Below are 71,749 nucleotides of genomic sequence, written 5' to 3'. Positions count from 1 at the left end.
ATCTCCATCAAAGAGTGCAATTTTCTTGTTGTTAGGAATGCGTCTTTGAATATATTGATTATTGTTGTTGTGAGATGATTTTCTAGCAAGAAGAGCAACAATCATTTGCTAGATTTTGCCTATAATTTGCTATGTCTCTTCACCAAATTGGTGGAATGCATCCCTAGTGTGAACTATGTCTTCAACTTCGTTGTTGTAGTTGTAGTGGTTACTGTTACGGTGGTTAGCCATCATACAAGTGTAAGTCAAAGCTATGATACCAACTGATGTCGCAGATCGAATATTAAAAAAAACACACACGATACTTTCTTTGATGAACAGAAACTAAACTATTAGTTTCTAGGTAGTAAACCTTAAATCCATGTGGGGTTCCTTAAATCCACAAGATGATAAACTAGAATTCACCAGAGAAAAGTTTGAGAAAAACTCGGCAATTTTATTAATAACAATCTAATCACTTAATTGCCTTTGAAGTTTACAATGCGTTTAAATAGTAAAAAGAAAACCTAGGGCAACTAGAACCTCTAAGGCAGCTATGAAAGTATATAAAACCCTAATTTGACTAAACAACATTAAAATTATCTAAAAGAAGGAAATAAATAACCTAAATTTAAAATAACAAAAATTACATAAAAACTATAAAATTAAATAGGCAAAAATGCAAAATTGACCCTCTAACTTTTAGCTTTTGTCATTTCAGTTCTCCAACTTTGAGTTTTGTCATTTCAATCCTCTAAATTTCAATTTTTGTCAATGTAGTATTCTGTTAAGTTTCAGTTACTGCTGCTGTTAAGTTTGGCTTTTTTAAAAAAAATAAATAAATTTTGTAATTAAAAGAAAAAAAAACTTGGAAAAAAAAGAAAAAGAAAACATGGAACTGGAAGGTCCCCTTCTCTTTCTCTCTCTCTCTCTCTCAAATCCACCATCATATATGCATTATGTTTTAAAGCAGACAACCGCCAAACCTCAATATTTCAACAAACCAACCCATCTCGCACAACCAATCTCACACCGATGACCACCCACTGACCAACGCCAACCACCATCATCGGTGCTACAAAACTCATTACGACTCTTCCCTACACAAACCCATCTTCTCTTCACTCTTGCATCATCCTTGCGTCTAATTAACAAGCTACGACGATCTTGAGTTTTTGGTTGCTACCCGATCTCACCTCCACTGGGTTAGATTTTCAAATTATGTTCTTTGTTTCTTGGGTGTTTTTTTTTTTTTTTTTTTTTTATTTTTTATTTTCTTTTAATTACAAAAATTAATTTCAAAAAAAAAAAAAAAAAGGCCAAACTTAATGACAGTAGTAACTAAGACCTAACAAAATACTACATTGACAAAAATTGAAGCTTAGAGGATTGAAATGACAAAACTCAAAGTTGGAGGACTGAAATGACAAAAGCTAAAAAAGTTAGAGGGTCAATTTTGCATTTTTGCTAATTAAATATTTACCAAATTTAAATATTAAATCGTGTCCTACGTCACAAGTGCTAACACTCATTAAGTATTATAATATTTAACTTGGGGAATTTAATTCAGCTATGATTTCACTAGAAAATAGAAAAAGTAAAATTTGTATACTATATATATATATATATGACTAAGAATATAAACCCATCAATACTGTAAATTGACAAATATTCAATTATGTTGGAAATTTAGACCCCTTAAACCAACCAGATTGCGTAGCCTAGTTAATTAGCCAAGTTGTAACTTAGTCAAATTAAACAATTCTAGGTTAAAACAATCAAACAATCATATCAAGAATATAATGTAGCGAAAAATAAATGAACACAAGATATGATGACCCAGGAAACCACACGGTAAAAACCAGGGGAGGATTTGACTCACCGATCCTCAAGGCAAACCTGAATCTACTATGAAAGAATCGAAGTTCATACAAAAGGACTACAAACTCCCCGCTTGACTTCCTAATGCTACCCACCAGTAGAACTTACTGACACGACCCCGTGCAAACTCCGAATCCACGGACTCCTTCTTTCTTGGACTCTTCAATCAAGTACAAGCACCCCCGCTTGATATTCTTTAAGCTTCAATGAATCTGCAACTGAATGATTACCAAGTTCTTGACATAATCTTGAATCTTGGAAACCCTAAGTATATGTGAAGGAAAGCTCCTCAATAATCTCACAAGAGATTCACATAAACAGCAATATGAGCAACAAAGACCTTAGAGAGGTTTGGGTACAAAACCCTAGATACAAAAGAGGCACACTCTTCTCTCTCTCTAAAAGCACTCAAAAACGTGGCTTAGGGTTTCCTTTATATAGTGGGAGAATTAGATCTGAAACCCTAATCCTTAATGGGCTTAAGCTGCTGTTTGGGCTGACTTAAAATTCTGCAGATACGATTTTCGATCGATCGAGCCTGTTCTTCGATCGATCGAACCAGGCAGAATATGAAGTCTTCTTCCTGCAGCTTGTATGTTCTTGAATCACCTTGAGCATTGTCTAATAAAACCTATAGACTCTAAGATCTATATCTAAACAAGTTTGTATTCACGATTTGCCAATTGTTCTAAACATTTAGAACCTAACAAATTATTTTTTAAGACTTATGCAAAAAAATAAATAAAAAAATAAATCTATATATTCTTAATTGTATATTATTATTTTTTAGGTACAAGAGAGAAATTCTACTATAACCTAATATAAGTATATATGTGTGTGAAACTCCTTTATGGAGACTTAAACCCCAACCCTTACCCCCCATCTCACAAGAACTTTGTACTTGTAGAGTAACCATCATGCTAAAGGTATGCGGTAGCATATTATTAAATTTTATTTTGCTTTCTGTTGGATTTTACTTCAATTGCTTAAAAAACAACAAAATTTGTGCAAGAGTGCAAGAAATATATAACTAGTTCACCACTACAAGATAATTCGTACATGGAAATAAATGTATTAACCCTATCAATACTCTTTATAATGACATAACACAAATTTAAGCTATCATAGCCTTGGCACACTCGCGCGCGCGCGCGCATACACACACACACACACACACATATATATATATAAGTCAGCACTTCAGAATCTAAATAAATATTTAATTATTTTGAATAAATTAAATGAACAAGTTTAGATATTAATTATTTTTCTGATGAACAATTTACATGTGCTACTAAATTTACTGTTTCCTTTTGATGATTTTTGTTTCAATCGTTACCAAACTAACTAAACATGAGCAAGAATGTTGTATTTCATATTATATTTTTTTTTGTTAATAATTAAATAAGTATTACAAATAAATTGTTTATAATATATATTTAAGAAAAGTAAATGCCTAAATTCCTTTTACATAAATAATTAGTGCACCTTCTATATATAGTTAATATATGGAAATAAATTAAATTACTCCATTAACACATGACAATAAATTAATGTTTTGAGATAAATGCAAACTTTTAATGGAGTAGAATGCTAAATGAAGAAGTCATTTTTGGGTCAGGCTTAGGTCCAGTGTCCAATAGTATTGGACCTATTGAGATGATAACATGTGTTCACCTTTGAACACATGTCACCATCTGACTGGGTTCAGTGCACTGGATGCACTGGACCTAAAACAAATCTGTCATTTTTGACATTAATAGGAGGTCCCATCAATTAAATTTATGATGGAACTCACCATTCATTTAAAAGGAGAGAATACTATCCCTATAGATAATTAATATATAGCACATAGAAATAAATGCAATTACTCCATTAACACATGACAATAAATTATTCTTCCATATATGTGTAAAGTTTTATGGAGGGCTAAATGAAACGGTAATTATTCATTTATTTATATGAACGTTGATCTCACTAATTAAATTTATTATGATATAACCCACTATTCATGTAATTAATGGGAGTAATAAATAATGTTTTTAAATGAAAAAAAAAAAATTATTAATTTCTTTATGTTTCCTCTTCATTACATAACTATAGGCTACTAATAAGGTTGAGGTTCCTGCTTTTAGATTTGTGCAAAATAAATCTCATAAGCATGATTATTGTTAACGTGTATAGTGTTATGGGTTTTAAGCCCAACTAGATTACTTGTATAGCACACGTTCTTGTACTACACTTTTACTTGTATTGCATTCATATGCCTCTTATATAAAGGCACTCATGTATATTCTTTCATGGAGAAATACAATACAATTATTTAGTAGTTCTAATATGGTATCAGAGCCATTGTCCTAACTTTTTTGTGTTTTGCAGTCTTGTCTTTGTTGGTACTTTCCGCTGCCTTGACTTCTTCGGTCAGTAAACCTTTTTCTATGCTCTCTCCTGACTGCTCCACCGCCGTTAGAGGTACTCAAGGTTGAATCTCTGCCGCCAGAAGTTCGATCCCTACCACCAAGACCACTACCTCCATTGGATTTTTCACATCGAAGCTCCGATTAGGACATAAGACATATCATTGTGTCTATTCTCAATTGCTCTACACAACTCCACCGGAAAAATCATCATCTGATCAACCACGCACCAGTAAAAATTTCGGCAAATTTATTCACACGCGATCAGTATTGCTCCGATCCTGTTGCTACTGTTAGAATCGCCTTTCTGCGATCTACATAATAGGAAAAGAATCGGCGTCATTGGACGTCTCACATGCCCTCATGCGTCGCCTAAAATTCTCTGCAACATCAGCTATGCGCCACACGCACTACATGCATCACCTTACTGCCCGCTGACATCACTTGCTGACGTCATCTACCACGTCAACCCTAGTTGTTCGCCTGCTGACATCATCATCCAGTCAGCGCTTACGTCAGCCTTTGTTGACCTTTGACTATTGACAGTTGACTTCACTGTGTGTTGATAGTTTACTTTGACCAAGAGTTGACTTTTTACAGTCCAAGTGCTCATTACCCAGTTTTTCATGTAGATTTCATTTTTGCAGTTCATTTTTTTTGCATATTTTGCTTTTAAATGAAGAATAAGGAAAGGTCTTTTTCTTGTTGCAATAATTGTCGCCGACAATCCAGCAAACATTTTTGCAATTTTTGCAAACGTTTTGGCCACAATATTGAGACTTGTTATCATCACAACAAATCAGTTGTTTCAAGTTTTGCTGCTACTGTTGCTAACACTGAGAGTGTCCAACCAGTGGCTCCCGTCTCTGCACAGTTTAAGTCTTCAGGACGCACTTTCACCATGTCCACAGATGACCTTAAAAACATCATTGCCAATGTCATTCGTATGGTTGGTAATGCATCTTATTCCTCTTCTCTCTCAGCTTTATCTGGTATGTCTCCTTCCTTTTGGCTTATGGATTCCACTTGTTGCAATCTCATGACACCTCACTCGTTCTTATTTTCTGAACTCAAACTTGCACCACACCTTCTTAATATTCGCACAACAAATGGTTCCACAATGTCTGGTCATAATATAGGCTCTGTTTCAACCTCTAACCTCTCAGTTCCTGGGGTCTTTAATGTTCTCGACCTTTCTTACAATTTATTTTCTGTGGGACAATTAACTAAGTTGGGTTATCGCACTATATTTGATTATTCTGGGTGTATTATGCAGGATCCGAGGACGGGACAAGAGCTTGAGACCGGTCCCAGAGTTAGGCATATGTTTCCCATGGACAACCTTCGTCTTCCACTTATTGCTCCTGTTTCTGTTGTGCAGTTGTTACAGTTTCTTTAATTCCTTCCCTTGCACTTTGGCATGCTCGACTTGGTCACACATCTCTCAGGTACAACAATTGGCTTTTAGAGGTTTGTTAGGTTTAGTATTTATAGAAAATTTTGATTGTGTTTCATGTCAATTAGGAAAACAACTAGTTTTGCCTTTCAATACTAGTGAATCAATATCTACTGATATCTTTGACCTTATTCATTCTGATGTTTGGGAGCCTTCCTCTGTCTTTAGTATTGGTGGGTCTAGATATTTTGTTGTCTTTGTTGATGATTACTCTCGTTATAGCTGGATTTTTAGTATGAAACATCGTTCTAAATTATTGCAAGTATATTCTAATTTTGCAAAAATGGTTGAAACTCAGTTTTCCAGACACATCAAAATTTTTCAATCTGATAATGCTCTTAAATAGACTCAATATGCTTTCCAAGCTGTTTTGCATTTCTATGGCACTGTTTATCAACTAACTTGTCCAAGTACCTCTCAGAAAAATGGTAGAGCCAGACGAAAACTTTGTCATATTCTTGACACTGTTCGTGCTCTCCTTCTCTCTGCCAAAGTTTCTACTCCTTTTTTGGGTGAAGCTGCTCTTCATGTTGTTCATGCTATTAATCGCATTTCAAGTCCTGTTATCCAAAATCAAACTTCATATGAGCGCCTTTTTGGGTCACCTCCAAACTATCACCACCTTCACTCCTTCGGTTCGCCTTGTTTCGTTCTTCTTTAACCACGTGAGCATAACAAACTTGAGCCTCAGTCAAGGCTTTGTTGTTTTCTTGGCTATGGCAAAACTCAAAAGGGGTATCAATGTTATGATCCTGTCTCTCATCGTCTTCGTATCTCACGCAATGTTGTCTTTTGGGAACATCGCCCCTTTGTCGAGCTCTCTCACTTCCATGCCTCCCTATCTTCCTCCTCTGTCTTAGATCTTTTTCCAGATGAGACACATATTCCTTCTGTAGCTGCTCCTGATTAGGGATGTCAATTCGAGTTAGCGTGTCAAGTTCGTGTCATGTCGAGGTAGATATATTCAACTAAATGACTCAACCCTAACCCGACCCATTTAATAATCGTGTCATGATTTTTAAACCCTAACCCGACCTATTAACAAGTTAGGTTGACCTGACCCAACCCATTTGACATGCTTAATAAACGAGTCGTGTTGGGTTGATATGAATGTAATACAACTCATTTCAACTTGCATAATATTAAATATAACATCCATCTAGAAATAATTTTTTTTACATCCCAAAAAGCAGTGCATACACTTCAAGCCTTCAACCCACATTCAAAATAATATAATTCAACAACAATATAAAATTCATCTAGAAATAAGTTCTTTACACTCTAAAAGAAGTGCATACACTTCAACCCAAATTCAAAATAACAAAGTTTAAAAAAAAATAAATAAATAACATAGTTCAACAAAAATATAATATCCTTGAAATTCTCCAAATGCTAAGTATCAATATTAAAAGAATTTGAGTAAACAATAGACTAATCCTGACTATGACCACGATTATCATCCACAGATTCTTTGTTGATGTCCAAATTTATAACATCTTCCACAAGCTCATCCATTTTTATTTGTGTAAGTTCTAAACCAAAATAATAACAATAATAATAATAATAAATTATTAGTAGTTCTAGGGTTTGTAAAGTTTCAATTTCTAATTATATCCCTTATAAATTTTTGTAAGTACTCATTTTTCTTTTTAAATTTAAAATATATATTGGATATAAAAGGTATTTGAAAAATCTAAAATAAAATAAATATTTATTTGTTATACGAGTTAAATGGGTTGTGTTAAGTGGGTGATTTTGGGTTGACACAAATAAATTGACATGTCAAACGTGTCTATTACAGGTTACGTGGGTTGACCCGCTTATGACACGTTTCTTATCGTGTCACTTTCAGGTCGACCCATTTATGACCCAAACCCATTAAGGCCCGACCCCAACCCGAAAAAACCCGTGTCGGGTTCGTGTCGGGTTCACGAGTTGGGTCGAACATTGACACCCCTACTCCTGATCCTCCTGTAGTTGCTCCTGATTCTCCTATAGACTTCTCTGTCCAACCACCAAATATTATTGATCCCTTTCCTAGTTCACCCTTTAATGAACAGATGAAAATGAACAGGTCAAAGACGAGCTACCTAACCCCAACCCTGAGCTTGGGTCTCCTGCTCCTACTCTACTTGAAGATCTTGCACAAGATATTCCACCTCATCACTCAACTCGGGTAAGATCTATTCCTGCACATTTACTTGACTATCATTGTTACACTGCCCTTGCTACACTCCATGAGCCCCACACCTATCGTGAGGCTTCCACTGACCCTTTATGGCAAATTGCAATGAAAGAGGAACTTGATGCATTATCTAAAAATCATACTTGGGATTTGGTGACACTCCCCCTTGGAAAATCTGTGGTTGGTTGTAAGTGGATTTACAAGATTAAGACTCGCTCTATTGGGTCCATTGAGCGCTACAAAACTTGTCTTGTTGCAAAAGATTTTACATAGGAGTATGGAATTGATTATGAAGAGACCTTTACTCTAGTTGCTCGTATCTTATCTGTTTGTACCCTTTTAGCTGTTGCTGTTGCCAGTGAATGGGACCTTTTTCAGATGGATGTCAAAAATACATTCCTTAATGGGGATTTAAGTGAAGAAGTTCATATGCAACCTCCTCATGGTCTCTATGTTGACTTAAACAAGGTTTGTCACCTTCGACGTGCACTTTATGGCCTTAAACAAGCTCCACGAGCTTGGTTTGCCGAATTCAGCTCTACCATCTCTCGCTTGAGTTACATGGCCAATCATTATGATTTTGCCTTATTTCTTCGTCGCACTGACAAAGGCACTATTTTACTTCTCTTGTATGTGGATGATATGATCATAACTGGTGATGAACTCAGTGGCATTCAAGAACTTAAGGATTTTCTCAGTCAATAGTTTAAGATGAAAGATCTTAAACATCTTAGCTACTCCTTGGGTTTTGAAATCACTCATTTAATAGATGGACTTTATATTACTCAAGCCAAGTATGCTTCTGAACTCTTGTCTCGAGTTGGACTCATTGATAGCAAGACTGTTGACACTCCAATTGAGCTTAATGCGCATTTGATTCTCTCAGGAAGGAAACCATTGTCTAATCCCTCTCTTTACAGATGTTGGCAGCCTAGTTTATTTCACTGTCACTCGTCCAGACATTTTCTATGTTGTTCACTAGATAAGCCAGTATTTATCTGCTCCACGATTGACTCACTATGCTGTTGTTTTACACATTCTTCAATACCTAAAGGGCACTCTCTTCCATGGTCTTTTCTACTATGCTCAGTCTCCTCTTATTCTCCCTACATTTTATGATACTGACTGGGCAGGAGATCCCACTGATCATAGGTCTACCACTAGTTATTGCTTTCTTTTTAGTTCTTCTCTGATTTCTTGGCGAAGCAAGAAACAAACATATGTGGCCCACTTCAGTACTGAAGCAAAATATCGTGCCTTTGCTAATACCACATCTGAGCTCCTTTGGCTACGATGGCTTTTCAAAGACTTAGGTGTGTCTACATCTTCTACTACTCCTCTTTATTGTGACAACTAGAGTGCCATTCATATTGCTCATAATGATGTCTTCTATGAACAAACTAAACACATCGAGATCGATTGTCATTTTATCTGTTATCATTTTGTTTATGGTGCTCTCAAGCTAATCTCAGTCTCATCTAAAGATCAACTTGCAGATATCTTCACCAAGTCACATCCTAAGGGACGCCTTCGTACTTTGGTTGACAATCTCAACTTGGTCTCACATGCACCTTAAGTTTAAGGGGGGTTATTAACGTGTATAGTATTGTGAGCTTTAGGCCTAACTAGATTACTTGTATAGCACATATTCTTGTACTACACTCTTACTTGTACTGTAATCATATGTCTTTTATATAAAGGCACTTATGTATATTCTTTCATCGAGAAATACAATACAATTATTCAATATTTCTAACAATTACAATTCACTAGAGTTTTTAGGTTAACTTTACTATATATATTTCTTAAATTCTAACCTTTTATTTTAAAATGAGTGGATTAGATTTTATTATTTTACCACGTTATTAATTTTTTTTTTTAAATAATGTTGACTATCACTACTTTAGTATCAAGCATAATCCAACCCACTTTATTTCAAATTAAATGAATAAAAAATTTTAAAGAACTTGACAGTGAAGTTACTCCAATAACTCTAGTAGGTTAGTCCCATAAATAAGGTGGTGTAGACGTGCATGAATGCAGATACATACGATGATGTATGAAGGAAGTTTTGTCACCTATAAATTTCTTAATTTCAAAAGGCTTATTAGTGCATAGCAGAAGAGTTTTCTCTCCATTAGCATATCCAAAAAGCGTCTTTTCCCATTAGTTCCCCAATTCACAAGGGAAAGAACAAAGAAGATGAGTATGGGGACAGCTTTGAGGATGATTTTCCTTGTGGTGTTTATTGGGTGGCTCATGGTTTGGGTTTTGTTGCCAACAACGATATACACACAAGCATGGACTCCTAAGCTAAACTGCAAGCTCAATTCAACATATTTTGGAGAACAAGGTTGCCTATAATTCTCTAATTTGCTTCTTTTTTCCCCCTTAGAACTATATGCTTAAATTTATATCATTAATTGTGCAGGGACAAATCTTCTGCTTTTCTCATTTCCCATGATGTTCATAGCCGCTTTGGGCTGTGTTTATCTCCATGTTCAGCAGGAATCAAAAAAAATTAACTCCAAAAGGTTAATTACAATATTTCTATTGTAAATCTTCCATTTATTACTTGTTCTTCACCTTAACATTTTTATTTTTATTTTAAATCTTCACTTTCTTGATCAAAATATGAATATTTTTCATTCATATGACTCATATGGAGTAACATAAATACTGGCATATTATTGTAGTGTTGTTAAAAGCCATCGTTCGGCCTTCTCAAAACGCCCGCTGCTTGTGATGGCTCCTCTGGGAATTGTTACTGCAACGGAGCTTGCCTTTGCTGCCATGTTCATTGCACTCCTAATCTGGTCTCTATTTAATTACATACATTATTACACCTTCGATCACCCCTTTGTGCATAAAGCTGGCGAGAAATTGTAAGTAGGAAGACCTCTTCATTTGATTTTCAATAATTAATAAAAAATGAAGCTTAATTGATTTGGTATGTTGGAAGATGGTTTATAAGCCTTGTCCCAAGGATAAGAGCCTAATTTTATTGAAGGAAAAAAAAAAAACACCTTATTTGTATGATTCCTTATAGTAATCTATTTTTTTGGGTTCAAATGGTAGCTCGACAACAATTGTATCCTTGATTGTGTTCCATATCTGTGATTCAAACCCCACTTATAATCTTCAATTTTGTCTATCTTAAGTCAACATTTTAAGAAAATAGGTCTTTTGGGATTCGATTGCAGGTGGCAAACAAGGCTTCGAAGTGTATCGTTCATACTGGGGTATGTGGGAAACATATGCTGGGCATTTCTCTTCTTTCCTGTGAGTCGAGGGTCTTCAATTTTGCCTCTTGCTGGGCTCACATCAGAGTCTAGCATCAAGTATCATATATGGCTCGGCCATCTTTCTATGATTCTTTTTGCCGTACATACCATCGGTTTCATCGTCTACTGGGGCACGACTCACCAAATGGCTGAGGTAAATCGCTATTGAAGCAATTTTTATGAAAAGGATAGAAGTCAGTCCAATAGTGACTTCGTACCTAGAGAGGTAGGAAGTCACTATTGAAGCATTAATTTAATCTTTATTGTGCTATAAGATGATACACGTAAGATTTCTATATCTATTTTGCAGTTAGAATCCCTTGTCTCTTTGTTTTTGGAAGAGAATTATGTTAGTCCTTGTGATAGTAGACCTACGAGTTTACTTTATGCTCTCTTTTTAGAAGAGATTTCTTAATCTTTCTTTTTTCAATATATGTGTTACTGAAAAAAAGATTAAATGTTTACTTATTATGTTAATATAGTGCACTAATTGTATTTATTGTCACATCAGTTTATAAACATTTTTTAGTAAAATTTTAAGTATTTATAACATTTTTACTTTTTTAATGTTGTTTTTGAAAGTTGACATGTCAATTTGTAAAATCTATGTCATAAAACTTGTAATATACCTAGCTTACCTAGCTTGCATCACTCTTTATAGTTTGAGAGAATTCTACAAATTTTATTACATAAAACTTAAAAATTAATGTCATTAATCATAAAATATTTAAAAAAAAAAGTATTTTATTTATTATATTATTGCGGTGATACCCATCACAATTCATTGTTATGTTAGTTTAAAAAATTTTGTAGTAAAATTGGTATTAAGGAAAATGTCTCAAATATGATTATGTTATTAAAAATAATTGTTATATGTCTATATGCATTTGCGTGTATGTGTTCGTTACTAATTATGCCCACAAGGGCATGAACATGTATGTGCGGGGATAGAGTCGTATAGTTTCAAAATACTATATGTATTTACCTGAGATTTTGGTATTTGGCCCAAAAAAATTCTTCTTTGGCCCCCCCTTTATAATCACAGAGAGAGAGAGAGAGAGAGACTAATGGGTGTTTGTTTTTTGTTTGAGAGAAAAATTGAGAAGTCAAAATAGGTAATTAATGGGCTGGGGTTGTTATCTTATGTTTTTTTTAGTTTATTATTATTTCAAAAAAAAAAGCAAGCCTCGGTCTTAGAGATGAGAGATGACTTAATGCTACAAGCTCAAAAAAAAATTACAATAATTATACAACACTCCCAAATAAGTATACCACGTCATTAATAAAAAAAATTAATTGGTGATTGTGGTAAGTTTATATGTGAGTTGGTATGATAATTTAGAAATAGTATAAACTTATTGGTGTGTCCTTAGTATTACACTTTTCTTTTTCCCTACTCCTTTTGCCTCTTGAATTCATGTGCTTATAGGTATATTTATATATTAACTTTGAATTTTTTGTTTTCTTTAATTATTATATTACTAATATATTCAACTTTTATAGATATTTTGTGTAGTGTAAATTTATTAAATTTTTTTTTAATAATATGAGAATATTTATTTAATATTTGTAATAAACTATGAAAGAAATCATTTTTCTAATTAAGATTTATTTGTAATTATTTAAATTCTTTTTACATATTTTTTTCTCACTAAATGATTATTAAAATAGTTATTTCATCATCATGTTTTGATCTTCGATTGAATCTTGATCTAACTTTAAAACTTTGAACCTCTACTTTTTCCTATTTTTTTACTAGTATAGTTTTAAGACTGATATTGATATCAATTAAATAGAAAGAGTCTCTTCGACTGCATAGCAGTACAAGCCACACAAGATGCCATCTTACACAATGCATTGTCGATGAGATCATTGCACTCATGTTGTATATATCACACACACCCACTCTCTCTCTTGTCTTTGTCTCTCTTCTCTCTTGCGTCTTTTCATTTATTAATATTTTGTTAATACTGAATAGATACTAATTTGGATTTTCTAAATAAATAAAAAAATGATTTCATTCTCCCCCTCCACCCATAATTTGGTATCCTAACTTAGTCTCTACATATGTGAAGTAATTATTTAGTATTTCAAGAGTAATGCTACTTCTTCTCATATAATAGTGAGTACCATTTATATGTATGGAATGAGCACTGCTTCTCAGGAATAATTTTACATGCATGTGAAGGTTTTGTCGGCAATTCCTTTAAAACATAAGGTTTCGGCAATAACTAATGCAGATGCTTGAATGGAGAAAAGATTGGGTGCCAAATGTAGCTGGGGAGATTGCATTTGTATTTGCAATGGGAATGTGGGTGACAAGCTTTCCTCGCGTGAGGCGAAAGATGTTTGAGGTTTTCTTCTATACCCACCATCTCTATGGGTTCTATATCTTCTTCTATGTACTGCATGTTGGCGCTGCCTACTTCTGCATGATCCTTCCTGGAATATACCTCTTCTTTATTGATCGGTTCTTGAGATTCCTACAGTCCAGACGAAGGGCTAGATCAGTCTCTGCACGCATCTTACCTTGTGACACTGTTGAACTGAACTTCTCCAAGAGCCCAGGTATAAAACAACAATAATCAATGTGTACATTCACTACAACTATTCCACATTTAACATGCAATTTTGCCTCCCAGGGTTGATTTATAATCCCACAAGCATATTGTTTTTAAATGTGCCTAGCATTTCCAAGCTTCAGTGGCACCCTTTTACAATTACTTCTAATTGTAATATGGAGCCAGATAAGCTCAGCATTGTCATCAAACGCGAGGGAAGTTGGTCCCAAAAGCTTTACCAGGAACTTTCTTCTTCTGTGGATTACCTTAATGTTTCTGTTGAAGGACCTTATGGTCCTACTTCCTCTCATTTTTTGAGGTCAGTTTTAACCATGAAAGACTTCCCTACTATAGTACTGCAAAGGGTCTAGCTTCTAAATTATAACATATGCTAAACTACTACAAATTTTACAGTATATAACCCTTACAAATTGATGTGACAATAAATATAATTGGCAGATTTCAAAAACATAATAAATTAACGTTATTTTTTGGTTGTGATTAGTAACAAATCAATTTATAAATATTATGCTGTAAAATTCATTATTATATGTTTATAACTTTGAATTGCTTTGTCATTTAATATGATTGATCTTTGTTTGGCACTAGGCATGAGTCCTTGGTGATGGTGAGTGGAGGAAGTGGCATTACTCCTTTTATCTCCATAATTCGTGAGATCATTTTCCGAAGCCAAAGTGAAGAATTAGATGTTCCGCCAGTTCTTCTAATTTGTGCATTCAAGAACTTGGCAGATCTCACCATGTTAAATCTCTTACTTCCTATCTCAGACACAAACACACAGATTTCCAAAATGCAGTTGCAAATAGAAGCCTATGTGACCAGAGAGAATGAGCAGACTTTTACAGATACCCAGAAGCACCTCCAAACCATTTGGTTCAAGTCAGATCCATTTGACTCGCCTATTTCTGCAGCTCTAGGCCCAAACAACTGGTTATGGCTTGGTGCAATAATCTCATCATCATTTGTCATGTTCCTTCTCATTTTGGGCATTTTCACTCGTTACTATATTTTCCCTATTGAACAAGAAACCTATGAGCCTTACCATTTCACCTTGAGAGCTCTTTGGGACATATTTTTGGTTTGTACCTGCATTTTTATAGCTTCTAGTGCAATCTTTCTTTGGTGCAAGAAACAAAATGCCAAGGAATATGAGCGAATCCTAAACCTGAAAGCTCCAACACCACCAACTTCACCATGGTCTCAATTTTATGTTGCGGATAGGGAGCTTGAAAGCCTTCCTCATCAGTCCCTTGTTCAAGCCACCAAGGTGCATTTTGGTACAAAGCCTGATCTTAAGGGTAAGTTCCACTACCACACCCAAGTATGAGAGTAAATGTGCACACGGCCTTCTTTTTTTTCTTTTTTTTCTTTTTTTGAGCGATGCTATGAATATTACAAGCTTTATTACATATGCCTTATAAATTTATGTGTCGCCACTAACCGAAAGAGCATAATTCAATCATTTATTTATTTAGTTATTAAAGTGACACCAATCACGTGTGTGTGTATTATTATATCAGTTTGTAGGTCTTTTTGTAGTAAATTGATAATAACTTAAGCATTTTTCCATGATTAATATATTTGGTGACATTCTTGCATTGTAGAAATTCTGCCTAGGTGCGACGGATCAGATATTGGAGTCCTAGTTTGTGGCCCAAGAACTATGCGACATGAGGTTGCCAAAATTTGTTCTTCTGGGTTGGCAGATAATTTGCATTTCGAGTCCATCAGCTTTAATTGGTGATGTATTTGGAAGGTGATTGTGTTCGATATAGCATTGCAGACAATCTACTTTTAACGTAGGGGATGCGATGTTGGAAACTTTTAAGCCCATAGCTCAAGAAATGTTTTGACATTTGTAAATATTTGCTCACCCTGTTTGATAGATAATCGAATTATTTCAGGACTACAAGCTACACTGGAAGGGGATTCTAATTTGCTGGTGGCGCAGTCCCTTGCCGATGATGCACTGAGTTTTTGCTGGTTTTGGTAGCTTAATTTATTAGAGATTCGATGATCTTTTTTAAGTGTTTCCATTGTTTAAACTTTTCTCACAGGGAAAGGAAATAACTTAGCTCATAATCTGGCCAGACATTTTATAAATGTTTTTGATATTTAGTGTGGATGAAAGATGTTCCTCTACAATTTTATTTATTTATTTATTTATTCAGGATGATTTAGCCTTCTGTTCTTATTTTTAAAATCATTGACATTTTCCACAACAACAACAACAACAAAAAATCTTATGTCGCAGATTATAATCGGTTGCTTAACACTTTTACATGGACATACCACTTTTTCTTCCACCACTCATTGACAACCTCATATAATAGTTATGGCAAATGGTGTGAAAAGGTGTGTGGTCCTAGAATTTTTGTAGATAATGAGATAATAAGGATAAATTTTGGGGCACCAACTTTTTCACAAAATTTTTAACACGTTTATATATATATATATATATATGAATTGAATTCAAGTTATACTAGGTGTAACTCTAAGTAATGTTACACTACTCAATATTTTTTTTAATTTAATGCGAATTTTGACAAATTAATCATTGGATTACATTATCTTTATATATTCTCCATGTTTGCAAAGTTTCAAAGTAATCAAAAATCAATAATCATGTCATCAATCAATTGTTTAAATTCAAGTTTTTGTAATTTAAAATATTGCATAAAATATGAGTTTATGAATTGAATAGTAAATAACATCTGATTGGTATAAAACTTGGCATGCATGTTAAATATATAGAACATATAATCCAATAATGAGATTTTCAAAATATGAATTAAATAACAAATTATTGGATGGTGTAACATTACTTAGAGTTACACCATGTGTAACTTGAATCCAACCTTATATATATATATATATATAAAAGATCAATTTCAAAAATAAATAACTATCCATTTGAATATTAAGGTATATTTTAACATTAAAAAAAAAAAACACAAAAAAGAGATCACGTTCATTATAATTTATCTAGGGAAAAGTTAACAGATATCCTAAGATCATTAGTTTAGAAAATATTTTAGAAACTTTTTATGAGAAAAGAAAAAGGTAATTAATTTATTTGACGGATTTTTATATTTTCCTACAAAGTGGTGTCAAAATTTTCTTAAAATGATTTATTAACAATTGCTCTAAGAGTATTCGTTAATAGGACCCAGAGGAAAACAATCAAATTTCTTGTATGTTGGCTAATATAGACTCATATAATTTAAAATTGTAATAGTTTGCAACTATATATACTATGAAAATTTATACATTTGAAAACTATATTAAAGTTTGAATTTTATTATGTTAACATGATATTATCTCCATTAATGAAGGAGAATGAAATGCAATAATTTTAACATGATATTATGTATACATGATATATATATATATATATATCATGTTTTTAAAACTTTTGAAAGCTAACAATAATGTTTTTTTTTTCTCTTCAATCAAAATTATTGCTTCTTTATTTTACTTTTTTCTATAATAATTTTATTTAATATAGTGACTATAATAAACATTGAAAAATATGTTTCTTTATTCCCTTTAAATAAAATTTGACATATAATTGTTTATTAATTACACCAACAAGAAAATCTTACTAAGGGAAAATAGAAAAAAATAATAATAAAATTATATAATACGTTAAGGAGGTTTGTGTTGTAATAAGCAAAAAGTGTTTTATACCCCTTGGTTGATTTAATCAAAATTTAATTAACCAGATTACTTAATGAATTCAATTTCTGATTAATAACTACAGTTTAAACACATCTCCAAATAAAGCAATCATACAAATAACACAACCATGTAGTGAAAAAAATTGTAAAACCATGTACGCATTCATACCCATATTCCTAATTATTACCCAATAAATACTTATTAACGTGATCCCACAATCTGCTTTAAGCAACTTAGACTCTTCTATATATCATAAAAAATTTTAACAAACCACGTTTATGACTATAGAGTGCTTTGAAAATTTCTTCTCCACCATAATGAACAAGGAAGGCTCTGTGACTTCAACCTTTGATCACCAATCAAAAATAATAGTTTTTATATTCACTTGTAGAGCACTCGGTATTTGGTCAAATTGAGCAGTTTAAATTTTTAATCTTGTTAGATGCATAACAAAGCACTCTTTAATTAATCTATTTGCAATTGACTTTAGTGAGCCCTTATATAGTTTAGGAAGTAGGGGTTAATTACCAACTCATTAGTTGACTTAATGAGCTTGATTAAGAATCAAGTTTCCCATGTCTCAATCAAGCAAGCCCTAGTCGAGAGACAATCAACAAGTTGATCTTGATCGATTAAGGGACGATTGAGGGTCCGTTGAAAATACAATAAAATACCCTTTCTTGAGATGAATCTTGGAGCTTGATCTTGTACTTTATATCTGACACCTACAGCTCCAAAACAAGATACATTGAAATAGGGTATTCTTATATTTTCAAGTCTTGTACTATTTTGTGGGATTTTTTAAAAAATAACTACAAAACTCAAACAATATTATTAGTTAGGCAACGTTTCAAATATATTACATTTCTAACAATTCAACTTCAGAGGAGTCGATTTTACTGTTCATATCGCCTATTTTTGCGCCACGTAGATAAAGAAATCGAGTCTTTTATACTCATTTTTTATACATAGAAATCGACTTCAGTGGGGTCGCATTCAATACAAAGAAAACGACTCCAGTGGAGTCGTTTTCTTTGTATTGAAAGCGACTCCACTGAAGTCGATTTCTCTGTGTAGAAATTCAAACGTCATTGCCGTCGGTGTTGCTCGTACCACCTCACAACCAGAAGAACCCCAGAAGAAATCAAATCCAAAACGGAGTCGTACCTGAGCGTGTTCTCCTCCACTGATCCGATCTGATCACTTGAAGCTTTCACCGGGGTTTGGTCAGAATCGGCGCCTGGATTCTTCGTGCTTCGCCGTCGGTGTTGCTAGGTTCGTCAGTCGGGGTCTGGTGAAATCGGCGCCTGGATTTCGTCGGGGTTTGGTGAATCGGCACTGGTTTCGTCGGTGTTGCTCGTCGGTGTTGCTCGTCGGCGCCTGGGTTCGTTTGCTGTGTTTGCTCGTTGGTGTTGCTCGTCGGTGCCTGGGTTCTTCTGTCGCATGGGGTTTTTTAACACAACTGAAGTTAACTGTGTGGAGTTCGTGGTGTTGGTGGGTTTTTGGGCAAATCGACTTCAGTGGAGTCGTTTTCAATACAAAGAAAACGACTCTAGTGGCAATTAGGAATTCATCCAGAAGATCTCTGACTGTAGCTGTGATGGTTGTCAATTCTTGATCAATTGCTTGGATTTTCTTTTTCAGGTCCTCAATAGGAGTCGTTTTCTTTGTATTGAAAACGACTCCACTGAAGTCGATTTCTATGTATAAAAAATGAGTATAATGGACTCGATTTTTTTATCTATGTGGCGCGAAAATAGGCAATATGAACAGTAAAATCGACTCCTCTGAAGTCGAATTGTTAGAAATGCAATATGTTTAAAACGTTGCCTAACTAATAATATTGTTTGGGTTTTGTAGTTATTTTCTAAAAAATCCCCTATTTTGTTATTGGAACTCTTTGTAAATTTTCATTGTAAAATGCTTAAGCTATTGTAACTATCTAATGTGATATAACTATGGTAATTCTCTTCGGTCAGACATAGGAAATTTATCTTCTTTAAAAAAAAAATTCAAATTTTCAAAGTTGATAAATTAAATCGTCTTAAAAACTCCTAATAGCATGTGGGATTTTATAGTACAAACAGGATTCAAAATTACAACCACTTATTTTGATATTATGATAATTTATCATTTTTTTCAAAAGTTTAAGTTGTTAGAAAATGATAAATTTAATCATTTAACCATATTTCTATGCAAAAGTGATAGGTTAGTCAACTTGAAAAATCCACAATAAGTTGTTTTTCATATAAATCTTAAAAAATAAAAATAAAATAATTTTATATAAATAATTAGTGCACCATGTATAAATAATTGATACATGAATATTATTAATTGGCACCTCCCCATGCACAAAGTGCTTGGGAGTTTAGAAGGGAAAGGATTCGAGCTGCGGGGTTAGCAGCATATTATAATTATCTCTTTTAAAAAAAAAATTTGAGGCTACTACAGTGTTTGTTTTGTAAATATATAAAACTAAAATTAATACAATTAAAATATGAATAATATGTGTATAGTGAATTCATAAATATTTAGTTATTTATTCAGTAAAAAATTACATTTAATTAATTTTTTCTAATTAAGTGTACAATAATTTTTTATATTATTTGTAGGGGTGTTGGGCCCAAGAACCCATATTTATGTGTATATTAGGCCAGGGACCCAATTCGAGGACGTTAAACAATCCGAGGACAGGTAAACACCTTCATAAGGAAGCATGTTAGTAAATGAAGAGGTGAAATATGGTTAGTGACATCCAGAAGGGTGGTCCGAGGGGAATCATTCCTTGGCTGAGCAAAGCCGAGGCCAGAGGATGTGGTCGCCCATCAAGAGTAACATTCTGGATCATTCCACTAAAGAGGATAAGTATCCAGAAGAAGGAGGATGAAAGGAGGCAATGAAATATCTTAAGGGAAAGTTGCTATCACCGCATTTAATACTCTGTAACTAACTCTCTGGCCTCATTAATGAAGAAGTGATACCTGAACAGACTTTCAACCTTACAGCTACTACCTAAAGACTTTAGGAAGGTGCTGATGGGATAAAGATCAATATCTACAATCTGATCTGCACATGGAATGTGGAAATGAAAGGGGAAGATAGTATAAAATGGAGGGGAGACTTTGAGAGTAAGGGATCGGAGATTAAGAGAAACATACTGTAGCAACCAAGAACTAAATCTGTAATCCAACTTGAGAGAAATCTATAAGAATTGATCTCCACAGACTTTGCCGAGGAAGATTTTCTTTAGTTTAAATCGGTCTATTTTCTTTTTTTTTGTCATCCAACTCATTAAAGCCTAGTTTTTCAACCCATTCTCTACAAATTTATTGTATTAGACTTTTTGGGCCTAAGTTCATTCATCATTTGAGTTAGGGACCCAATTTGTGTCCTTACATTATTGATGGCATATATTAATAAATTTTCTTTTTTCTCTTTATAGTTTTTGTTTTAATTGTTGGCAAAACAACTAAATATATGAGCAAGAATTATATTCCAAAACCATTATTATTTTTGGATAATAATCACTATTCCAAATTGGCTGCTGGGTCTAAATTCTCACCCCCAAAAAAATCACTATTCCAAATAAATTATTTTCCTATTTTTTATATAAATTTTTAATAAAATAGCCATATAAATTAATTTTATATAAATCACAATCTGTCATATATTTATTTGACTTTCCTTGTAAAATAACCTAAGTTTAAAATAGAAAAAGAAAAATCAATAACATTGCATACCATGGTTGGTGGAATATAAAATAGGACACAAAAAAGTGAGATAGATAATTTGTATTCAAAATATATAATAATTTTTCAATTATGAGCTTTAATGTACCTTTCCAAAGAAGTAAATACACTTGTTAATGATTCATTAGCTTACACACACAAATTCATTATGGTTACGTGTGCTTTTATGAATATGTAGAATTTGACTTTATCTTTTAAAAATTTATTAAGAAATCATTTAATAACGAATTAAATGCACTTTAACCCCTGCACTTAGGACATTTGTCAACAAAAGCCATATAATTATTAATAATTAGTATACCAAGATAATTAATATATTTAAATCCCATTAAAACATGACAATTAATTAGTAATATGATTCTCAAAATAATAATAATAATAATTAGTAATACTTTAACATTAGTGCAAAATTGAGGTGTAACGTCATGCTCTCCCACGTAAAGTTTCTTTATATTGATATATTGATTTTACATTCTTGCTATATAAGGTATGGAAGAAACTCTCTCAACACCAATGAGTACTCTTGTGGCTCTTGGCACAGATAGTGAGGGAGAAATGGATTCGGCAGAGATGAAAGCAACTGCTTCAAGTGAAGGAATGAAGGCCGTTCAATCAGCCATAAGGTTGCTTGTGATGATGATTTGTATTGGTTACACCATGGTTTGGATCATGATGCCCACAAACACTTTTTATTTGATATGGTTGCCTGCTATCCATTCAAAAACAGATTCAACATATTTCGGAACACAAGGTTTGCACTCATAATAAAAATTTAATCCTCTTTTATATTATTTGGTGGAAGTTTGTAAAGTTCATTCCTAAATTGAAAGCCAAAATATTATTAGTGTTGAGCTGATGTTGGTGGTTCAAATTTGTTACGAAAACAATCCAGGTGTAAAGATATTTTATTATTTAAACCAAATGGTTATTGATAAATTATCATTTGTACTAAAAGTTTGAACTTTAGAGACAAGGTTTGAAATTCAAGACCACCTTTTTTTTCAAGCTATGAGATGATGAATTTAATTATTCAATCATTATTTACAAAGATATAACTCTCTAACTACTACACAAGGTCGATCGGTAAATTAATTAGTTATGTTCTTAACTGGCCAAAGGGAGCACTTTTTTTTTTTTTTTCATCTTCTCAAATTGTAACCAAGTTAAGTTTTACAGTCTCATATTTTTCCCTTTTCATTATATAGGGGCAAATATGCTTATTTTCACATTCCCCATCCTATTGATAGCCACTTTGGCCTGCCTATACCTTCATTTGAGAAAGAAAAATGTTGATAACAACAATCAAAGGTACGGAAGTTTATTTATATATGTTTATAGTCATAAGATAATAAGAAAATGACTTTACCAAACAAAGAAATTAACGATCTTTTGTTTATAGCACGGTGGACAATTCTTGTTTGGCATCATGGAGAAGACCAGTGCTAGTGAAAGGCCCTCTTGGAATTGTTTCTTGGATTGAACTATGCTTTTTGACCATGTTTATTGCACTCTTGATTTGGTCGGTCTTTTCTTACTTACATGGTATGTTTGCCTATATCAACCAAGAGGCAGCACAAAAGAGAGAGCATGTGTAAGAGATCCTGTTCATTCTTCAAAGTTTACCATTTTTATCATGGATGCTAAGTGATATCATACCAAAAACTAAAAAGCAAAACTCATTTCTTAAGCATCTTTAACAATTTAAAAGGTTTTAAGTGATAACCTAGTAATAATATCTTTTGTGTTACTGTTAGTACCATATATGGTTCAAAACTTTCCTCTCCCTCCCCCATTATTTACCTAAAACAAAATTGTACCATTCATTAGGTATAGCACCATAACTTTCCCAATTAAAGTTAATCATGTGGCCATAGAAACTACTCCTATACACAAGGAAATGCATTGGCCACTAAGCCAAGAAATCTCATGGTTATGCCCCTTTGACCAAAAGTGCATTGATTGGATTAAATTAGAGATCTCAAATATACAGAACTGTGAGTATCTAATTAATTAGTTTTTTTCTCCTTTTCTTCCTGTACTATTTGTGAACTAAGGAAAAGGCAAAGAAAATGAATCCCAAAGTGATTAAAGGTAGCAATTTTGGCAGGTGGGAAGCAAAGTTGGAAAGTTCAGCGCTAATGCTAGGCCTGGTTGGGAATATCTGTTTAGCCTTTCTCTTCTTTCCTATATCTAGAGGATCTTCGGTTTTACAACTCATTGGCCTCACCTCTGAGGCAAGCGTCAAGTATCATATCTGGCTAGGCCATATCGTAATGACCCTATTTACTGCTCATGGCCTAGGTTACATTCTCTTTTGGGCTAATACACATCAAATTTCACAGGTAAATTATGGTATAATTTATAAGTTTTTATTTTAAGAGACTATGGAATTGTGAACTCTTGAACGTGCAAGCATAAATGGTGCCTTACAAAAGTTCGTGCCTTTCTTGGGGCCTAGGCAATGGCATGATTCATTTGATCAAATTTTCACTTCATCTTAAGCTAAATATGATATAACTTGGAAACAAAATTCACAACTACCGACATGACAAGTTGTTATTTGTGAGTAGAAAGAATGATATTAGTATAGACTTAGATGGAAACAAGTAAAAGCTTACCAATTAAATTATTGTGAAAAATATTGTAAAAATTATTGTGTTTGTAGCATCATTCAGCAAATAAACACATAACTCTCTGGAAAGCACAAAAATTAATGTTGCTTTAAAATAAGTCATACATTCTATATACCATATAACTGATTGTGCTTGACCATAGATGCTAAAATGGAACAAGATCGGTATTTCAAATGTGGCTGGAGAAGTAGCTTTGCTGTCAGGATTAGTCATGTGGGCAACAACTTTCACACCTCTAAGGCGAAAGATTTTCGAGATCTTCTTCTATACTCATCATCTCTACATTATCTTTGTTGTCTTCTTTCTGCTTCATGTGGAATTCTCCTATTCTTGCATCATGCTACCGGGGTTATGCCTCTTCTTAATTGATAGGTACTTGAGATTCTTACAATCCCAACAAAGGGTTAGCTTCGTTTCAGCCCGAGTTTTACCATGTCAAGTAGTTGAGTTGAATTTCTCCAAAAGCCCAGGTGAAAATTTTCATTTTTGCAGTCATAACTGATTTAATCTTATGCTCTCCTTTTTTCTTTTCTTTTTTTTTTTGGTCCAGCTTCAATTTAATCTCTAACAAAGTAGTTGGACTAGTATCATGGATAGGAATTGCAATGGGACCTAAACTGCTTATTATATATAGAAGAAACATTAAGATATGCAATTTTCTTGCCAGAGTTGAGCTATACTCCAACAAGCACTATCTTCATAAATGTGCCTAGCATTTCCAAGCTGCAATGGCACCCTTTTACCATCACCTCCAGCAGTAATATGGATCTTGACCACCTAAGTGTCGTAATCAAATGTAACGGAAGTTGGTCACAGAAATTATATCAGAAGTTGTCGTCCCCTTCACCTGTGGACCGTATTGAGGTCTCCATTGAAGGACCCTATGGACCTCTTTCAACTCAATTTCTAAGGTGTTTGCATACATTTAAAGCTGCTCCCATATTTGGTTTGAACATGTTTTATCTAAAAGACAGTTTCCATGTAGTATTTAAAGCTGTGAAAATAAGATTGATGCACAATTGCTAAAGACATTTTCCCTGGAAGGTTCAAAACTCACTATAATGTGTATGTGTTCATTCAATAATTATCTCATTCATCCGATACATGTATCATCTCTCTCACAATATGTGGATCACACACAATATGGGACTCGCATGTTTACAAAAGAGATGATGCATATGCTAAATGTGGTGCAGGCATGACATGCTAGTAATGGTGAGTGGAGGAAGCGGCATTACTCCCTTCATCTCAGTCATTCGTGAGCTCCTCTTTAGGTCCAACACAACAGGTGGCAAGACTCCTAGGGTTCTTCTTATATGTGCTTTCAAGAAGTCTTCGGATCTTACCATGCTAGACCTCCTTTTCCCACTTTCAGACACCAACCTTGAGAGTTCTCGCTTGCAATTACAAATTGAAGCCTATGTAACAGGAGAGAAAGAACATACAACACACAACCAAAAGCTCCTTCAAACCATTTGGTTCAAACCCAATTCGTTGGACGCACCAATTTCTGCAGTTTTAGGCACAAATAACTGGCTCTGGCTTGGCGCAATAATTTCTACTTCTTTTATCATTTTCCTCCTACTCATCGGCATTCTGACACGTTGTTATATATACCCAATTGACCGTAACTCTGATAAGATATTCTCTTACACTTTGAGGTCTGCTCTAAACATGTTATTCATATGTCTGTCAATAGCTGTGACTGCCACTGCAGCTTTTCTTTGCAACAAAAAACAGAATGATAAGGAACTGAAGCAAATTCAGAACGTGGATATGCCAACACCAATGACCTCGCCAGGCTCATGGTTTCACAATGTCGGTAAAGAATTGGACATCCTTTCCAGTCAGTCTTTTGTCCAAACCACAAAGATCCACCTTGGTGAAAGGCCAAATCTGAAAAGTAAGCTATTTATCTTCAAAAATGATCTTGAACATCATAAAAATCCTCACATACATAGCACTTCTCAAATGGATAGTTTTTATCCGAACTTTTGATGGAGTTATGTCCCTTTCAAGCCATAATCTGGCATCGTTGCACGCTTGTGCACCTGGTTACCAACTTCCTATTTGCCTACAGCATCCTGAACAAATCATTAAATCCAATTCTGAAGAATTTGAGAACCAAATAATGTGTCACAGTATCTGATATCTGTGCATTTCCAATTCTTGCAGAAATGCTAATGGGGTGTAAAGGATCAAGCATTGGAGTTCTTGCTAGTGGCCCAAAAAGATTAAGACAAGACGTGGCAGCAATCTGTTCATCTGGTTTGGCAAACAACCTACACTTCGACTCTATTAGCTTTAGCTGGTGAGCTTAGGAAAAGCTATCATGGATTCAAACAAGCCACACTTGGAAAATGTTAGGCCTATAGAATATTTATAACTTCTTCAGTTATAACCTACTAAAAGTAGTACCATGGTTTATCGTTTCGTTTTTAAGATTTGTAATAAATAAACGATCTCTTGAATACGATGTTAGAAAGATTGAAAGATCAAAGCAAAGCTTTCAGTATCATGTAGTACAAATTCATCCAAAGAAACTTGGAGAGAAAAATCAATCAAACTGATTCCATTGCAAAGAAGCAAAACAAAAATATATGTTATATGCTGAGAACATAACAAGTGCAAAAATTATTACATTAGAAGTTCTAATAGCCATATACTTTTCTCCTCCAGATACTCCACACCCTTCAAAGTCATAAAACTCAACCATCTCCACTAGATTCAAGAAAAATTGCAAACTGAAAATAACAATCGATAATGTACAACACTTTGTAATCCAATCCAAATTATACAGTTGCAAGAAAGAGTTCTTGACAAGATTGACAACTGGTGCCAAAACAATGATTTTCTCATTAAAAGAGAAGAATTCTTGGAGCCTTAATATGATTTTGCAAAAATGGCCACTTCCTCTGCAGGATTACCAGTCATCAAGCACGTTTTATTTCCTTGAGGCTGTTCAAAGGGAAAGCATCTAAGGGTTGCCCCTGTCTCTTCTTTCACTTTTAACTCATCCTCATCACTGTAAATTGATTGTAGCTTGATATTAAAATGTGTGATGCTACAATCACTAGAAATTTTACTACATAATCCTTACAAACTCATGTTTCAACTTTAAATACAAAGCAAAAGCATAATTTAATATTTATTTATTATGTTGTTGATGTGGCCCCGATCACATTCATTGTCACATTAGTTTTTAAGTCATTTTATGGTAAAAGTGATAATAGCTTTAGTATTTTCCTATTGGAATTACAATGTCATAGATCTAAGTTGTATGTTTCAACATACTTCACATACATGTCCTCTAAAGATTAAAATAATTAAATATAACATACCTAGCTGACCATGGACCCCTCGCCCATTTGCCCTGGGAGATTGCCACTTTAAGTTCATCATATGAGCTCACATCAACAATATTGCTGCAGAAGATATCATCCTTGTCAGTGGGTGCATATGTCCGTGTAATGTGTGTCAAATCACATGAAAGTAAAACTATAAAGGAAGCAAATGCTATCTAGGAATGTGCAAGATCCAGGCTATTCATAGTTGTAGGCATTATTATGTTTAAGTCCAAAAAACACTTACCAGGCTACCAGAAATAGTCTTATGAATCCTTCCCATAGGTATAACATGGATTTATCATAGCCAAGTTTTGATAATTTAATAATTACAATCGGAGAGGGGGGATTTGAACCCTAGACATTTCCATTGGAAACACCAAGAGGTGCCAATTGAGCTACAAGGCTCTTGGCACGTATCATATCCATGTTATAACCATAAAACCACATAAACTTATATTAAGTTAAAAACCAGCAGAAATTCAAGTTCTTTATTATGATGCTTAAAGCCATTTGAAAGAACATAAAATCTATTTATTTAAGCTTTTTAATTAGTGAACATAGATATACTTTATAAGTCAATTACGCTGATGTACTTTCTGGAAGTGAACATTATGTAATCAGGTTTCTAACACAACTATCCCTCACATACTTTTGTGCATACCCACAAATTTGCTGAAAGAAAGAACCGACTTATCAAATTGTTGAACAATGTGGTATGCAGACTGTCCATGCCCTATATTTTCATATTATAATTTTTTTGGTAATAAAAGCCATATCAAGAGTATGCACCTGTCTCGAAATGAAGTTGCTTGTTCCAGAAGAGCTGACTGGATCTCGTCCAATTTGTCTTTTACATAAGCTTCTAAACTTGAAGGTTCCATAGATATTCCAAACACTTTCCCTTGCTTTCCAGGAATATCTCTCCTAGATATGACCACGCTTCCACTGGAAACATCACGAGGACCAATCTCAATCCTTAGAGGGACTCCCTATAAAAATCAGGATCTTATTGAGGTACTTGATGGTAATACAATATCTTCGGGCAAACTCTTTTTCTTATTCTCTCATGTAAAAAGAAAAAAGTAGGTCCAGTTCATGTTAGCAAGAATCAAGATCCAACTATATTATGCAAGCCATACAATGATGTAAGCATGAAAAGCAACAATGAATATTGGGTGAAAATGTATAAAGGCACCTAATATACTAAAAGCAACAATCAAGACCCAATATATGAATGAGAACGGTCCATATGGGATCATATCACAGATTGAATACTATGATGAAGTCCAAAACTATGTCCAAGTCTGTTGAAATTTGTGACAGGTATCAAAGGCCCATTCCATCAACTTCCACATGAAGCATGAATATGAACAGATGAAATAGTTAACAGCTGATGGTTTTTTCAACTTATGCTGAGAGCTTACTACATAAGAAATTCATATTATTAAACCTAGGGAAGAAGCAGCAACCAAAGAGTGGCATTTATGTTTGATGCCTAAGAATAAGGACAAACCTTCATCTCCCAGAAATTGAATTTCCATCCTGGAGTTCTTTGGTCTGTGTCATCAAGTTTAACTTTGACCCCTGCAGTTTGCAGAACTTCTTTTACAGATGATGCAGCATTTAGAACTCCCACCTTGTCATCATCCTTCTTCCAAATAGGTATGATTACCACCTGGAAGCATGCAATGCACATTTTAAAAGATAAATTGTAAGAGCAAGAACGAACAGAAATAAAAATAAAAATAAATTTTTTTAAAAAAAGTGAATTTAACTATGCATTCATTTTTCTGAGAAACAGGAACATTAAACCAGAGTTAAGTAGGTTGTCCGCTTGTGTAAAATTTAGTCACTTTTCAAGAATGTGGCTGAGATGGAAACAAACGACCTATATCCTGTAATAACAGGATTCTAGCAGTAAAGACAGTTAAATTTTGACAACAAACAACCTCCGGAAGAGGGGGGTTTGTTATGGCGGATTGGTGCTGTTTATGTTGATCTGATGGGGAATCTGTTAGTCATTTGCTGCTGCATTGTTCTCTTGTTTCCAATTTGTGGTTGTTCATTTTTTGTCTAGTTGGGATTGATTAGATTATGCCAAATTCTGTTGCCACCATGCTGGAATCTTGGGATGGAGTGAGGGAAGTTCGAAGATTTGTGAAAGTTTGGAGGGCAGCTCCAGCTTGTCTTATGTGGCGTATTTGGAAGGAACACAATCGAGCATGTTTGAGGTAAAGGAGCTATCTCTGCCGAATCTCAAGTTTATATTTTTGAAGACTATTCGAATGGGTATCACAGTCCTTTACCCTTTCTACATACTCTTTAGTGGAGTTCCTAGATCTATATGCCTATGTTGTTGATAGAAAGGCTTTGATCTTTTGATTCCTTTCTTTTCCATTCTGCATGTTTCACCAATAGTATACTACCTGTATACATTTTTTAAAATTTTTAATGAAGTTCAATTAATTATCCAAAAATAGAAAAGGCAGTAAAGACAGCTATTGACTAAGATAGTAGATCTTTTTTTTTATAAGTAATAAGATTTATTAATATCAAAAAGGGGGACACCCTAGTACACAGAGAGTGTACAAGGGGTCAACAATTCAAGTACAAAAATTACAAGAATCAAGAAAATCAAGAAAGGAAGAGAATGATTGGTTTCGCATAGCAGCCAACCAATCCAATAACATTCTAAAGAAAAATAACTTGAGGTCTGGTATGGATCTCTCATTATCTTCAAAACACCTACTATTTCTTTCCCTCCAAAGACCCCACATTAAGCAATGGGGAACAATAAACCATATATGATCATTTCGAAGACAACTAAGCCTTCCTTGCCAGCAAACTAGGAGCCCCACAACAGACTGCGGCATAACCCATCTTACTCCAAATAAACCCAAAACCATAGACCAAAAATCCTTAGCAACTGGACAACGAAGAAAGAGATGGTCAACCGATTCACCATTACACTTGCACATGCAACACCAATCCAATATCTTCGTAAATTACTAAGATAGTAGATCTTTTTGTTTCTGTCAGAATTAATCCAAATTAAACGATTCATAAATAAAACTATATTTATTATTAAGTTAAATCAAACAGAATTACATCTGCTAATATTTCATTGTAAGAATTTTTTATGCTATTTTATCAAACACAGAAACTTTCTAGGCTTATATCACAAGAACTACATTGAGTCTCATTCCTAAACTTTAGGAATTCAACCATTTAAAATAAATCTCAACAAATGCAATATAATGATTATGAAAACACCAAAAGGCACTGCAATCTACCTGTATTGGTGCAACCCTTGGGGGAAGCATTAGGCCTGCATCATCTCCATGGGTCATGATAATACCACCAACAAAACGGGTACTAATTGCCCAGGATGTTTGCCATACATGTTGCCTTTGTCCATTTTCATCTGTGAACTACAGAAACACATTTTGATCAGTTTCATTTCAGTTGACAGATCAAAACAATAGTTCAAGAAAGAAAATCAGTAATTAATGAATTTTTAGGAAGAACAATCTAAATTGAATTCTCTGAAACAAACATGGCAATAGTGAATAATAAAAAAAGATCATCTACCTCATATATTTTAGAATGAAAACAGTTCAGTGAGGGCAAACCATGCACAACTCACTATGACACTTGCACTAGACGGCTTATAATCAGAATGCAATTCATCAATTATATACTTATATTGCAGCCCAAACAAAATAATAAAAAGTGATGAAAGTAGTGACAAGAGAGAAGCAAAAATAATCTTGAAAATGCATCCCTATAACATGAATATTAAATTTTTACACACTAAGAGAATTTTTTTTAAATAAAAAGAACACTTGGTAAAGAAAAATTGTTCCAAATAAGTTCATTGTAATAAACAAAAAGCGTGTTGACTAATTTCTGAAGTAAACAAATGTATTAATTAAAAACAAGACTCTTCACACACACCTGCATGCAAGCCAAGCCTCCCTTGAGATTAAATCAAGGGTTTAAGAATTATGGATGAATAGAGAAGTAGGGATAGAGGTCGGAACATGAAAATAAGAGTCAAAAGAGGAAAACTGCATTGTATAGATACACACACACACACAAAAGTATGATAGGACAGCCTTATCAACATTGATGAGGCCACACCCATTCTCATATACATTGGTAAGATCACTTGCAAATAAAAACCGTTGAAATACATAAGTTTTCTAAATTTGGTTCAAAATACTGAGCCAAATGGCTTCATTTTCACTTGAATTTGAATAATAAAATGCATATAGAGATAACAGTGCATATAGAGATAATAATAAAATACCAATTTTTAATAGAAGAAAATAAAAATTATTTAAATTATTATTTTTCATCATATTATTCTAGCATAAGAACCCTTAACCTATTCAATATCTCAAAACTGTAATAAATTTTCATAAGTATAGGTGAAGCCCCATCAAGATTGATAGGGTATCAAAAAATCATAGTTTATACATACATAGCTACATACATATATAAATAAACACACACACACACACACGCATATATATGTATTTGTGTGTGTGTGTGTGTGAGAGCGCGTGTGTGTGCATGTGCACATGCATGCACACACATAAACTAACCAAGAGAGAGTGAGAGAGAACATCTTCTAACAGAAATTTGAAGAAAAAATAGAAGTTATTTGTAGAATAGAGGCTATAGAGTTATTCAATAGTGAAGAAAAGTACCGCAAGCAGGTGGAGAGAGTAGAGGAAAGAGTCAAGAGTTGGTTATAATAGTATAGAACTTTTTTAAATTATTAAACTACCATAACAACCTTACAAGAATTAAGTTTTTTATCTAAAAGGTTAGTTGTTACTTGTTAAACAAGGTGATTTTAGGGATTTTATGAGAAAATGGCACACTGAAAACTACCTCACAATTGACTTCATTAGTAGCATAGATTAAAAAAAGAAGCACAATCAACGAGATTCTTAGAATGCTGCAGTGCACATTTACACTTGAAAATTACTCATTAAGAATTACAGTAGTGTCAACCACCTGGGTTTCAAAAGCACGAGAGAAGTTCTGCCCAAGATTATGGCTGGTTCCAGCCTGTAATGCCTTCCGATCACCCATCATGGCTTCAATTGTATAGGTAATAGAAGCACCAGCAAATGTTTCTACTCTAGATTTTCGACCTACAATAACAGGTATTGCAGCTTGCTCATAAGCAAATTTTGTATAGACATTAATCATCTGCATTGCCTGCAGTTCAGAAGCACCAAGCATTAAACGAAAACTATACTTTGATACAGCTATCAAAGAGTAGTCATTATGGAAAGAAGATGCAAACCTCATTCTCTGCCTCTTCTGGAGTGGCATGAGCAGTATGTCCCTCCTGCCAAAGAAATTCGAGAGTCCTCACAAAGGGTTTTGTGCGATGCTCCCATCTTGTGACATTCACCCACTGAACCAAATAAATTGTACCAAATAAGAAACAACAGTATGTAATCCACACCCCCCCCCCCCCCCCCACGTTTCAATGTAACTGGAGGCACTTCAAATGAGATGACATAGCTCTACCTGGTTAACCATGAGTGGAAGATCACGGTAACTATGAATCCATTGAGTGAACATGTGATTAACCATGGTTTCACTTGTAGGTCGAACCTGCCAGAGCCTCAGGAAGTGCAACAATCAAAGCCAAACCTTAGGTCATAGTCTTTTAAGAACTTAAGAAGGCACATGCCTCAGTCAGCTTATGATTAAAATCATCATAGGAAAACAGTCGTATATGTCAAGAAAATATAGGCCAAATGTCAGGCAGTTGAAGAGTGTATGTACCACAAGTTTTTCTTCAAGTTCCTTTCCTCCTCCAATTGTCACAAGAGCTAATTCAGGACTGAAGCCCTCAACATGGCTAGCCTCTTTCTCTATAAATGAGTATGGTATAAACTGCAATAGAAAATGAGGATACAATTATCAAACAATTGAGGTTTTTGAGTATACATCACATTTATCAGGGTTTTACATAGAAAGAATTCACTGACATCATTCAAAGAACTATCAATTTCGAACAGTCAATTGCACAGGTATAGCCCCTTCCAATCGACTTTACCCATCTGTAACTATGAGGCGTCAATAACCTCATTCAAGTTACAAGCCAATAAAGGGAACCTCATTAAGGTCATTTCATCCCCAAAATCACTTCCTATACTAAAAAAAAAAAAAAAAAAAGCTTCTAACTTTATCGCCCTTATGCAAAAAAGTACTCAACACTGAATCACAGATAGCTCATTTTGCAAGACAACAGAGTGCAAAATCAAGGTGCACCTCAATAGAATATTTTGAAAGCAAAAACCATGAACTTTCTGATCAAATTGGTTAACTGAATTAAACTAAAAAACAGGATTTATATATTCATGTGCTTATCTTGAACAAATATATGAGGCTAAATATAAGAAAGTGAACACAATCAAGTAAATGTTGTTCTTTCAATTCTCTTTTAGGTTTCAAAGCTAACAATCATATATTAGAGCCACAACACACCTGTGGAAAATACATGTTACTGTGACCTGTCTCCTTGAACCTAACATTCAGATATTCCTGCAAAAACAAAACCCCCAAAAAAAAAAAATTTCACTGTGAATCCAAAAATCAAAAGAAATAGTTTTCCTTGCTTTTTTTTTCTCGAGAAATGAAATTACATTGGAAAATAGAGTTAACCTGAATCGCTTCCCAAATGGCATAACCGTAGGGGCGAATAACCATGGTGCCACGCACAGGACCATAGTCAGCGAGCTCAGCGTTGGCAATGACATCCAGGTACCAAGCGTTGAAGTCCTGCGACCGAGGCGTGATGACCCGGTCTCTGTCCGGGTTGACTCGGCTCTTCGCGTTGCTATCGACTCGTTGTTCCTCGCTCGCCGTCTCCGCAGCCGCAGTTCCCTGAGACGACGAGAATCGAGCAGCTAGCGGCGGCGGCGGCGGCTGCTGAGACTGAAACCGGTAGCTCCGACTCCGCCGTATAAACGCCGGAGAACGCCGCCGGAGAGAATTGGCGGTGGTGGTGGTGGTGGTGATGGGAGAGAAGAGAGAAGTGAGAGATGGGAGTCTCAGAGACACCACCATTTTTACAGTGTTCGAGTGTGCAAGTGAAGAAGAGCGAGGGAGATGAGGTTTCGATACCGTTTATTTGTTATCAGACTGTTTTAGTTTTGATAGGCCCAATTTTGTTTTTGAGTTGGGGGCCCATCATGTTATGGAAGAAATAAAGCCCACAGCTAGTTTTATCCAACAGACGAATCCAAACTGAAATTTCAAGTGCAAACTTCCATCAAAACAAACACAAAAGAGAATTGAAAGAACAACAACTACTTGATAATGTTCACTTTGAAATATTTTCACTTCACACACCCAACGGGTGGGAAAATTGAAAGTATATTATGTTTCCGCTTCATACGTTCTTTACAAAATAGGATTTTTTTTTTTTTTTTTTAAGTGTTGGTTGTTTACACAATATTTTTTAGATGCGTTTCTCTAAAAAAATTCAACCGAACAAGTTTTTATAAGTGGGATTCACCAAATTTTTGTTTTTAAAACATGAAACTCGATGTGATTTTTGTCCACATTATCCTCAGAGTTCATTTTGATTTTTATCTACATTATCCTGAGAATTCATTAGCTTCGGAATACAATCCTTTCAATTCTAATTCACAGTTAATTTATTTATTAGTGTAGTGTATATATGGTACCACATCATTAGATATGATTCAAAGTAAACATGCCTGCTGCTACTAGACGGTCTCTCTCAAAGATCCCCCAGAGATATCTAACATCAACATTTGAGGTTCATACCCTCAAGTTTCAAAAACATGTTAATACATCATTCTTGAACTAAAATGAAAAATCCAGGACTAAAGCAAAAGATAGTTCTACAATCTCTGAGTTAGTCTGAATTGCCAACTCTCATAAGTCACAAAGGTAACAAATTAGATTAATCCAACTATGCTTCATTTTAAAATCATTCAGACATTCACCCCAACCAGCAATGAAATTCTGAACAAGGTAACATTCTATTACTTAACAAGCAGCTAAAACAAATTTCGGAACAAGGCAACAAAGAAGAAAACATTCTTTCTGGGGCTACAACCAGCAATGAAATTCTGAAAAAGGCAACATTCTATTATTTAACACAGCTAATATGAGTCTAGAATATGAAAGTCTGCATTTCAATCCATCCAAGAGAAAGAGGAAGAAGGGAGAGAATTGTCATCGCATTCTTGCCACAGATTGCATACAAGAGAACAAACATTTACACGAGAAATCAGTTCTTCGTCACTTCTGGAGTCTCCATCAACTTAAAATTGATGAAGTCGCAGTCCTTCCAGGGAGTGAAATGATTCAGCGATCTTGGGGTTTTGAAAGGAGGTGGAGAGGCAGGCATGCCTGACAGCTCATGCTTCCAAGAAGACGCATCATCTTCAATCAGCAGCTCAGCCATCTCTTCCAATTCGAAGTACTTCAAGGGGCTTTCAGGCTGAACCAATAAAGGAGAGTAATTATTAAAGGCTCCTTGAAGAAAAAAAAGGGTTAAGACAACAAACCAAAAACATAAAAAAATTTGTCTAAGAGAAAAATGCCAACAAACCTTGAATTTAATCCACACTGGTGGTGCAGCACACGGAGATGCTAAGCACTTGGAATGATCTTAACAGAAAACAATAAATCAATCAACAAACAAATTTCTAGGAAAAATTGCAAATATACATGTTAACAAAGTTTGATTACCATTATCTAGCCCAACTGTCGTCAGAAATTCATCAATGTCCATAGCCTTAGTCTGTGCTTTGATGCATTCTTGATGATTGTGCAAAAAATTTTCCTCAGCAATAGGATGAAGTGCTTCCTGTGCCGCCACACTAAACTTCTGGTTAAGATTCTTATTTGATGCCCCATGCAGATGTGGCTTGCTAGAGTTTGAAATGTCAGAAAGTGCTTTCCTGGTACCAGTCTTCACCTTCTCTGAGGCTTTAGAGATGCTTTTCTTTTTGCTTGTATCATTTCTTATTTGTGAGGCACCAGATTCTTCACCAATGAAAGCGAGATTCTTGGAAGAAGTTTGCTTTTTTGGTGCATGATTTAGATCAGGCTTCCCTGAGTTCGACAAATCACCAAGTGGTCTCCTTCCGCCAAGACCTCCTTTCCCTTTCAGGACGTTAGTCTTACCCCCAACAGAAGAACCTGCAATTGATATCATAAGGTTAGACCAACGTAGCCCAAGAGATTAGTGGAGAGAAATGAGTAATTTAAAGCATTGTACAAAAAACTTTGATAATGTACCATTGTGGGGAATAAGAAAATTCTGATCTTGAATCAGACGACCAGAATGCATTGCCATTCTCGATTTTCCAGGCAAAATTCAAATCAACAGCCCGCAAAGCTAGCAACCTATGAATGAGTAACCAAGCATATGAAACACAGAACAAGCAGTAGATTTAACAGATTTTATTGTAATACAAACAGAGTAAAACTAGGAAACAAAAATGAACGATCAAATAACATCCAATGCCCTCTACTAGCGGCATCCTAAGACTCCATCTTGTAAGATGTGCATCTAATCTTTAATTAGATGTATAGAAAATACTAATCACTTCCACCCAACCCCACCCAACCAATTTCCATCTCCTATCAAACAGCATGACATTAAAAACACCAAACCAAGAAGATTTGAAGTATTCTTGTTACTAATAGTATCACCAACTGCTTCACCTCCCTATATTTCTTACAAATTGCTAGAGAAATAGGCAAGAATTGAATTGCATTAGTCTAACATTCTTAATGCACAGATCAATTACATAATATAATATCACAAATTAAAGTTTCTTTAAAAGAATCATCTCCCCATTCATCAAAAAGAAAAACAAGTCCCCTCTCCTACATCACCAAGAACAAGACTCCTCCATGACGACACTGCGAAAGCCAGAAAGAAATTTTAAAAAATAACAACATTGTGATACAGTAATCTTCTATTCAGTTGGATTAAACTAATCCCTCTTTCTTTTCCTTTTTAATTTTCTTGGGTACAAGGGGAGTGCCCTAAATAAAGAAAGAATCAAAGGCTTCAAATTTATAATTATCTTTCTTTTCTTCTTCAATTTTTCTTGGCAACCAAACAGAGCATGGTTAATTTCTTGTTTTCTCCAATATTCAATTTCAGAAAAATGAAAGCTTTATTCCGAAGAAGAAAATGCACGAAACCCTAATAATCATAACACACAAAAGAAAGCCCTTTCTCAGATAATAAAAAGATAAATCTTCTAATTTTCATGCGTAAGCCCTAAGATCCTTTAGAAAATCAAAAACCCTAATAGGAAATTCCCAAAAACACTTTTCCCTTTTGTTTGGTTGTTGAGAAAATGGCACTTCGGTCTCTGATTTGATTCTTATCTAGACTTGATCAAGTGGAAACATTCAAGTTCTTGAACCCTAAGTAATGAAACCCTGCATTAAATATTTAATTTTTCTAACTAACCCACATTTTCTCGGCAACCAAACACCTTTTCCTTCTACTTTTTATTTGATATTCTTTAAAAATTTATCTACTTTTCAATCAGATCAGAAAAAAAAATAAAATAAAACTAAGAAGGAGAACTCACAGATAGGTTTCAAGGAGGAGATCTTTCTCTATCGTTTTAAGATTTTCTCGGGACTTTCTCATCGATTTTCTTGCTTTTTCTCTGCGAATTCTCTGTTTCTTCTTGTAGGCAAATTTTGAAAATGGGTCTTTCAATTAGGTTGGTGCTATATATATTGAGGACTCCATGGGTTCTAACGGTAACATTTTGCGCTTTTACATTATTGCCCCTCACTGAGATAGTTACCGATATAAGGTAGGTACCACCAATACCATTCCGAATTTTTTAATTTTTTTGCCATCTGAATATATGAAAATTCCTAGTGGTTTTTTTTTTTTTTATCAAATTAATTTTATTGTGGCCAAAATACCACCTACATTTGTATACTTTTAATCCACACTTTTATTAGTTCAAATTTTTGCATTCTTCTAGTTCCAATTTTTTTCATACATTTCCATAAGTACATATTCCTTTTCTTCTTCTTTTTTAAAGGTAGTACAAATTCTTATTTACTGGCTTTATTCAATTATGCTTTTTATAACAAAATTCAGTCAAATTTTTTTAAAAAAAAATTTAACTCAATTAAACAGCCTGTTGTTTATATTTCATCCCATGTATTCGTAATATATAAATACATGATGAATATAACACAATTTTTAGAATTAAATGAGAAATTAACTGTTTTATAGATCAAATTAGAATTTCAACACTTTTGATTGAGTTTTGTACTTTAGGAATTAAATGAGAAATGAATTTTTTTTTTAAGTTGATTAAAGAACAAATCAAAAGTGTATTGGTTGAGGGAAGAAATTAACAAAATCAAATGTATAAGAACAAAATTGAAATTATTCTAAAGGACAAGCAATTTAGTTGGGCCTCTTTTTATTTATAAATAGCTTTATAGCTTATTTTGATGTCTTGGATTTTTTAAAAAGAGAAGACCTAATATTAAGGCCCATCAGGGTCAGAAGCCTTTAAGGGCTTTGAAGGCTTCTAAAACTAAAGAAAATGAAGTTAACTCCAAGCAGATGCGACTGTGAGGGTCCGGCCCATCCAACCAATGCAAACGCCACCGTTTTGATCTGTAACCGTGAAACCCGGGTTGACTCGGTTCTCAGCAGTGAGTTTAGCTTTTAATGTTTCGGACACGTTTTGACTCAGTGATTTTAACTCGAACCCAGCCATTCCCATCCGGGCCCGCCACTTCCCAAAAACCTCGCATCTTTCCACACGATCCCTCCCTTCACAAGCAACCGAGTTCCCTAACTTCCGACCCAGTCCCTCCTCGATCTTAACTCGCTCCGAGTTATCCCTTTTCATCGTTGCTTCGAACGAGTCAAACAGGGCACCGTAATACGAGCAAGTCTCCGTCACCCGCGCCATAAACGGCGCCGTATTTGTGTTCATCTCCTGCTCTACCAAAATCACCACGCGCGGCCCCAGCCCCTTCACGCGCCTAAGCAACTCGTCGCGAGGGTTGTCCCTCGAAACGCTCTCGTCAGCCATTCTGTACAATTTGAAAGCGAAATTCACCACCAGCGACTCGTCCGGTTCGCAACCCAGCGACTCGCGAGTCAGCTCGCCGAGTTTTAGAATCGTTACTGTTTTAAATGCGAAACAGACCCCAACTTTCTTCGCTTCTTGAGTCAGGGCGTTCCCAACTTTCGTTAGCCTCTCTTGGGAGCTATTATCTGCTACAGCTGTGATCTTTACAATGAAGGACTTCCCGTTCTGACGCGCCGCGAGCGCGTGGAGAAGATACACATACTGACCACCTTGCCCGATATCAAAGTCAATTATTAACTCGCTCCGAGTTATCCCTTTTCATCGTTGCTTCGAACGAGTCAAACAGGGCACCGTAATACGAGCAAGTCTCCGTCACCCGCGCCATAAACGGCGCCGTATTTGTGTTCATCTCCTGCTCTACCAAAATCACCACGCGCGGCCCCAGCCCCTTCACGCGCCTAAGCAACTCGTCGCGAGGGTTGTCCCTCGAAACGCTCTCGTCAGCCATTCTGTACAATTTGAAAGCGAAATTCACCACCAGCGACTCGTCCGGTTCGCAACCCAGCGACTCGCGAGTCAGCTCGCCGAGTTTTAGAATCGTTACTGTTTTAAATGCGAAACAGACCCCAACTTTCTTCGCTTCTTGAGTCAGGGCGTTCCCAACTTTCGTTAGCCTCTCTTGGGAGCTATTATCTGCTACAGCTGTGATCTTTACAATGAAGGACTTCCCGTTCTGACGCGCCGCGAGCGCGTGGAGAAGATACACATACTGACCACCTTGCCCGATATCAAAGTCAATTACATGAATTTTGTTACCGCGGTTGTTGTTGTCCGATTTAGTATCGGACTCATCTAATGTAGCTTCGAGAATTGCGAGGTTGGCAGCCATGAACCCAAGCATGAAACACGGCGACATATCGTACAGCAACTGAGTCGACTCGACGTGTTCTTTATAGAAAAGCTCACCCACGGGAGGTGGGTTTTCAACCGAGTTAACACGGGATTTCAAAGCGGATACCCAGTAACTCATCAGCCTCTCCTCCGAATTCCCTTTGGGATTCGAGAAGCGAGCCAAGCGCGTGAGGATCTCCGACGCGACCTGGCTTTTGCCCTCTGAAATGTTCGTCGCAGCATCGATTATACACTGTTCCGAGCTAGTCATTTTTATATATAAAAATAAAAATTTGAACTTGTTTATATTTCATCCCATGCATTCGTAATATATAAATACTCCTGGCTACGTAGCTTTCAACCATTCAGAGTGACAGAGTGGAGCATGTATTCCAGGAAGGGAATAAATGTGCCAACGCGCTTGCAAAAAGGGGTTGTTCTTTGTTGGAGGATATTCTGTTTAACCAGAAGTATAAGTATCTATATATATATATATACTAGTTGGAAGGGAATAAATGTGCCAACGCGCTTGCAAAAAGGGGTTGTTCTATGTTGGAGGATATTCTGTTTAACCAAAAGTATAAGAATCTATATATATATATACTAGATAGATAGAGATATATAATAGTGACAACGAGACGTGCAAAAAGGGGTTGTTCTTTGTTGGAGGATATTCTGTTTAACCAGAAGTATAAGTATCTATATATATATATACTAGTTGGAAGGGAATAAATGTGCCAACGCGCTTGCAAAAAGGGGTTGTTCTTTGTTGGAGGATATTCTGTTTAACCAGAAGTATAAGTATCTATATATATATATACTAGTTGGAAGGGAATAAATGTGCCAACGCGCTTGCAAAAAGGGGTTGTTCTTTGTTGGAGGATATTCTGTTTAACCAGAAGTATAAGTATCTATATATATATATACTAGTTGGAAGGGAATAAATGTGCCAACGCGCTTGCAAAAAGGGGTTGTTCTTTGTTGGAGGATATTCTGTTTAACCAGAAGTATAAGTATCTATATATATATATACTAGTTGGAAGGGAATAAATGTGCCAACGCGCTTGCAAAAAGGGGTTGTTCTTTGTTGGAGGATATTCTGTTTAACCAGAAGTATAAGTATCTATATATATATATACTAGTTGGAAGGGAATAAATGTGCCAACGCGCTTGCAAAAAGGGGTTGTTCTTTGTTGGAGGATATTCTGTTTAACCAGAAGTATAAGTATCTATATATATATATACTAGTTGGAAGGGAATAAATGTGCCAACGCGCTTGCAAAAAGGGGTTGTTCTTTGTTGGAGGATATTCTGTTTAACCAGAAGTATAAGTATCTATATATATATATACTAGTTGGAAGGGAATAAATGTGCCAACGCGCTTGCAAAAAGGGGTTGTTCTTTGTTGGAGGATATTCTGTTTAACCAGAAGTATAAGTATCTATATATATATATACTAGTTGGAAGGGAATAAATGTGCCAACGCGCTTGCAAAAAGGGGTTGTTCTTTGTTGGAGGATATTCTGTTTAACCAGAAGTATAAGTATCTATATATANATTAATGTTCTTTATAAAATAAATAAAACACTTTATATCATCATTCAAACTTATTACTACTATCTTAAACTCAAAATACGTAAAGAAAATTGTTGGATTGTTAAAATTTAGTGAAAGTATTTTAGACATTACACAATGTAATATTTTAATAATCATAAAATTTCATTAGAGTTTAACTAAGAGAATAACAATATAACATATTTACTCTTTTCCAAAATATTAAGGGGAAAGTTGCTCGATTTTAAAGTTTAAGGTGGAATTTTGAATTACCCCAAACATAAAGGATGAAAGAGTGTTTTATCCCAAGTTTTTTATTATTATTTTTTGTGTGTAAAACTATGTGTTTTTACTTAAAATATTATGTAAAGATAAAAATACAATAAAAAATACAAAAAGTCAACCCAAGAAAACTAAACGTGATTTTTGGCTCAACAAAATTGAGTAAACAAAAAAAAAAAAAAAAAAAGGTTCTAGAAACACAACATAATGGTACAACATTTTCCTAATACCTTTATAATTTTTTTTTTTTTTGGACTCGTAAAGAAATGATACTATAGTAGTTGTGAAAATATTATAACGACATCAAAATGTCTTAATATTTTTACAAGAGAAATGTTATGAGTAAACAAAAAAAAAAAAAAAAAAAAGTTCTAGAAACACAACATAATGGTACAACATTTTCCTAATACCTTTATAATTTTTTTTTTTTTTGGACTCGTAAAGAAATGATACTATAGTAGTTGTGAAAATATTATAACGACATCAAAATGTCTTAATATTTTTACAAGAGAAATGATATGTCTGTAATATTTTTACAACAAATTATAAAGCAATAGGTTGTTATTGGTTGGTAAAAAATAATTTCATTGATAAGTTAAAATTAGAACCAATAATAATTTATTATAAAAGTGTTGTGAAAAATGTCATGAATGTCGCACTTTTTTTTTTCGCAAAACCTTTATTTTTAGTTGTGGTTGGTTCCAATATGATAGTTTATTTTGGCATATAAGGAATTACCACCTCAACAGTTGTGAAAATATTGTGGCAATTTATTGTGTTAATATATATTTTTTGGGTAACAGCTCATACGTAGATTAAAAAAATAAAAAGCATATTCAATAGGTGATATTTCCAAAAAGAAAAAGGAAAAAAAAGAAATGAAAAGCCAATGAAACAGTTTTGATTGAATAAACCAAAACTATAGTAGCTTTGGTACTGTAGCTTTGCACATTGACTTTTTTTTTATATATAGCCATGATCAATACAACACAACAGCAAGTCTGAATTTAGAATTAAATGAGAAATTAATTGTTTTATTTTATATGTCAAATTAAAATTTCAATACTATTGATTTAATTTGATACTTTTGGAGTTAAATGAGAAATGCATTTTTAAAAGTTGAGTTAAGATAAAATTGATACAACTAATGGTTGAGGGACAAAAATAACAAAATCAAACGTATAAGAACAAAATTGAAATTATTCTAGTAATCTTGTTTGATACATGTATTTAAACACATGTTTTTAGTTTTTAAATAATATTACATGTATTTTTACACACTTTTCCACCCACACATATTTCTTAAAAATATAAATAACGTTACTAGAATAACATTACCAAATGGCCTCTAAATTCAAGACACAATTTAGTTGGGCCTCTTTTTATTTATAAATAGCTTTATGTCTTATTTTAATGTCTTGGATTTTTTTTTTTTAAAACAGAAGGCCCCTCTGTGACCTAAGATTAAGGCCCATCAGGGTCAGGAGCCTTGAAGGGCTTTGAAGACCACAGGGCTCCTTTTACTTCAAGCTCCAAGCACTTAGGATCAGCTGTGAAGACTTTTAAAACTAAAGAAAATTTCTCTAAAATGGGTAAAAACTAAAAAGAATCAGAAGCATTTTGCAGTGTACTCTCTTTCAGTCCACATATAATGTGGGGAACAGCATACACATTCCATCACTAAATTCTTGAGCAACCAATGCCATTTTTTCCCTATATTTGAACATTTCCCTCTCTCTCTCTCTCTCTCTCTCTCTCTCTCTCTCTCTCTCTCTCTCTTTTTCTTTTTTCAGTAGAAAAGTCAAATGAATTTGCACCTAGTCATCTAGATAAGCTTTCATGTTATACTCTAGCTTCTAATCTTGTTGAAACCCTGTTTAATGGCACTACTGACATGCTAGCCTCAAAAGGGTTTTTTTTCCCCCCCTATAAGTAGTTGATATTTAATTACGCATTGCTAAAAAGCATCTTGTATATATAATTATATATATTAGAGCAATTCAGGCAAAAGTTGATGTTATCAGGATGGAGGTTGGATGCCTTGTTGTTTTGTAGTTGTTTTCTTCTTGAATAAAATTCTTCCTTTAACAAAAAAGAGCAATTCATACAAGATAAAATTTTATAAAATAATAATAAAAGTAAAAAAGTCACCAAAGATATCTTTTGATACATTATGTATTATGTTGGGACACCATAATTCGGCTTTCTACAACTACTCTAAAATTTAATAGACTCGCGAAACACAGAGTCGATTGACATAAAATGATTGAGTGCGACTTTCTTATCACCAATTAGTTTTGAGGTGAAATATCATATAAATCACAGTCCGAAATAACACAAAATCGAAAAAGTCCAAGTCATACTCAAATCTATATTTTACCAGAATCTTCTTTTCTTTTTTTTCATTCTTTCTTTTTATTTTTCTCCCTAAAAGATGTACTTCTAGAGCTGTTGGGGTATCACATATGAAACCTACCGCCTCTAATTTAGTCAATGGTACATTTGAATGGGTCAAGTAATCGACTTGGATACAGAACCAAAAAAAAAAAAAAAAAAAAAGTCTAAAAACCATGAGCATTTTCCGCATTCACTGCATTCCCATTTTCCCTGCGTTAAAAAAAAAAAAAAAAAAAAAAAAAAAAAAAAAAAAAAAAAAAAAAAAAAAAAAAAAAAAAAAAAAAAAAAAAAGAAGTCTAAAAACCATGAGCATTTTCCGCATTCACTGCATTCCCATTTTCCCTGCGTTAACCATGCAATTTGTTTGAAATAAGGTTCTCGATGGTCTTTTACTGGTCTTTACACGTGGTCTTTTATTAGTCTTTACACGTGGTCAGACCACGAAAGCAAATGCACCTTATTCCTTATTAGCACAAACAAAAATGTCAACTTTTAGTCTTGTGTAAATAGTGTCTCATTTGCTCATACAAGAAACATATATGGGTAAAAGTAAAACACTATCAACTTCTCTTAGAAATTACTCAAAACGTTTCTCATATTATATATGTGACATACACGAAGTTCAGTTTGTCATTGACAGATCAAAATTTGGAAAGAATAGCACTAGCTAAAATAGTATGAAATACCTAAAATACCTTTAGTTTTGTCATTATAAGAATATTATAAACGTTTTTTTATTTTATTTTTTCCATTTTGAATTTTTCAAAACCAGGTTCTCTAGCCCTCATAGGCAATGTTATATTTTAAACTTTCTTCCTAGAATTGCAACATGCATGGTCCTTGTCTTGTTGTTAAAAATAATTAGAGTAAGATTGTATCAATATTTATTTTATGATTATAAAATCCTCTAATATAAAGTGTAATTTCAAAAGCACAAAGGAGATCCTTAATATTATAACGACAACAAAATATCTTAATATTTTCACAAGAGAAATGTTATGTTCACAATATTTTCACAACAAATTATAAAGTAGTAGGTTGTTATGGGCTGTTATTGGTGGGCAAAAAAGTAATTTTCTTGATAAGTTTTAATTAGAATCAATAAAAATTTACCACCTATAATCTGTTATAAAAGTGTAGTGAAAAATATTGTGAATGTTGCACTTTTATTTTTCACAAAACCTTTATTTTAAGTTGTAGTTGGTACTAGAGTGATATTTTATTATTTTATTTTGGCCTATAAAGAATTAATATCTCAACAATTGTAAAAATATTGTAATAATTTATCGTATTAATATAAATATTTTTAGGTTAATAGCTCATACGTAGATCAAAAAAATAAAAATAAAAATAAAAAGCATATTCAATAGGCGATATCTTCTAAAAAAGAAAAGAAAAGGAAAGCCAGTGAAATAGTTTTGATTGAATAAACCAAAACTAGTGTAGCTTTGCACGTTGACTCTTTTTATGTTTAGACATGATGAATATAAGACAATAGCAAGTCTGAATTTAGAATTAAATGAAAAATTATTGTTTTATTTTATATGTCAATTTAGAATTTCAGTACTTTTTATTTAATTTGATACTTTTGGAATAAAATGATGTAGGGTCAGATTTGGCAGCCCAGGCCCAAGAGGGATGGGTTAAGAGCCCAATGAACCCAAAACAATGAATTTGTAGAGAGTTGGCGAAAGAGCTGGACTAGGAGTGAATCAAACAGAGATTAATTATATCGTTTGAGGATTCATTGACATAAGATTACATTCATCTTCCTTTACAAATGTCTGTCCGAAGAGGTTTATTATTAAAATGTGAGGTGGTTACAATTCTTAGAACTACAATGAATTTGTCTAATTCCTTTCTCCCCTCCTTTTTTCGATCCCTATTATCAGAGACCTCTCTTGCTTATATAGCACCCCTTTCTATCATCTCCATCGTCCATTTGTTCCTTATCTAAGCATCCACTTGAGTGCATGTCCCATCAGGTACTCTCTTTGCCTCTCCGTGAGTGGTAGTAGCTGAGATTACACTGTTAAGGGGTTTTCTCCACATTAATGCAGCCAGAAAAGCAGCTGCAGTGCATTTAATGTGGTGATGGCAGCTTTTCCTTAAGATATTTTCTCGTCCTAATCATCCCCAGATACGCTCAGAGCTTATCTTTATCGTGGGGATTGCCCGAGGGTCCATTCGGACCTTCTATTCGCTGGCTGGGTCAAGACTATTTACGTCGGAGGAGTGTAATCTCTTCGGACGAAATGTGATCTCTTCGGACATTACTCTTCTCTTACTTCTGGGTTGGCTGCGTTCAGATGAATCCTACCCCGACCCGCTATTATTCTTCGGACGTACAGTATCTCTCGGGACAGGGCCCACAGCCCAATAAGTATGTCTGGGCTTTCATCCCCCACAAATGAGAAATGCATTTTTAAAAGTTGATTAAAGATAAAATTGATACAACTAATGGTTAAGGGACGAAATTAACAAATAAAATGTATAAGAACAAAATTGAAAATTCTTATTTTCCTAATTTAATATAGGATTTTGAAAACGACCACGGGTGTTTTCAATATACAGAAAATATTTTTAATGACATAGTTGTAAATAAATTGAAAATAATGGACCCCACATATTTGTCCAAACTCTTTATCTCTTAAATTATGGAGTTTATTTTTATCACAAAAAGAAGTTTCACACTTCAAATTAATGATGAGCTCTATTCTCTTATTATTATCCAAAAAAAAAAAAAGTAATCTACATATTACTTTTTGTAAATATTTAAAAAAAAAAAAACTCAAAAATAGAAATAATCTCCCAAACAATTATTTTTGTTTTTAGTATTTTAAAAATTATTGTTAAAAGTGGGAGCTAAACACATAAAATATAAAATTATTATCTGAAAACTAGTTTCAAGTTCAATTTTTGAAAATTGTTTTTATACTATTTTGAAAACAAAACAAAAATTCTTCTCCCAGTCAGCCCCTTAAATTCTAGAGGACAAACAATTTAGTCGGCCCTCTTTTTATTTATAAATAGCTTTATGTCTTTTTTTTTTTTTTTTTTTTTGAGGGGGAAATAGCTTTATGTCTTATTTTAATGTTTTGGATTTTTTTTTTTTTTTTTTAAGAGAAGGCCCCACTGTGACCTAAGATTAAGGCCCATCAGGGTCATGAGCATTGGTGGGCTTTGAAGACCGCAAGGCCTTATTTTGCTTCAAGCTCCAAGCACTAAGGATCAGCTGTGAAGACTTTTAAAACTAAAGAAAATTTCTCTAAAATGGGTAAAAACTAAAATGAATCAGAAGCATTTTGCAGTGTACTCTCTTTCAGTCCACATATAATGTGGGGAACAGCATACACATTTCATCACTAAATTCTTGAGCAACCAATGCCATTTTTTCCCTATATTTCTTTCTCTCTCTCTCTCTCTCTCTCTTTTTTTTTTTTTTTCAGTAGAAAAGTCAAATGAATTTGCACCTAGTCATCTAGATAAGCTTTCATTTTGTTGAAACCCTGTCTAATGGCAATACTGACATGCTAGTCTTAAAAGGGTTTTTCTTTTTTTTCCTATGAGTTGATATTTAATTACACATTGCTAAAAAGCATCTTGTATATATAATTATATATATTAGAGCAATTCATGCAAAAGTTGATGTTATCAGGAGGGAGGCTGGATGCCTTGTTGTTTTGTAGTTGTTTTCTTCTTGAATAACATTCCCCTTTAATAAAAAAAGAGCAATTCATACTAAATAAAAATTTATAAAATAATAATAAAAGTAAAAGAGTCACCAAAGATATCTTGACTAGTAAGTTTCAATTAACTTAATTAGTAAAGTCTTTTATCGTAGAATAAAATATCTAAGTTTCAACCCTGCCTATACCAAAAGTCAATTGATATCTTGATCCAATAATAAAGAACAATTATTAGAAGCGGACACTATAAATTAAACTATCACTCAAAAGTTGGTCCATATATATATATATATATGGACTGTAACATGTTTGGCTTCCATATTATATATTTTAACATAAAGTAATCCGTGAACTCCAATATAAGGATTCAACTTGCTCTTTCCTTTCCTCCAGCTAGCATTCTAAAGTGTCTTCAAATTAAATATCATATTATTAAAAAATTGTTGTCTACGATAAATGTCCAATGGAAATTTTAAATGGAATCCCTCGTGCACAAGTCATGGGTTCATGGCCCCTCTTCATATCATTAACAATCAATTAATTTGTGCAATGGTTTGGTGGAAAAGTCCAAATACATACTCATAATATTTGATACATTATGTATTATGTTGAGCATCATAATTCGACTCTTTCTGACCACTCTAAAAATTAATAGACTCGCAAAACACAATGTCAATTGTCATAAAATAATTTAGTGCAACTTTTTTATCACCAATTAGTTTTGAGATAAAGTGACATAAATCACAGTCCGACATATCACAAAATCGAAAAAGTCTAAGTCATACTCGAATCTATATTTTACCAGAATCTTTTTTTTTTTTTTTCTCTCCCTAATTGATGTACTTCTAGAGCTGTTGGGGTATCACATGTGAAACCTACCGCCTCTAATTTAGTCAATGGTACATTTGAAGGGGTCAAGTAATCGATTTGGATACAGAACCAAAATAATAATAAAAGTCTAAACCATGAGCATTTGACACATTCACTGCATTCCCATTTATCTTGCATAATAGCCATGCATTTTGTTTAAAATAAGGTTCTCGATGGTCTTTTATTAGTCTTTACACGTGGTCAGACCACGAAAGCATATACACCTTATTAGCACGAACAAAAATGTCAAATTTTATTCTTGTGTAAATAGTGTCTCATTTGCTCATTCAAGAAACATATATGGGTAAAACTAAAAGTAAAACACTTTTAAGTTCCCTTAGAAATTACTCAAAATGTTTCCCATATTATATATGTGACATATACGAAGTTCAGTTTGTCATTGACTGATTGAAATTTGGAAAGAATAGCACTAGCTAAAATAGTATGAAATACCTAAAATACCTTTAGTTTTGTCATTATAAGAATATTATAAACTTTTTTTTTCCTATTTTGAATTTTTCAAAACCAGGTTCTCTAGCCCTAATAGGCAATGTTATATTTTAAATTTTCTTCCTAGAATTGAAACATGCATGATCCTTGTATTGTTGTTAAAAATACTTAGAGTAATATTGTATCAATATTTATTTTATGATTATAAAATCCTCTAATATAAAGTGTAATTTCAAAAGCACAAAGGAGATCCTTGTTCCAAAGAGGTTAGAGTTGTTTACCTCAAATTTATTGCATCAATTTGCTATGAAATAAAATATTCCATGAATCTCACCTACAACTAGTGGAAATTCAAAGAATATAGAGGATTGTCTCTCATTAATTATATGTAACCAAAAGGGATGTTAATAGGTTAGGTTTAGTGATTTTTTTTAACTCAACCTGACCTTAACATGAAGTATCAGGAAATCTTCAATTGTGTTTGAGAATATTTAATTTTTTACAATTTAAGTACTCGAACCCCAGCTATGTGTGTCGATTTAATATAAAAATGTAGGTGGTAATTTGGTCTGTAATGTTTTTTTGGACGGTTAGAATTTAAAATTATGTGATGTGAAGCAATTTATACTATTATTTTGGATTTTATGGTTTTTTTTAGTGGTCTAAACATGCTGTATTAGCCTGAAACTTGAGAATTATAAATTTATAATACTTATTGTAAAAGTGCTAGTTAATACTTTATTTTAGTTAAATAGTGAGTAGTATATTAGTTGTTCACTCGTTCTACTAAATTCATGGTAAGAGAAACCGGATACGCTTTGGTTTTCCAAATTGAGTTTGAGATATTTAAAAAAAAAAAAAAAATTTAAAAGGGTTTGGTATGAATTTGTTATGTAAAATATTTATAGACTGTTGGTTAATAAATTAAGCAATAAGTATATGTGAACATAGTTTTTTTTTTTTTTTTTTCCCAACCACTATGGGGTCTAGCAAAAGATTGTAAACCACATGATAGCCAAATAATAATAATAAATAAATACAAAGAATATTAGATAAAGAAATAGGCATCACAGTAAGGACTTAAGGCAGGGATTTTCCTATTCCAAGCTGATTGGTAGCAACTAGCAACTAGCAAACCAATAATAATGCTTGAAGTGTTCAGGCAACAAATGATACTTTTACACGGGGTACCTAAAAAACAAAATTTTACATATTAAAAAATTTTCAAATAATACTAGCCAATAATTTTGTTTAGGGTTACTTTTTCTTTTCCCTTTAAACTTATTTGAACACCCATATATCATTCAATTCTCTAAAAAAAAAAAGATCACCTATTCCGATATTCCCTCGTGCAATTTTTTCTTTAAAAAAATAAAACATATGTTAAGTTTCATTTACAATATTTTTAAAAAAGTTTTAGTTTCACCAACAAATACCATAAAATAAAGGATTTTGACCTTTATTACCTTTCTCTTACGTGACAGATTTTTTTTATCTTACTTTTGGTTTGGGTGACATCTAGTATAATCCACGGGCCATCAAATCCATGCTTTTTTTTTTTGGTCTCTGGATTACATAATACCTCATTGAATTATGTAATCCAATTCACTTCCTCTATAGCACGTTTGCTACCACTACTTTCCTATAATAAAAAAATAAAAATCTAGTAATAAATACCATTTACTTTTTGATGAATATCATTTAATTCATTTCTGCTCGTATGCAAATTATTTATTGAGTACTTGTTACACTTCCTATTTTTAGGAAACACAACAATAAATTTTTACCATCTGCCATCATGATAAAGCGCCATTCACTTCCCATTATATTGAGCATTCATGTTTCTCCACCAAAATTAAATCATGTCTGATTTCTCTATTTGTCTTTCGGTAAACTGTAGTATCCAATATAATATATATATATATATATTATTGGATATAATTTATTCTAGATTTTAATTTTTATATTTTAAAATATAATAATATATTAAATTCATAAATACATAGATCAAATGATAAATGAAATCTGATTAATATAAATTTTAGCGTGCATAAAAAATAATGAAAGAACATGTATTCTAAAAAGATCTTAGTTATTACACCATATCTTAATCCAACTAATACAATTCAAGAGATGTGTACTAGATGTAAAAAAATAAATGCAAATTCCTCCTTTCTCTCTTATTCTTATGTATACGTGAATTAAGTTAATATTTTCTTGTTTTTTACTATAATGTCATACACACACTCAACAAATATTAAATCAATGACCACATCTCTACTTTGTTCTCGTGAAATATTTCTCTCATGTTTTCTCTCACACCTTTTTCTATTTAGTTCTAGTCATCATAATACAAAATTCGAATGGAACAATGACGCATTGATCAAGAAATGTGGATCAATGTATGTACCTATGTATTTTTGTCTTAAAGGACTAGCTGTAAAGAACAAGGAGCACACCATGACACCATACTAGCCAATGATCCCACAAAACTAAAACAAAGGAATATATATATATATATATTATTGGATATAATTTATTCTAGATTTTAATTTTTATATTTTAAAATATAATAATATATTAAATTCATAAATACATAGATCAAATGATAAATGAAATCTGATTAATATAAATTTTAGCGTGCATAAAAAATAATGAAAGAACATGTATTCTAAAAAGATCTTAGTTATTACACCATATCTTAATCCAACTAATACAATTCAAGAGATGTATACTAGATGTAAAAAAATAAATGCAAATTCCTCCTTTCTCTCTTATTCTTATGTATACGTGAATTAAGTTAATATTTTCTTGTTTTTTACTATGATGTCATACACACACTCAACAAATATTAAATCAATGACCACATCTCTACTTTGTTCTCGTGAAATATTTCTCTCATGTTTTCTCTCATACCTTTTTCTATTTAGTTCTAGTCATCATAATACAAAATTCGAATGGAACAATGACGCATTGATCAAGAAATGTGGATCAATGTATGTACCTATGTATTTTTGTCTTAAAGGACTAGCTGTAAAGAACAAGGAGCACACCATGACACCATACTAGCCAATGATCCCACAAAACTAAAACAAAGGACCTACACTAACAGAGAACATGAATGGACCGAATCTCGAAAGTAAAACAGAATTCCATGCCTCCATAATCAAAATCTTCAACATCCTATTGTTTTCTTAAACTAGTAACACATATCATCATTAAAAAAATTGAATTGCTTATTCGAAGCACACCCATATGTGTATGTAAGAGAGAGAAAAAGAGAGAATCACTAGAAATATGTGTAAGATTAATCAAGAAACACCATCAAGTTGAAGCTTGATTTTTGTGCTCTCCTTTGAATACTGTAACTAATATTACTGCTAAAATGAAGTATTCTTTCAAGAATTCCTAGTGGCAAAACAAAATAATTTCAAAGTTGATTAGAGAATATAATTTGTCTGACTAAAATGGGCAATAATGGTAGGCTAGATATGCTGTTTTAGTTAGGGATTTGTAATGTGATTTTTCTTCATACTTACATTTGTTTTTATTACATTAAGGTCATCCTAGATCTAAAGCATATTCTAATTTCTACATTGGAAATAGCCCTTTCAGATTTGGCAAAACCTTTTTCAAATAACATTGTAGGTTCTTATAAAAGTAAACTTGTCTCAAAAGGAACATTTTGTTCGCAAAAATAAATACGCTGTAGCGAAATTTCCTCCATCACCATGTTAGGGTCCATTCTATTTTCGCAATAGAGAAAAAAAGTGCACCGTTCCCGCATCGACAAATTTCAAGGAACATACATTGTTTTTTGGTTACAATGCATGCATTTGCTCAGCAAGAGTGTTGTGGCAACAACAAATTTCACAGAAGTGACAGAACATGTGCTTTGTGAATCGTTATCACACACAAGTCACGACCATATGTTTCCTAATAATGAAATTGCTTGGTCTTTCTAGTTTGTACTACAATCCAATGCACCGTGGGTGTCTGATGATCCAAGCATAGCAAAAATTTCGAAAAAACTAAAACCCAAATGTAATAATCCACCCAAAAAATATATATATATATAATTTCATTAAGTGGAGCCCTCAAATTGTTGGTAATGTAAACGCAATTCCAAGCAACAAAGTCAGCCATATACCAAACTAAAACAACTTTCACTAAGTGGTCAGTGCAAACCCAAATGATAAGAGAGAAAAACAAAATAAAATGCAGTGGCACTAGAATTTCCTTATAATCCCAAACACTCTTTTATAATTGTTTCCGTTTGGTGGCTTTGTCTTTTGCTTCTTAAAAAAAAAAAAAAAATGAAAGAGAGAGAAAATGAGAAAAAAGAGTGAAGTTAACGCCAAGCAGATGCGACTGTGAGGGTCCGGCCCATCCAACCAATGCAAACGCCACCGTTTTGATCTGTAACCGTGAAACCCGGGTTGACTCGGTTCTCAGCAGTGAGTTTAGCTTTTAATGTTTCGGACACGTTTTGACTCAGTGGTTTCAACTCGAACCCAGCCATTCCCATCCGGGCCCGCCACTTCCCAAAAACCTCGCATCTTTCCACACGATCCCTCCCTTCACAAGCAACCGAGTTCCCTAACTTCCGACCCAGTCCCTCCTCGATCTTAACTCGCTCCGAGTTATCCCTTTTCATCGTTGCTTCGAACGAGTCAAACAGGGCACCGTAATACGAGCAAGTCTCCGTCACCCGCGCCATAAACGGCGCCGTATTTGTGTTCATCTCCTGCTCTACCAAAATCACCACGCGCGGCCCCAGCCCCTTCACGCGCCTAAGCAACTCGTCGCGAGGGTTGTCCGTCGAAACGCTCTCGTCAGCCATTCTGTACAATTTGAAAGCGAAATTCACCACCAGCGACTCGTCCGGTTCGCAACCCAGCGACTCGCGAGTCAGGTCGCCGAGTTTTAGAATCGTTACTGTTTTAAATGCGAAACAGACCCCAACTTTCTTCGCTTCTTGAGTCAGGGCGTTCCCAACCTTCGTTAGCCTCTCTTGGGAGCTATTATCTGCTACAGCTGTGATCTTTACAATGAAGGACTTCCCGTTCTGACGCGCCGCGAGCGCGTGGAGAAGATAAACATACTGACCACCTTGCCCGATATCAAAGTCAATTACATGAATTTTGTTACCGCGGTTGTTGTTGTCCGATTTAGTATCGGACTCATCTAATGTAGCTTCGAGAATTGCGAGGTTGGCAGCCATGAACCCAAGCATGAAACACGGCGACATATCGTACAGCAACTGAGTCGACTCGACGTGTTCTTTATAGAAAAGCTCATTCACGGAAGGTGGGTTTTCGACCGAGTTAACTCGGGATTTCAAAGCATAGACCCAGTAACTCATCAGCCTCTCCTCCGAATTCCCTTTGGGATTCGAGAACCGAGCCAGGCGCGTGAGGATCTCCGACGCGACCTGGCTTTTGCCCTCCGAAATGTTCGTCGCAGCATCGATTATACACTGTTTCGAGCAAGTCGAACCCGGCGAAGCGACCGACGATGAAGACGAGGACGAAGAAGACGAAGTCGGCGAGAGCGAGATTGGCGGCTTCTGACTCGTCGGACTAATCAGGTTCTGAATCGTCTCGGACCACTCGCTGTTAGCGTTGGTGATCACCGAAACGGCGTCGTTCTCTTCCTCGTTCACATCGTCGTCGTCGTCGTCTAATAACTGCTTCTCCAGCTCCTGAAGCCGATCATTCATAATCTTCTGCTCCGACACGTGGGACGACGACGTACTGACACACGGAACGCCAGGCAAGGCTTGGGCGTTGTTGTTGTTGTTGTTCGTAGCGACAATTCTGTTTCCGATGGAAATTGGCTGAGGGCGAAATTGCTGCAAGATTGGAAGGCTATACCTTTCTAGAGACGAAGTCGTAGTTGTTGATGCGGCGGAAAAGTCTATGGGTGAGAGCGGCGATATTGGAGAGGTGTGTAGAAAAGTGCGAGGCTTAACGTAGCGGGAGAAAAGGCCATTGAGCCCAGCTTGGTTGTTCTGAATCTGGTGGGCTTGGTAGTCGGAGAGAGTTCTTTTTCCGATCATTGTATGTGGCTGTTGTGGTTGCTGTTGTAGTTGTAGTTGTTGTTGTTGTTGATGATGGCGAGCGATCTGGGTCGATGGGTCGTGAAAAAGCCCCTGGAGGTTGGATCGGTAAGAGGGTTGTGGAGCTTGGTTCGTGGATCGGCCGGTGAAGAAGTCTGGGGCCCCACCACCCGTGAACCCCGATGCCATGTTTTTTGTGATTATTTGGGTTGGTAGTTTTTGAGAAAGAATGAGAGAAGGTAGAAAGAGAGAGAGAGAGAGAGAGATTAAAGGAGGAAATGGTGTTTGAAGAAACGCATGGGACAAAGAGAGAGTTTCTTATTGAATTGATTCTGATGAATATAACGGAGGGGTGAGGTGGGGTGTGGGGGCTCCAACTTAGCAATTTGCCCTTTCGATTTTTGGAGGTTCTGGTTTTTCTCTCTCCTTTTTTTTCATTTTTAAAAGAGAAAATGTGAATGGGGTGGGAGTGGTGTACGCGTACCATGTGATCCTCACCGTTGGTTTTGACTTACTTTTTAATATTCATCAAAAAATATATATATATATTGAGTCGCGATTAATTCCGTATGCATGTACTTAGTTTCATACATTTTGTTTACCGTGTGAAAACGAAAAGAGCATAGCTAGAATAAATCTAATTCAATTACTTATAGAGTATTTTCAGAATGTGTGGGCATTTTGAATGGCAATTAACTCGATATGCGCTTGAAATTAGTGTCATATATTTTGTTCATAGTCACTACCCGAGAAAAGGAAAATTATAGCTAGACTTATAGAGTGTTCTCAGAATGTTTGATTATAAGCCAGTTTATTGCTATCAGTTTCCGAAATGTGATGACCGTGATTGATTTAATTGAGAATTAAAAGGGCATCATATGTGGGTTGTATGAGAATTGAACGGTGATTAATCGAGTAAAACGTACTCTTTGGTGATGCATGATACTTTTTAGGTACTTAGAAAACCCGTTGAAGTCTGAAGGCAGAGCACTTCGTTTGGCGCATGAGTGGCACTTACCATTGAGGGATTAGAAAACCAGTTGTGTTTAGACTTATGTAAATTAATGTGTTCGACACGCGCCTATGACGGGGTGTGAACCAAAAAGGCCTTTTTTCGATTGTGTGAATGAATTGATCTTTATTCGGTAGTGATCAACTGACAGGACAGTTACGAAATGTTGCAAAAAGCTATCGACAAATACCTTAGGAATGCAATCCAGAACATAAAGATAACGACCGTTTCGACACGTGGACGAATGGGAATGACATTCGCGACTGTTTCGCGTGACGGACCCGTGATGCTTGTAAAATTCCTGAACTAAGTTCGCTGATTCGAAATTCCAGTAGCTGGGGTTTTTGTGTACTTACGGGATTGGGTTGGGTATTACCGGTTGATTCTGGTGGGTTTTACCGACACGAGTCGGTAAGCTGACTTTACGTCTTTAGTAAGAGAATTTCAAAACCTGGAAAACCTTTTTTGTCTACGCTGGCTTTTAGCCCCAACCATTTAAAATATATACCACCTCTCCGACACACAAGGGAAAATTGGAAAATAAATTCATGGGATTCAAAGGCTTTTTTTGGTTGTTGCTTAAGGAAAAAAATATTACTCGTTCTTTGTTGCTTCAAATTAAAGTAAGATGAAAAGTAAGTTAACTTAACGGGGTCTACTTTTTAAATGACAAGAATGCCATTTGGTACAAGAATTTATACATTCATTTACTAATAATCATTTATTTTCATATATTAACTTGGTCAAATAGGAGTTGGTATTTGTTTGGATTTTTGCTCCATGACTACTATCTAACTAGAACAATGTTAGCTGAGTTAGTAAAACAATTTACTGTTGAATCAGAGGTACGAGGTTCTTTGTTGCTTCAAATTAAAGTAAAATAATTTATAGAATAATAGATTCTAATTAGCTCAATTGATAAAAAAATTTATTGTCGAATCAAAGGTATGAGATTCTTTGTTGCTTCAAATTAAAGTAAAATAACTTGTGGGGTTTACTTTTTAAATGACAAGTGTTAGGGCGGATTTTGGATCCTCAACCTAAAAGATAGATAGATTAAGGCCTAAAGAGCCTAATACAATGAATTTGTAAAGAGTGAGCTAAAAACTAGGCTTCAATGAATCAAACAACGCTCACAATGGACCAAAGATATTGAGAGAGCAAGAAAATAATGAAAAAACAAGTTGGTGAAAATAAATTCTTCCTCGGCAATGTCCAAGGAGAGTAATACTTAGATATCTATATTTCTTTTAGACTTGGTTACAATTACAATTTTTAGTGCTACAATATTTTCTCTCTTTCAATTATCAAATGCCCCCTTGTAATGGGATTCTTCTCCTTTATATTACCTCCATTTGCTTTATCTCAACCCTCTATGTGTAGATCAAATGGCTGGCTTTTGTCTTATCCCATCAGCACCTTTATAAAACTTTTGGTGGTAGCTGTAAGGCTGAACATCACTGTTTAGACATTACTTCTATATTAATGCGGTCAGAGAGTTAGCTACAAAACATTTAATGTGGTGGTAGCAGCTTTCCTTTAGATATTTCTCACTTTCTTCCTACCTTATCCCTTCCTAATGCTTATCCCTACTAGCAGAATCACCCAGAACATTGTCCCTGATATCAGGCCAACCCTTTTGACCTCTACCCTGTTAAGCCGATGTGAAATTTGTCCTTGGACATACTTCTTGTAACCTTAAAACTAGACCCTTTTGCCTATTCACTATCTTGCATTCCCATAGTAGCGTCTACCTATCCTCGGACTATTGAATGTTCTTGGACAGAGCCCCTAACCCAATACACCCTTCTAGGCCTGCCATCCCTACAACAAAAATGCCATTTGGTACAAGGATTTACACATTCATTTACTAATCATTTATCTTCATATATAACTTGGTCAAATAGGAGTTCGGTAGGAAAACAATAAATTTTGGAGTTGGTATTTGTCTGGATCTTTGCTCCATGACTACTATCTAATTAGAACAATGGGTTCTAGTTAGGTCAATTAGTAAAAAAATTAGTCATCGAATCAAAGATCTAAAATTCAATTCTCGCTTATATAAAAAAAAAAATTAATTAGTGTATTAATCTAATGATAAAGAGTGGATGTTATACGTTAAAATTATTTCTTAAAAAATAAAAACCTAGAACATTGTATGGTGAATGTTTAAATAGGTTAGATTTTTTTTTTTTTTTTTTTTATTTTTAGTGCTACAATATTTTCTCTCTTTCAATTATCAAATGCCCCCTTGTAATGGGATTCTTCTCCTTTATATTACCTCCATTTGCTTTATCTCAACCCTCTATGTGTAGATCAAATGGCTGGCTTTTGTCTTATCCCATCAGCACCTTTATAAAACTTTTGGTGGTAGCTGTAAGGCTGAACATCACTGTTTAGACATTACTTCTATATTAATGCGGTCAGAGAGTTAGCTACAAAACATTTAATGTGGTGGTAGCAGCTTTCCTTTAGATATTTCTCACTTTCTTCCTACCTTATCCCTTCCTAATGCTTATCCCTACTAGCAGAATCACCCAGAACATTGTCCCTGATATCAGGCCAACCCTTTTGACCTCTACCCTGTTAAGCCGATGTGAAATTTGTCCTTGGACATACTTCTTGTAACCTTAAAACTAGACCCTTTTGCCTATTCACTATCTTGCATTCCCATAGTAGCGTCTACCTATCCTCGGACTATTGAATGTTCTTGGACAGAGCCCCTAACCCAATACACCCTTCTAGGCCTGCCATCCCTACAACAAAAATGCCATTTGGTACAAGGATTTACACATTCATTTACTAATCATTTATCTTCATATATAACTTGGTCAAATAGGAGTTCGGTAGGAAAACAATAAATTTTGGAGTTGGTATTTGTCTGGATCTTTGCTCCATGACTACTATCTAATTAGAACAATGGGTTCTAGTTAGGTCAATTAGTAAAAAAATTAGTCATCGAATCAAAGATCTAAAATTCAATTCTCGCTTATATAAAAAAAAAAAAACTAATTAGTGTATTAATCTAATGATAAAGAGTGGATGTTATACATTAAAATTATCTCTTAAAAAATAAAAACCTAGAACATTGTATGGTGAATGTTTAAATAGGTTAGATTTTTTATTTTTTTATTTTTTTTGTCTTTTATGAACTAATTGAATTAAGCAACATACTTTTTGTTTAAGCAATTTCACTATTACAAATGCGTGGAATACACTTGACTTGGTCTTTTTGGGCAGGAGGGGGATGGGGGAAAGGGGGCTTATGTGGTCACATTGTAGCAAGTTGCAGTTTGTATGGGGTGCAGAAATCATAAGATATTAGCTGTTAAACCTGGAAAATTTTTAATGTGCACTTGCTATCTAAATAGCATTGAGTGAGAATTAAATAGACTACAATAAATATAGCAAGAAATAATTGACTTATTTCAACTTTTGCTTCCTCTCATCAAGGTGAAATAATAGGACATTTGTGTACTTTTTTTTTCTTTTTTTTGAGAGGAGACATTTGTGTACTCATGTGTGAAATATGGAGTGTAGTTTTTTTTTTTTTTGGATCGAATGTAGCTATTAATTGCGTATAACTTCATGTACTATAGCTTTAACCCAATCATCTTCTGTTATAAACTTGTAGCGTAAATTTTAGACATCTTAATAACTACAATAGAGGAGTTCCCAAACTNTTTTTTTTTTTGGATCGAATGTAGCTATTATTTTTTGGAGTAGTTATTCATACAGAATAATTTGTTTATGATTTAGAAAATAAGAAATTCTTTGGATATTTTGGTAGTGCATTGGCACTAGCAAAAAGGATGCTTTATTACCTTTAAATAAATCGATGTAGTGTGGCTTTGAGTGTAAAAAATATTATATATAATAGACACACGAGTGTTTCTCTTTAGGAATATTTATAGAAATGTGTTCAAATAATCACATAACATCAATTTTTGGTTAAACATTTTCCATTAATGGCATTGTCATACATGGAAATATGATTTGAACTTAAAATAAATAATTCAATGTAGGGTTTAACTTGAAACAAACCCTCTTTCTAAAATTATTTATAAAAAAAAAAATAAATAATAATAATAAAAACTTGTAAACAAACCCTACACTATCGGATTTAAAATGTTATTTTCCATATAAAAAATTATGAACCAAAATAAATTATAATCAGCAAGATATAATTCTATAGCATATTTTATTCTCGAATAATATATTATTTGCATATTTTTACATTTTATTTGTTTATAAATTTATATTATAGTAGGTGTTATTTATTAAATTAAAAAATCATTATTATGTATAATAATTTTTTAATTTATATAAATTTTAAATCATATGAATGCTTGAAATAAGACCTACTAGATCCCAATTCTACTATACTATTGTGTCCAAATAAATGAAAAATGATTATGTTGTTACTGTTAATTAGGAGACAACACTTTGGGAAGACTCCAAATAAATTCTTAATATAAAATTTTGGAACACTACTACTACTTGACACAAAAAAATTTAACTTAAGGATTTGAGTCCAAATTCCAATCATAATCAAAAGAGCTTTAATAAATTTATGGTTTTCATTCCATAGCTCCTGTCATTTTAACTTCGTACCTAACAATAATCCTCTCTAATATCGATTTCTATTCTTTCAATAAAACTTAAAAAAAAAAAAAAAATCCTAGAATAACCATGATGGCATGATCTCACTCTTTAAGTACAATGATTTTTATAGATACTATAGGAATAAATTCATGGTATTTAACGTCTTGTAACTCAATTGATTTTCAATGGAAACATATAAGATTTACATGACCCTATTTGTGTATTGTAATTATTGAATTATAAAAAAAAATAAAAATAAAAATCTCTGGCATTTAGTTTGTTGTGATTTTTTTTTTCTTTATATAATATGGTCAAGATATTAATGCGTTTTCTTTGGTGTAGACAAGAGTCAATTATGCTTTAAAAAAAAAAAAATCAAATCAACTTTCAAGATTATTATTTGACAATAATAGAGAATTAAAAATTGAATTAACGGAGGCTTTTTCACTTTCTTTTAAATAAAAGAAAAAAAAAACTATTAATTAAGCTATAATGCAATCCATGAATCCATGCATATAAGGATAAAGATAAAGAGTAAAGACTATTTGAAATTTATCTAAAAGACTACAAATTATGGCATAATTGGCCTCAAAACTTTCATAGATATAACGCCGGCCTCCTTTGATATAAGAATATAAATAAAGAGGATGTATGTGCTACATGTGAATAACTTGGGTCAAAGTTAACTCATCTATATATTAATCAATAGTCGCAAATATATTAGGTTATAATTTCATTCTATCAAATACATAATCAAAGAAGAAAAAATATATATAAATACAACAGTTTGATGTAAAGGTTCAAATAATTGTTTTCACTTTTTACTCCTCTCCTCAAATATAAGTATGTAACAATTTTGCATAATGTCCCTTAAGTAAGTCCAAATAATTATGAAATTAAAGAATTAATCTTGGTCCCCGCTGTTGAAGAAGACTTTATTTTGTTATATTATCAACCCCATAAATAGAAGAGTTTCAGACTTATCTTCCTACATTCCTTATATTTGTAAAGCATAAAAGGTAAAGCTAATGTAAATCCATTTTCGACTTTGTAATTGGACCTCATTAATAAGTATGAAATCTACATATATAGATTACAACCCATCTATGATTTATTTATTTTATTTAAAACAGTAACTATATATATAAACTTCAAAATAAAGTACTTGCCCATCTTAATTAGTTCTCCTTTTGTTCAAGCGACTTGATTTTACAATAATAGACACTTACCAATACTTTGATGCCTTACCAATAGTTATTCAGTTGTTTAATTGTATAAAATAACTATATTTTTAGAAAGAAATAAAAATATACTTTTTAAGTGATTTTTGGTGTCATTATTTATTTTTTATTTTTCAATTTAAGATAGAATTCTATTATAGTTCAATCTATATGTATGTGTGTGAAACTCATTTTTAAAAACTTACTCTTGCCCCTTACATCCCACAAGCCTTATACTTATAGAGCGAGTGATCATCACGCCATGGATATATGATAGTTAATTATAAAGAACTGTTTCCTTGCAATTTTCTTGTTGTGGTTAATAGTAGATAACAGTTATAACCCTAACCGTTGTTCCCATAACATGATTATTTAATGAGTTGACCATCTGTTAAACAAACTCGCTAAGGTCATTATTATTTCCGCTAAATTGTCTTTTGTGTGTGTGTGTGTGTGGTTTTTTTTTTTGTTTTTTTTATTTTATTTTTATAACAAGGGAGGGAGAATTTAAGATATGAAAGTAATGAAACTCTTAACATACATTTCGTATTGAATACACCCACACACAGGTATACATACACACACATATATAATAATATTAGTGAAGTGGACAAAGTCACCAATATGAGAAGATTTAGTCTTTCAATTTGTATGACTAAGAAAAGGAATCAACCTTAAGTTTGTTACAGCAAGGTTAAAGGGTTAAGTACATAACAACCTTTTGTTCAAACCCAAGAAGAAAAACTTTCTCGTTAATTGGGAAAAAAAAAATATTCTCTCGCCCTTTAAATTAAAAAAAAAAAAAAAAAAATCTTAGTATGGTAAATTTTGTTGAATCTTTGTTAATTAGTCAAAGTTTTTTATCCAATCAAATGTACGAAAATACATGACATATGGGATCGATTCTCCATGCATTTGAATTGGTATCTATCTCTCTCATACACACAAAATAGGATATCTTATCTTATATAGTTAGTGTGTACAGTACTGTCCCTCTCACGTATGAATTCTGTAATAATTGGTATAAGATATTCTTTACTAACAAAAATATTTAGTAGTAATCACCAATGGCAAAGCCGTGGGGCTATATATGACTCTCCTTAACTTTTAGAATTTTTAATTCCTTAATCACACAAAAGAGACACAAAAATATGTCAGGTATAATTTTACCTAAATGAGCCTCTAAACCTTTTTCTTAGTTTTTATTTTATTTTATTTTTTATAAAATTTCTTTTTCTTTATTTCTAAATATAAATAACTAGTATTATGTCCATACGATATATATATATATATTATAAATCAACAAAGTGACAACAAAAATAATCATAACAAAAAGAAAGAAAGGAAAACTATGATGATAAATTTTACCAATGAAAGGGAGATAAATTTTATTAGAATAAAGAGATAACATATTGTAAGGATACGTGTTATAGGTATTAAGTTGTATCCATTTTTCTTTATTTTAAAATTTTTGGTAATAAAATTTGGTTGGGTATAAATTTCTTAAAATTTAGACAGTAGAGTTTTTTTTTTTTTTTTTTTTTTTTTTTTTTTTTGAGAAGATTGACAATAGAGTTATACTTGAATTAAACAATGCTCAAATCTTATAATTTATATTAGAATTATAGTTAAATGATTAATTTCAAAATTTTATAATTGCTTAAGTTTTAGAACAATCAATAATTAACCTAGCATAGAGCACTATCTTTTGTCATTTTAAATGTGTACATAGAATGAAAACTGTTATTAGATTAATCCTATGAACAATTATTTAAGAATGAAAATATTTATCTTGAAATATGTAATTAGTGACTTGAAGTTTTTTTTTTAATAATTGCTATATGTGGGAAGATAATATTTGTCGAACCATGTCATGACATGTGTTAGGATATACTAGTAAAAGGTTGTTATTTTAGATTTTAAATTTTGTTTATATTACTTTGTCTGGCCCTATAAGAAAAATTCCTGCACCAACCACGATGTTTTGATGGCAAAAGAGAATCCGCAGTTTTTTGTCCACGCCCCTACCATTTGGCTTAAAGATTAAGCCATTATTTTTTTCTTTTTTATTATAGAAGTTCAAGCCATTATTAAAAAAACATGGGATCATCTTTTCGTTAAATAAATAAACACATAATTTTTTTTTCTTTTGTTATTTCATGTTAAATCACAAATGGAGCATTTTGATATATATATTGATAGTCAAGAGACTTATATTTTGACAGGTACTTCGCGTTATTTTCGACGAAAAAATCTAGAGTTGAAATGATCTTACATCCAATTATATCAAATTATATATATTCATACATTAACAGGAAATTAAGATGCATTACCTCAATAGGAACGAGCTCAACTATGCTCACTCGACAACTTGGACTAGTTACATGGCTGGTTGGCAAAGGCACAAAAAACCATAGCCACAAAGTTCCGGTGGGTCAGTAGCTAGCCCAATTGTCTTCCCACCGTGATCCTGGAAGTCAAACCCAATCTTGATATCTATGGGAATAATTCCCCAATGAGAGGCGATTCAAGTGCAACTCTTTTGCTTAAATTTAAATTTTTTTTTTTTTGCTTTTAGTTTTAACTTTTTTTATTATAAATAATCTAATTTTTAACTTTTTTTTTTTGAAATAAACTAACTTTTAGTTTTTTGTCACATATTGAACATAAAAATTACCAAAAATTATATCTTTTAATAAATAAGCCAAGTGGAGCATGCATGAAAGAGTCAAATGTTTCTTCTATTCTTTTACTTGGCATAATTGGGCCATCTTGGACTTGAACCATAGACCTCGCCTTTAATGTTATTTTTTTGTCTCTTTCCTCTGTCTGGTACCAACTCGAATGCCTAATCAACTATACAAATAGGCTATCAGAAATAAGCAAAAGCCAAATGCACTCTAAAAGACATCTCATTTTTCCTTGAATCAATCACTTCGTAATCAGAGAGTCCTTCACTGGCACAACCTTGACAAAATATCTTGTGATCTTTCTTTTCTTTTCTTCAGGTATTCACCGACCAGGTTACACCATCTAACTGTATCATCAATCTTTTTTTTTTTTTTGTTTCAAAAAAAAAATCATAATAAGGTAGGAAGCTGTAACAATAAAAAAAAAAATATATATATATATATATAGAATATCTCTTTGGTCTTTACCAACCAAATAAACAGTAGAACATTTTGATAGCAATTTTTGTTGCTTCTTTAAATCCAAAAATTTCCGAACGTCATGAACAGCCAATAAAGTCTTGGATTTGAAGTATTTGACTCTTAATTGAAGCACTTTTGGCCTTTTCAACCTTCAAAATAATTGTCAAGGAAGAGGAAAAAAAAAAAAAAAAGAAGAAAGAAGAAAAGATCCCCCCCATACTTGGAAAAGGCAGCTAAGGCCAAGGGGGGTGGGTCAACCCATGCCCCAAAAAGTGGAAGATAGAGAATGAGATTCTTTACTGTCATTAATTGTGTTTATTAAGGGTATTTATGTCAATCAATTTTGAACCAAATTTTAATGTTTTAAAAATTTTCACAAATATATAGTACTTCTACTCTATTTGACAATTCATACTTTTGTTTTTTTTTTTTTTTTGAGAATGTTGACAATTCATACTTAGGTTGCGTGTAGGCAAAACTAAAGGTTGAGAAATTGGTTAGCAACTAATAAAACCATGCAAAAAAATAAAACCATCCAAACAACCTTTTATCCTACTTTCCTCAAAATATTCGAATCTGGGTCTCTAATACTGACACGTGTCGAGCATAGAACATATGTAATTATGTATCACTTGTCCCTTGCCTAACTCAACCTCCTCTGTAACCATAAATATATATATATATATCCTATTTCCTCAAAAAGAACACAAATACTTCTAGATTAGTAGAAGTTACCTTCCTATTATTTATGATGATTTGGTATAACTCATTTTGAGTGGGTGTGTGTAATTAAAGCCGTAAACCATTAAACATCCCTACAAATAAACAATGGGTAATCATGTGATGAAAAAAAAAATGTCTATTTTTAAAACTGTATTTTTTTACCAAAAACAATACAATAATGAAGCTATGTGCTATTTTCAAAAACTTAATTGTATTTTGTACTTTAGGAACAAATCATAAAAGAGTTTGGTAAATTTAAAAAAGGGTAAAAATTATATATAACACCTACATTTGATTCATCAATTGCAAATTCAAACACAGATATAATTTGAATTTTTAATTATTTTTAAGAAAACAACAGCATTTCTATTTTATTGGTAAATGCAATCAAGTGTTTGAATCCAATCGATAAAATACATTGCACCTAAAGTTGCATCTAAGATTTACTATTTAAAAAAAAAATTAAAAAAAAAAAAAAAAAGAAGAAGAAGGAGGCAAGCAAAGCTACAATGTCATAAATTACAGGTTCATGACTTGCACCCACCAACAGTCCACTACACCTAAAAAATAACTACCCCTAATTATATTTCATTGATGGGGGTATAAATGTAATTTCAAAAGAGCCATGCAGCAACACACTTTATTTAATAGGAAAAGCCGTCTTAGCTAGGGAGTTGGTGGAAGCTGCCTAAACTCGTGGCACCGTAGAGGGAGGGGGTGTTTTGGTCATTTTAGGTGACAGGTGGACCCACAGTTTGATTACCAGGTTGGAGTAAACCGGGACTAGCCGGTTATCCCAACTGGATGTTGGAAGTTGGAAGCAAAAACAGTAGAAGCGCCGACGGAAAAGAATCCTACGCGCTATTTGTAGGCGCGGCAACGCGCACACGAGCATCCAAGCCACACGAAATCCACACTCCCCGTATAATCTTGTTTTGTTTTATTGGTCCCAGCGATAACAGGCTGATCTGGTTCACACTTCACACTTGATGTCATCAAAATCCCATGGTTGTAGGTTTGAGAAAAATTAGCAAAATCTGGGATCACAATCTTTCTTTTTGTAACGTAATTTTGCCATCATTTTTAGAAAATTCGCAGGTGCTCTAAATGCACAAATAAATTATGCTATTTTCTTTTACATTTATGATAGATTCTATTATGAATTTAATAAGTGAACTTCATAGTATTTAGTTTGGAGATGAAAAAATTGAGAAAATAAAAACTCTTTTGTTAGAATAGGAAATATTGTTTGTAAAAATTTACTCTCATTCTTATTAAAAAAATTTATATAATTATTTTATTAGGAAGAAAAACTGGAGTTGAGAATAAAAATTCAAGTCTTCAAGTGAAAAAAAAAAAAACAAAAAGGAAGAAGAATAAGTTAACGTTAAACAGTGTGGAGGGAGGGGAAGGGGGATGGTAATTATTATCAGCTCCCTCGTTTATCCCCTATTTTCTCTCCAAATCAAGGGGCTGGAAATTGGGGAGCCTGGAGTCAAAACTTTTAGGTCCCACCATTTTCTCCCCCATTCCCTTCCTAACCAAATACTCATCCTCCCATTTTCTCTCTTGTTTTATCTCTTCCGGCTTCTATCTTCTCTATTTTCACTCTAATCAATTAGAACCTAAGTGGTGAAGCACGTGATAAACAACCAATTAAAGTTTATCACATAGGCTAATTGTAAAAAAAAAAAAAAAAAAATTTAAAAAGTTATAAAAATTATGGCCCTAAAGCTTTGTTTGGATTGCGTCTGCGGAAAATGCAAACACTTTTTTTTCCTTTTTAAATTTTAGTGCCTGGTGCACTGTTTATGGGATATGAACAGTGCATCAAGGCAAATGCACAGTATTTTTATTAATGAACAGTAATCAGAAAATATTTTTTTTATTGTTTTCAGTTTTCAGCAAAATAAGTGGTATCTAAATGCATACTAAACTAACTTTTGAGAAATTAATATCACGTAGGACTAACATTAATATCATTTTTTCTCTACACCAATTAGATTGTTGATATTGTTGTGACAGGAGACTTGTTGATTAAACAATATTTGTTGTTTTTGGAATCTTGGGTCCTTAATTAAACATTAGCATTTTAAAAAAAGACCTTGTGGGTATGGTAGTCAAAGGGAAAGAAGAATGGACTTATGGAGGCATGCCTAATTTTGGGATTAGTAATGGGATAAGGCGGAGTTAGTTTAGGGATGTTTCATTCCCCTTTGGGGTGGGACAAATCTGCACGAGATAAATCAGGGTGGCCTAAGAGGGGAGATGGGTTTGGGATATTTTGTCATCTCTAATGAAGTTGCTTTAACATTAATGAGATAGTAATGAAAAATAAATAAGAGGGGGAGGGACAAGTGTTTGAGACATGATAATAAAATATATAAAAATGAATTATAAATAGGATGAGTATAAAAGCAATTAAATTAAATTAAATTATATATATATTCGAAGAAATATTAGGATTCAAGCCCCGGTGATGCATAGAAATCATCACTTTTTTATTTCATGGGAATCTCTATCTTATAATTAAGCTATAGAAGTTGTCGGTATACTCTTCAATAGAATAACTTTCAATGTCACTATAGGCCTATAGAGATTTTTTTTTTTTTAATTAAAAAAAATTTATAAAATTGGTCTCCCACCACTTATTCAACAATAATCAACATTACTGGACCCCCAAAAAAAAGAAAACCACTATTGGACCAACAATTCACTGCACAAGTATAACTAATTTTGTCCTTTATTCTTGAAGGAAAAAGAAACTATCCATACTTATTTTGTTCTTAATTAAAGTGGAAGATTAAATGTCAATTTGGGATTCGATTTGGATAAATGGGAACAGAGTTTGGATAATGTTGCAGACCCTATTGCAAACCTCTTAAATCTTAACCTATCTTCAATGTCCCCTTTGCATGTGAATCCACATTCTTATCATGATGGTAAAGATAGAGTTTAAGTATAGACTATATATAGGTAGCGGTCGCCTTTAAGTTTTAACCAATACACATACTATAACTTTTTTTTTTTTTTTTTAAAGAGAGCTTCAACTTAGCGTCCGTTTTTGATGATGCTTTTTATCATTAGATCAAGATATTAATTGATTTTTTTGTGTAGGCAGAGATTGAATCTTAGATTTCTTATTTAATCATCAAAGACTTTACCAGTTGAGCTAATTGAAACCTACTACATATATATATATATATATATATTTTTTTTTTTTGAAAGAAAACCTACTACACATATTGTAACTTGATATTTAACTTTTTACATAATACATCTACATTATATAAATTTCTTAAAATCTATCAATGATTTGGTAGTGCCCTCTTTGATTTTGAACAAAAATAACTTCAAAACGTTTTAGTGTGAAAGACTCATACCATGAAAGCTGGTGACCGCTTTTTCTTACAAAGTTTCCAACAATATTTCATACAAATCTGAAAATGGTTTGGTTTTCCCAAATGTAGCCAACCCTTCGCCAGCTTTTGATTGCATGTTGCATNTACTGTATCTTCCAAATAAGCAACCATTCTATAATCTATATGCTAGACTACACTCAATACTATTAAGCTATAATAACATATTACTAATCAAAATCAAATTGAGTGACTCCATAATGACACATCAATATCGGTTTCCATGTTATCTTCACCATAATAATGAGGTGGAGGCAACAACATCCCCTCTGCCATATTTGTCAGCAACCTTGGCATGCCGAAAACCGCCTCATCATCCATAAAAAACACACCTTCCGCCTCCGTCTCTGTTGTCGCAGGCGACGGCGCATTTTTCCTCATTGGCCTCACTTCATCCTCAAATACCACATCTGACTCCGCGGGCCGAAATGCCTCGGCCGCCTCGGCTGCCGTCCGTTGAATATCCTTCGCTTCTGCCGACACAGGCACGGGTAGCCGCCACGCCGAGTCAGCAAAATTGAGACATGCAGACTTACCTCGGAGCGCAATTGCCGCCACATCATGTGCACGTGCTGCCATTTCTGCTGTAGGGAAAGTCCCAAGCCAAATTCTTGACTTCTTATTGGGCTCACGAACTTCACAAACCCATTTCCCAGAGTTCCTTCTTCTAACTCCACGGTACACTGGGTGTCTTGTCTCCTTAAACTTCTTTCTCCCAGCTCGTTTCTTAGGATTTCTCGAAGCCAACATGACCTCCTCGTCTGACAAGTTTACCATGCGAGCACTGCTACTCTCTGACTCAGATGACCAAATATCAGACCCCACTAAATACTGTGAGTCTGAAAAATGCTTAAAAATATCCATATGTCCAAAACAAATCCAACTCTCAAAAGGGTCTTAATTAGCTATCAGCTCTTTTTTTTTTCTCACTCAGTGTACTCTAGTTAGATAGCTCTATTGTATAAGTAAGGGTGGGGTTGAAAGTAAGAATAAGAGGGAGAGATTGTATATATACGTTAGGATTATAGAAAGGGGCAGGGTGCGCAACACGGAGTGAGTGTGATAAGGATCCAGGCTGTGAAGTGGAGGATGGGATGGGGGTTGTTCCCCACGGTTTTAACATTTGGGAATGAAAAGATCCATTGATAATTATGAATTAAATTATAAAATTAAAATTAAAAAAAGTGGGGGGTGAGTTTGGAACCAGCTGGGCTTTTAAGCCAAGTGGATTATGGAAGGACACGTGGGGAATTTGACCAGTTCAGGATTTTGACTGAAAGTGATTAGGCCCTGTAGTTTTGCTAACTTTGCTTAAAAGGCAGTATGTGCGGTCTTTCTAGGGAGTAGCGAATGAATACTGGTGGTATAGGTGTCAGTTTCAGATTCAAGGGACGGTCCGTCTTTGTCACTGTCAATGCTGATCATGCATTGTCAAAAGATATTATCAACTTTGATTCCTCCAACAAATAAAAAATGCAACAAAAAGACAAAAAAATAAAATTTGTCAGAAAAAGTCAAAAAAAAATTCTAAATAGTATTACAAAACTGAAAAAAATGACAGGAATTGCCAAAAAAAAAAAAGACAAAAATTGTGCTAAGAAAAAGTAAAAAAATTTTGTAGTTAACGAGTACCATTCAGTGTTTGTTAACGCAATCCATAAAAAATATACTTTCAACTTTTGCACCAGTACGAGGAGGCAAATTACTTGCCGATTTTCATTTTTTACTAATATTTTTCACCTACTATTATTTTTAATGCCTACAGCTTTATTTGATTTTATATTCTTAGACTTCGTTTGGTTACAAAATGAGGGAAGAGAAGAGAAGAGAAATTAATGATAGAAAGGAAATGATAAAGAAAAGAATAGAAATAAAATTTCTCTTGTTTGTTTGGAAATGGGGAGAGAAGGGGAAAAGAAAGAAGAATAATACATTTTGCTTTCCTTTGAAGAAGAATAATATATGTTTTTTTTACTTTTATGGCCATATAAATGTGAAAGATATATGAAAGTTATAAGCAAATATTTAACTTTATGTCATATGATATTATTATATATAGACCCTATTTAAAAAAAAAAAAAAAAAAAACCATTGTCTCCCTTCAAAGCTGCCTAAAT

The 71,749-nt window shown here is 33.6% G+C and overlaps 7 protein-coding genes across 8 annotated transcripts; 2 read left to right on the top strand and 5 right to left on the bottom strand.

Annotated features, from left to right (window-relative positions):
• The first annotated feature begins 10,033 nt into the window (after positions 1-10,033).
• Positions 10,034-15,929, top strand: LOC112011893 (ferric reduction oxidase 4). 2 transcript variants are annotated; one of them, XM_065772699.1, is made up of 9 exons: positions 10,034-10,271; positions 10,350-10,452; positions 10,615-10,803; positions 11,122-11,356; positions 13,443-13,770; positions 13,845-14,082; positions 14,373-15,082; positions 15,389-15,540; positions 15,689-15,929. In XM_065772699.1, the coding sequence occupies exons 1-8, from the start codon at positions 10,121-10,123 to the stop codon at positions 15,526-15,528; spliced, it is 2,094 nt and encodes a 697-aa protein (XP_065628771.1). In that variant the 5' UTR covers positions 10,034-10,120; the 3' UTR covers positions 15,529-15,540; positions 15,689-15,929. The 2 variants fall into 2 exon arrangements, with proteins under 2 accessions (XP_065628771.1, XP_023900003.1); XM_024044235.2 differs by having other exon boundaries at positions 15,389-15,929.
• A 7,295-nt stretch (positions 15,930-23,224) lies between these two features.
• On the top strand, positions 23,225-26,162 carry LOC112011892 (ferric reduction oxidase 2-like). The gene is made up of 5 exons (XM_065772701.1): positions 23,225-23,556; positions 23,990-24,317; positions 24,515-24,758; positions 25,044-25,750; positions 26,023-26,162. Exons 1-5 carry the CDS (start codon positions 23,284-23,286, stop codon positions 26,160-26,162), a joined length of 1,692 nt encoding a protein of 563 aa, XP_065628773.1. The 5' UTR covers positions 23,225-23,283.
• Positions 26,163-26,396: 234 nt separating this feature from the next.
• Positions 26,397-34,348, bottom strand: LOC112011894 (proline--tRNA ligase, chloroplastic/mitochondrial). The gene is made up of 11 exons (XM_065772700.1): positions 33,891-34,348; positions 33,714-33,770; positions 33,009-33,119; positions 32,748-32,834; positions 32,518-32,631; positions 32,223-32,429; positions 30,488-30,625; positions 28,708-28,869; positions 27,984-28,183; positions 27,189-27,272; positions 26,397-26,872 (listed from the first exon to the last, which is right to left on the bottom strand). The coding sequence occupies exons 1-11, from the start codon at positions 34,293-34,295 to the stop codon at positions 26,731-26,733; spliced, it is 1,707 nt and encodes a 568-aa protein (XP_065628772.1). The 5' UTR covers positions 34,296-34,348; the 3' UTR covers positions 26,397-26,730.
• An 869-nt stretch (positions 34,349-35,217) lies between these two features.
• LOC112011899 (protein PATRONUS 1) lies at positions 35,218-37,996 on the bottom strand. Its single transcript, XM_024044245.2, has 5 exons — positions 37,823-37,996; positions 36,507-36,614; positions 35,955-36,407; positions 35,815-35,873; positions 35,218-35,703 (listed from the first exon to the last, which is right to left on the bottom strand). Exons 2-5 carry the CDS (start codon positions 36,562-36,564, stop codon positions 35,491-35,493), a joined length of 783 nt encoding a protein of 260 aa, XP_023900013.2. The 5' UTR covers positions 36,565-36,614; positions 37,823-37,996; the 3' UTR covers positions 35,218-35,490.
• A 615-nt stretch (positions 37,997-38,611) lies between these two features.
• On the bottom strand, positions 38,612-40,512 carry LOC112011902 (scarecrow-like protein 8). Its single transcript, XM_065772698.1, has 2 exons — positions 40,085-40,512; positions 38,612-39,576 (listed from the first exon to the last, which is right to left on the bottom strand). The coding sequence occupies exons 1-2, from the start codon at positions 40,467-40,469 to the stop codon at positions 38,816-38,818; spliced, it is 1,146 nt and encodes a 381-aa protein (XP_065628770.1). The 5' UTR covers positions 40,470-40,512; the 3' UTR covers positions 38,612-38,815.
• A 13,139-nt stretch (positions 40,513-53,651) lies between these two features.
• Positions 53,652-55,819, bottom strand: LOC112011888 (scarecrow-like protein 8). The gene has a single exon (XM_024044226.2). It carries the CDS (start codon positions 55,688-55,690, stop codon positions 53,792-53,794), a length of 1,899 nt encoding a protein of 632 aa, XP_023899994.2. The 5' UTR covers positions 55,691-55,819; the 3' UTR covers positions 53,652-53,791.
• Positions 55,820-69,745: 13,926 nt separating this feature from the next.
• LOC136061019 (dehydration-responsive element-binding protein 1B-like) lies at positions 69,746-70,781 on the bottom strand. The gene has a single exon (XM_065772697.1). It carries the CDS (start codon positions 70,494-70,496, stop codon positions 69,813-69,815), a length of 684 nt encoding a protein of 227 aa, XP_065628769.1. The 5' UTR covers positions 70,497-70,781; the 3' UTR covers positions 69,746-69,812.
• Between the last annotated feature and the right edge of the window lie 968 nt (positions 70,782-71,749).

The sequence above is a fragment of the Quercus suber genome, unplaced genomic scaffold (genome assembly GCF_002906115.3).
Source record: "Quercus suber isolate HL8 unplaced genomic scaffold, Cork oak 2.0 scaffold_62, whole genome shotgun sequence".
In the NCBI taxonomy this organism is placed as follows: domain Eukaryota; kingdom Viridiplantae; phylum Streptophyta; class Magnoliopsida; order Fagales; family Fagaceae; genus Quercus; species Quercus suber.
This window is presented reverse-complemented; position numbering and strand designations above follow the sequence as displayed.

Excerpts from the sequence above, each read along its gene's own strand:
- LOC112011893 (XM_065772699.1), top strand. The coding sequence starts at position 10,121 with ATGAGTATGGGGACAGCTTTGAGGATGATTTTCCTTGTGGTGTTTATT. Across the intron at positions 10,804-11,121 it reads CATAAAGCTGGCGAGAAATT|GTGGCAAACAAGGCTTCGAA; the intron begins GTAAGTAGGAAG and ends ATTCGATTGCAG. Across the intron at positions 15,083-15,388 it reads TACAAAGCCTGATCTTAAGG|AAATTCTGCCTAGGTGCGAC; the intron begins GTAAGTTCCACT and ends CTTGCATTGTAG.
- LOC112011892 (XM_065772701.1), top strand. The coding sequence starts at position 23,284 with ATGAATCCCAAAGTGATTAAAGGTAGCAATTTTGGCAGGTGGGAAGCA. Across the intron at positions 24,318-24,514 it reads GAATTTCTCCAAAAGCCCAG|AGTTGAGCTATACTCCAACA; the intron begins GTGAAAATTTTC and ends TTTTCTTGCCAG. Across the intron at positions 24,759-25,043 it reads CTTTCAACTCAATTTCTAAG|GCATGACATGCTAGTAATGG; the intron begins GTGTTTGCATAC and ends AATGTGGTGCAG.
- LOC112011894 (XM_065772700.1), bottom strand. The coding sequence starts at position 34,295 with ATGGTGGTGTCTCTGAGACTCCCATCTCTCACTTCTCTCTTCTCTCCC. Across the intron at positions 28,184-28,707 it reads TCAATTTCTGGGAGATGAAG|GGAGTCCCTCTAAGGATTGA; the intron begins GTTTGTCCTTAT and ends TGATTTTTATAG. Across the intron at positions 26,873-27,188 it reads AGGGGTCCATGGTCAGCTAG|TGATGAGGATGAGTTAAAAG; the intron begins GTATGTTATATT and ends ATCAATTTACAG.
- LOC112011899 (XM_024044245.2), bottom strand. The coding sequence starts at position 36,564 with ATGGCAATGCATTCTGGTCGTCTGATTCAAGATCAGAATTTTCTTATT. Across the intron at positions 36,408-36,506 it reads TTTTCTTATTCCCCACAATG|GTTCTTCTGTTGGGGGTAAG; the intron begins GTACATTATCAA and ends TATCAATTGCAG. Across the intron at positions 35,874-35,954 it reads GACAGTTGGGCTAGATAATG|ATCATTCCAAGTGCTTAGCA; the intron begins GTAATCAAACTT and ends TTTTCTGTTAAG.
- LOC112011902 (XM_065772698.1), bottom strand. The coding sequence starts at position 40,469 with ATGACTAGCTCGGAACAGTGTATAATCGATGCTGCGACGAACATTTCA. Across the intron at positions 39,577-40,084 it reads TGACTTTGATATCGGGCAAG|GTGGTCAGTATGTGTATCTT; the intron begins GTGGTCAGTATG and ends ATATCGGGCAAG.
- LOC112011888 (XM_024044226.2), bottom strand. The coding sequence starts at position 55,690 with ATGGCATCGGGGTTCACGGGTGGTGGGGCCCCAGACTTCTTCACCGGC.
- LOC136061019 (XM_065772697.1), bottom strand. The coding sequence starts at position 70,496 with ATGGATATTTTTAAGCATTTTTCAGACTCACAGTATTTAGTGGGGTCT.